The following is a 72,089-nucleotide window of genomic DNA, read 5'->3' on the forward strand; positions in this document are numbered from 1 at the left end:
TATATATATATATATATATATATTTATTTAAAGGTTTTTTTGCCTTAGTGGCATTTAGATATTCTGCGAGTTTGAAGAGTAGAGCGCAAAAGGTGTTTCAGGCTTCCTCGGCATGGGCCATTATACAACCAAAATATTATTTTCGAATATCAATTTTTTTATTTTTGCTCACGTTTTCTAAACTTTTTAAATGTTCCCTTCTCAATGTAGAATACAAAAATAAATAATAATTACTACTACTACGCGACGATTTTGTATAGAAATTGAAATAAGAACCAATTTCAAGTTCTACGTCAAACGTATACAGCAGATGTCAATCGAGTCCCGTCCCCCGCCACCCGTGCTGCGTCATTGAGCATTGAGCGCGATGACGCATCGCAAGCGCATCATATCATACAACAAACGACCAATAATATTATTTCAGTATACATTGCTGCTTCTTTACGGTGACACAACCCACATGTATATATTAGCCATGTGTTGTACATGCTATTTTTACCTACCACGTCAAAGTCATTTGTACCTCGTGCAGTCGCTATGGAAATGGTGAGCAGCCCACAATCGACTTCGTTTCGAGAGATCCTCTCAGTAGTGTGTTATTGTTCGTGTTTGTTCGACGTGATTGCTGGTTTACATACAGGAAATTAATTGTCAAGCGCTATGGGCGACACGATACGCCATAGAGTAAGTTTTTTAAAATTTTAGTTTAAAAAATATCAAGTTTCATTTGATAAAGAACAAGTTTCTTGCTCTGCGATTAATATTGAACTTCGGTCACTTCGGCACACTTCTTTTGCTTCACAATGCTTTATTTTTTAAGCGGTTTTGTTACTATTACCAACAATTTAATATTATTTAAATAAAGTTTCCAATTTGTTTTGAAGCTGTTATAAAGAATCATTATTTAATATAGTGTGGTTAGAAATATTAAATCGAACAAAGATTTAATTATTGTCTATTGACACTGAGCATTTGCATCATCTATCTCTTTCTATATTTTTCATTTTTCTCATCAAAAATGATAAGGACATAACTACTCCTAGTCATCAAATCAATATAACAATGTTTCTTAATAGGTGATTGCTCCGTCATATTTTATAATCATATAAAAAAATACCACCCGCTGTGCGTACTGTAACCAATTTGCTAACACCATAAAAGAAATCTCTAAAAATAACTCGGTTCTGTTATGTTGTATTAAATATTTTGAAAATGCCACGTCATTCCTATACTGCTTGCATGCGTCCAGAAAATATCCATATTAGCTTGAATGATATAACAAAGACAGTATACAATTGTAGATTAAACAAAGAATTATGGCCCAGAGGTCAATGTTCTTTGTTTTAGGCCCGTCAATTATTTATACAGATTGTTACCTTTTGTAAATTTTATAGGAATATGTTATATAATCCAAAGACATTATCATGAAAAAATTGACGTCAACGTTCACTGGTTTCAAAATCTTAATGCAATAGCTATTGCGCATTGCATACGTGTGCGAGGGCTTAATGATGCGTAATTCGTTTGTACATATCCAATTCACTTTGTCATCAATAACGACATTGACAATACAATGTCAAGTAACAGTACTCGTAATTGTATCTCTTACATTGCATCATGCAACTACCGGTTTTCATACCTATCTTTATTTTAACAGCATGTCAATTATCGAACATATTTTAATTAAAATTGGATATACATTGTCTTTATAATTAAACACAAATAATGACGAGATGAAATCATTATTACTGTGCTAATTGAAAGTCCATTGTGAGCATAGTAAACTATATCAGATACAGACTTCTAAAGCACTCTTGGAACAATAATATTAATCTAATTGTATTGTCTCGTTGTTTCTACACAATAATTACATTTCTGTACAAATGCGCCTATATTGTAGTTCAAGTCGATAGTGTTTTGTTTCTTATTATTAAAATACCAATTATCGGGTTACTAATTAAAATTACTCTATTTAATGTCAATTATCAACTCCGAGATACCTTAATGTTCGAAAATTTCAAACCAATTTATTTTTATTAATATTTTATGAGAGAGTTGTTTTAAACATTTTTTGGATAAAATATTGATCACCGTCCAAAAATCCATAACAATTGTGGTGAGATTGATATTTCTTTTTCATTTCGCTTCTTAATATTTCCAGCAAACTAAAATATGCTACCTATTAAGAACGGTATAAAATCAACGGTGCAAATTATATCGAATATTCAATAAAAACACGTTTTACTCGTTAAGGTTATATCTATGATACATACATGATTTTTAATACGTTCCGTGCCACAGCAATTTTTGAACATTTTCCATTCAGGCCGCGTGGGGCGTATACAACCCACACTTTAAAAGTTAAAAAAAGTCGTTTGAGACGTGTGCTTTATACTTTTTCTATTCTGCAAAGCCATAATTATCGGGAAAAAGTTATAAATTTTAATATGCATTACGTACGCGCGTACGTGATGTGGAGTTATCTATATTCGACCCTACAATTTATTTGTTTAAGAATCCATTGTTTTTCAATGAGAACTGCAAATGGCCTGATCGGAAAGTGCAGCGGTTATCGTATACGCCCCACATGGCATGGAATGTGCTAATATGTCTAAAATTTTAAATTTCGAATATTTTAACAATTTTATTTATCGAATGATATAATAAAGTAATATGTAACATATCTAACAATAGATTTATATATTACTAGAAATATTATATGTGTATGAGTATTATGTTTATTTATAATTTAAATTTCTCAAAACCTGGCCAAAGCGAATCATGACGAGTTGCCGACGAACTGTATGAGTTTATGTCTAAAATTAGCGTTTCCTGTACTAGTGGAATGATGCAGCAAAAAATTGAAAATAGTTAATAGATAGATAATTTACAATGTCATACAAAGTAACAAATTGATTAAATGGTGCGTAAAGGTAACGCAAAATGCTGCTATTAGACAAAAATTGTCGTTGCTTTGAAATCTGCAAGTAAACAGAAAAAATTGGAGCCAAAAGATTTTACATGAATGACGTGTTGTTCGTGTGTGAAAGATGATTCATGTCGATGCTTAGTTCTAATGTAAACATGGATGACAGGAAATGGTGGAAACAGTTTTTACTTCAAAGCGCCTTATATTTTCACCGTTCGTTGATCTACTTTAAATTATGTTCTAGTCGTCTATACGATCATCTTTTCATCGTAAGAATAATGTTTCTAATATATCTTTATCTATCTCCATAAATAAAAGTATCGGGAAATGTTTTCTGAAATTAGCGAATTTTTTATTTCATTTTTTAAGTCAAAGTACATGGAATGTATAGGAACGAAATAAAAAGCGGCAAAAATTACATAGATACTAGTAAAACAACATTTGACATTTCTCATAAAAGTACTAGAAAAGAACAAGCTACAGCTGTTAAACATTAGACATCAATAAAAACCAAAATACTACCTGTAAGAATGTAATCAAGCCAAAAACATAGTTCAGTAAGCATTGTTATAAAAATATAAAAATATAATCATATTACTATGAATGTCTTACAGCGTACTTTCAGAAAACTTTTTTGTAAAAATTCGTTGTTCATTATTAAAGCATTATGTCAATGAATAAAGTGAATCGCCCTGAATTACATCTTATTTATTTCTTTATTGGACTGCGACAGGCTATCAAACTTTGTCAGTACACGAAATCTGTCGGACCAGATAGTACGTAATGACAAAGTATCGATAGCTTTAAAGAGGTTTCTTGAATTTATTTAAATGTATTTTAATTGGGTACACGTGTTTTTTATGCTTTTGAAGATTTAATGAAATAATATTCTTTTGGTTATTTCATTTAAATGTAATGTGAATGTAAAAATTTCCTTTTAACTAATCAAAATACTCGATTTTATTGGTGTAAGGAATTTATTTTATGAACTTTTGATTTCACTTAATCAACTTGGCGACCAAAACCCTACATTTTTTTAATAGTGCTTTATCAAATATTCGATAACCTTCGCCCGGTAATGACTTATTGGACGTAGTTATTATGTAGTAGTATACAAAAAAAAACAATTATTAAGAAATGTCGACTTATTTAAATATTTTGACACGAAATGAGCGCTTACAATTTTAAAAAAATTGTGAACTAAAATAACCGAGCAACGTGATACTTTCACGTGGCATCGTTTTGAACTGACGAACAAATACACCGCTTGTCCCTATATTGAAATTTACTGAAGCTTAATCTACAATATTTTTTAAATAATTACACGCTTCCGGTATCCGACAACCTTGGCAAAGTCGTTCGTCCACCTTGTGGGCGGTAGCCACATCTTATTCCCCGCATGCATTTTCGTAGGCTCCATTACAAAAACTTGGAGCTTAGCGGCCAACGATTCTGCTCGCAACCTCTGGTCACTTCAACTTTCAAATTCACTGGGCTTTGTTTCATGATATTTTATTCAATTTCAATATAAAAAACTTTTCAGGAACCATTACCAGCTCTTTCAATCTTTTAGAAAATGCTACTATGTAGTATAGACATAGAAAAATATATTGTGATATTACTTTTAACAATCAAGAATCAATCTTATACGTACATTGAATGTACCGAATTCTCGACAGACACTTTACACAATTCCCAGTTTGCCTTCACGTTTTGAACGGTTACTGGAAAATTGAAAAGATCGATATCACGCTGTGTAATAATTTAGCTGCTCATTTCTGACATTTAATATTAAAGAGGTGGTACTAAAAAGTTTTCTGGGGCTCCAAATTTTGAATAGAATAAATTAAGGACGAATGAATAATTGGCCTACGGGGCTTAAGTTAATATCAGAAACCACAGAAAGGCAGACGCAACCTTGAACGTCCACCGATAAGGTGGACAATCAACTATTTTTAATATTGTCAGAAGATTTAGGATGCAGGTCGCTTCCAACCGCAATAAAAGTCTAGGCGAAAAATTTAAATTAAAATTAACATTCACAAAACATTTATTGTACTCCTGAAAGGTCCTTACTATTTTTACCATTTTTTTTTAAACTAATTTTGTGTTTTTTGTAACAAATAGCCGTTTATTAAGAAGATAGATATAGATAGATGATAGATAGAATTAACGGTTTTACGAATTATTTATTTCATTTTAAGTACCATAACAATAACAAACCTAAGGCTTTAAAAAGCTTGCATTCTATTATTTTGTACATGTTATTCCATTATACTTTAGGCAGGATTGATTCAGAAAAGAGCATTATGTATACGATGGATTGAAATTATATATAAATTATGAAAGAAATTATGTTAGATGGAAAATGAATTTTTATGTGTTTTGATATTGGAATCATCAATTCAACGAATCAGGCCTTCAATACAACATTTAATGATATTTTTATTTGTGAAGTATGAATTAATACAAACACTTTCTTCTTCAACCCTCTATTTTACCGATCTTATTCTGATCAGTGGTTGAGCATAGAAGTCCTGTGTACCAGCTCAAGCCTGAGCTTGGTAACAAAAGCGGTAGAGGATTGTGACTAGAGATAGTAGGCCAAGTGTTCGATTTCCGGGATGCAATCATTTGTAATTCACACTTTGTGCATTAATTATATAAGATTGCTTCTACTCACAAATAAGTTTCCAGAGGATGGGCAGCAGCGTTCTCTGCGTACCATAATACCACACCGCGGTCGGCGGTATATACCCATAGATATCTTTGAGAGCAGGCCTATACCTTGCAGTGGGACCGACACCCAGGATTGAAATGACGATTCTAATCAAATTTTGTATTACTAAGCTTAAAAGGTAATAAGTATAACGGAGAGTTTAATAATTTTTCAGTTGGATAAAGACGGTTACGTCGTTTTGGAGGACTTTCTGCGACCAGCAGAATGCGATGAGCTAGTCTCCGCGGGGCTCAACTTTACCAAAGAAGTGGCTGATACAAACCCAAAGCCAATTTTTACCACCGACGAATCGAATCACACTGTACGTATCGACTTACGTGTTTTTTTTACACTTTTTAATTTCTTCTCATATTTACCTTTATTGAAGTAAATATCTGAAATAACCATTTTATTCTTAATAAATATTTTTTTAGTTGCAGTTGCACAAAGACAAGTACTTTCTTGAAAGTAATGACAAGATTAGGTATTTTTTTGAAGCGGATGCAGTCAATCCCGATGGCGAGCTAAAAGTAGACCCAAGCATTTCATTAAACAAGGTAAGTGGCAACAAAACAATTTTCCCCGTTACAAAAAGGCCATTTTGTATATTCTAGAGTGAGATCAAAACTTAAGTAAATAGTTCAAAATAAACTATTCCATCTAAAAGGTTGCTAAATGAAATAGTTCATTTTTAATTTTGTTTTAACGAACATCATTTGTTATTTTAGGTTTAATATGATGCTCTATCTTTTGCTACAAACTATTTACTATAACTAAAATAAATTCTTTTTAGAAATTTTGAAAAACTAAAGGCAGACTCGGGATCAGATCTTTGAAGATCAATGACTTATGATATAATAATACATATAAAATAGTATTTTACTTTTAGGTTGGTCACGCATTACACCTTCTGCAACCGATCTTCAGGTGTTACACGTACAGTGATAGAGTGAAAAATGTTTGCAAAGAACTTGGTTTAATAGACCCTGCCGTTGTTCAAAGCATGTATATTTACAAGAATCCAGGCGTAGGTAGTGAAGGTATATCGATTTTAAATATGTCTAACTATAAATATATATTTGCTAGCGTAATCGTTTATTAAAAATAATTTGTTATATTTCAAAACAAAATCAGTTAAATATCTTGTAACTTTTGGACAACGATCACCTCCGTCATCATCATTTTAACCTTATAACGTCTATTGCTGGACGTAGGAGTTCCTCGTAGATTTCCTATAACACCGGTTGGAAGCAGTTTGCGCCCAGCGTCTTTAGATGACTTTAAAAAAAATCGTCTGTCTACCTCGTGGGTAAATATCACTATGGCCCATGCATGATGATTTAAAGCTGACATATTCAGTTGACGGAGACTTAAAGCGGCCCTCCGCCATTAATGATTTACTGTCTAACAATGGAGTTCCATGTGTGTAGATGTCCCGCGCTACTCTACGGTTCTTCGTACTTATGATTCGATCTAGGACGGAAAAGTCAAGCAATAATTGTGCGTAATAATAAAAAAAAACAATTTATGAATTCCTCAATAATAACTTTAATTCCATTTACTTTTTTAAATAATATTATTTACCTATTCGTTAATTATTTTTTATCTAATTCAATGAACATAAATTAAGTAATTTAATAATAATTCACTATGACATATTCCCATAAATTTTTTAGTTGTATGTATGATTTGTACTAATCACATAATCCCATGTAATCAATAGGACAATTTTCGTTGCAGGAAAATTAGCGAACTATAATTTTTTTAATTAAAAACAAATAAAACTTTGTATACAAACATATCGTTTATTTAACTATAAGACTGACAAGTATATTTTTAATTAAATTTAAACTATTAATTTTGTTTTAGCAATTTAATTGATTTCTTTGATTGCAATGTTTTAAAACGTTTATTGCCGGTTCAAGTAATGACCAGTAAAAAAATTCAAAACAGTCTTACCCCACATAAATTTTTCAATACAATAGATTTTGTAACTACAACCTACGACGCGGAGCCTAAATATTAAACAAATCGACCTATGACTAAAAACAAAAGTTATCAATCGTTACTTTTATTATTATCATCGTAAATTTCAAAGGAGTATATCTTTTAATTTTCAATTACAGTGATACCACACCAAGACTCGACTTATCTACACACGGACCCAATTCCGCCGATCGGCTTCTGGATAGCACTTCAGGATGCTACCATTTCCAATGGATGTCTCTGGATCGTTCCCGGGTCACATAAATCAGGTATTCATAGGCGCCTCATACGGAACCCTGACAAGGAATCTATGCAAACCTTGATATACGATAGACCGGCGCCAGTTTATCCACAATCAAGTTTTACAGCAGTACCTGTCCGAAAAGGTAGGAAATTTATAACACAATCATTTTTATAGAAATATATGTTAGCGATCAGATTGGTTAGCTTAAATCATAGTAATCGAGATATTAAAATAAATAGTCTTCATTATAAACTTAATATAATTCATAATGTTTTATATTGGACTAACATTACTTATGCTAGTTAATAACTCTTTATTAATTTTTGACATTTAGCAAGACACGTTTTGGACATTCTGTCCAAAACATGTAATAGAGATATGCAATATAAAAATAGCAAGACATGATTTACCAATACTAATTCTCGTCAAAACTTTTTTCTATTCTAAGCGTAAAATAAAACTTATTTTCTTATTTTTTCACAGGTACCTGTATCTTATTAGATGGGAATGTAGTCCATAAAAGCGCTCCGAATAAATCAGAAAAAAGTCGCCACGCCTACACGTTTCATGTTATCGAAAAGCATAACAATACTTATTCGACCGACAACTGGCTACAAGAAGGCCCAGAGGCACCCTTTGTAAATATTTACACTACCTCTCAAATAATTTAACAAGTACACAGATTAATGAACAAAGAACATCGAAGCATTAGATTAAAATGTACACAAAATATATACTGTTCAGGAAAAAATATATAAAACCATTAACATGTAAAATACCTTCGCAACACGAGGAACATTTTTCTGCCATTAGAATTATACAGATTACTACTAATTAAGTATTTCACTTGTACACTTGACTAATTTAATACATACCATTTGATATTAGCTTCATTATTTAGTGGCTTCTTTTTTTATAGTTCTCTCAACGTTCTTTTACTATTTAAGAATATTGCAAATTAAAAATAGTAAAAATTAACTTTAAGTGTTTATAATTTTTTATATCTTACCAAAATATGTTCTGCCATTTATGATATCTTTGTGATAATAAAAAGTTTTAATTATATCCGGTTTTCTTTTTTCTACGTCTTTTATATTGTACATTTTTTAGTCTTTGTAGTTTCATAGCACGAAACCACAAGGTCTTCAGGAAACTCATCGGATGCTGAGTGCCACGTTTAAAACGTATAATATATGGCAACGGAATCAAAGCCATGATTATCAAAACCGGTTGCTAATATATTGATACCAAACGATATTAGCAAACGTAATAACCTACGCGTGTAAATTAAGATTGATAACCAATTTTAAAAACATACATAGTACGTACATACATACGTAGCCATGTGTCGTTTAATGCCTATCAAAAAAAAAAGGTTTCCTTATAAAAGCCTCTAGAAGCGATACGTGAGGTCATGATTATTTCAAAGGGATATTTTTAGCTTCGCCAGTTCATTATAAATATTACGTACAAAATTGTATTCTCCCTCAAAGCGTCAATTTCTTATTATAACTTGTGAAAAATTGTACAGACTTTTTTCCGTTTAATATAAAATTACAAAACAATTTTCCAAACCAAGATATAACGTTAATAAATATATGCGTGCACATTCAAATGTTTACATGTATATTCGTAATCGTGTATTATTAAAATCACGTATTACTGATATGTATATACATATAAAAAAGTTCTTGACATATTGTCGGGTCACCAGGAGCAACCAGGGATACCATGACTAGCAGTAAAGTTAGTTTTTGCCAGTTCCCTCGGATGCTGTGTCAATGCCCGATACACTTTTTCTTTAATTCGATTAGGGACTTTATTTTTTTTGCTAAAATGGGTGTTGTTCATAAAAATGTAAGAAGAGAAGTAAAAAGGAACTGAGTAGAAAAGTGACAATGATGTGAGAAAAGTAGTAAGAAGGGAAATGAGAAAATCACCTTTCCTGTACTAATATACGATTTCTCTTACGTACTCTATCCTTGGGGGCGCTGCGGTCTGTAAGAACTGTCCTCCTCTAGCAATACATATATAATAGCATACTTTGCTTTTCGCCCTATTGATTGATATCTCAAACATTTCATGGTCACGTTCCATCTTCTTGAATAATTCCGCAAGTTCGCTATCTGTTGCTTCCAACAGTGTGATGTCATCAGCAAATCTAAAGTTGAACAGACCTCGGCCGATGAAAAATATCTCATCAGCCGAGACTTTAATACAGGGAAAAGTTCAAGAACGCTCACCTTCCACGAGCCACAGAAGCTATGGTGTGAAGCAGTCATCGTTCTTGGTCGAACAACAGATACACTCAGGCTGTATCACAGTGTCCATCATGCGGCGGTAGCAATATCACAAACGAACTGATGTATTATTTGTGTATTGATATGCTAATACACGAGGATGAGACCCAAAATGCAATCGCAAGATTCATCGAAGTAGCGGAATCGGTACTCAGCACACCGGTACTGCTCTACAACCTAAACATGGCAATATGGAGTAGGGACAAGGAAGTGATCACCCAAACTGTAATTTTAAAATCTAACCATTGTGTGTGAAATAGTTTTAGAAGGGTATTACATAACTTGCCATCAATACAAGCGAACACTGTGACATGCAAGAACAAGAGCAAAAAAAACAACGTATCAATTTTGATTGTAAAAACAAAGACACGGAATATAGATTAAAAAAGAGGAGTTCAAAGGAAGTGATTAGGGAAGTACAGAAGAAAAGAGAGAAGGGGTTAAAGACTGAAGAGGGAATAGAAAAGATATGTAATAACCTCCTATCTTCATATCTGTTAAATTTTAATATTGCGTTTGCTAATTTATAAACAGAAACTATTTCAAAACCTGATATTTTTAATATCAGAAACTTTCATCATCATCACAGCTGTTGAACGTCTACTGCTAATCGATTTCCAGTTTTCGGTCAATTTTAATTAAGTCGTCTATCCACTTCGAATGGACTTCCTATGCATCGCTTGCCGGTCCGTGGTCTGTGCTCCAGAACATTAAGGCCACAGCTGCCATCTATTCTGCCCACTATATGGCCTAACAGGTTCTGAAAAATCAAAAATGAAATATATTTCTTATTTCTAAATATTATATAAGTAAATACTACTGCTACATATTTTTATGTCTAAAGTGAGAAATATCCTAAGGAATTGCATAATTATAAATGTGAAGGATGTTAATTGCGCGTTAACTCTTAGAAAAAAAACTCTGATATCAGAAGTCTTTGGCAAAATTTTTCTAATATTAACTTATAAATTTTCTTCTATTTTATTCTTCATGCAATAATTAACATCAAAGTATTATAAATTAATTAAAGTATTATAAATTAATTTATAATACTTAATGGTGAATTGATTAATGTTTAAAATAAATGATTGTTTATGGTTCTTAAACAAAAAGCTTTGTATTGTTATTTGTGAAAAAACTTAAGACAAATCATATTAATAATTATATTTAAAACAAACCATAATAATGGTTACATTTAAATAAAGATCAAATTTATGGATCCTACTTACCCCGGTCGTTGACCTCACGTTTTAGAGTTCAACGTATAAGATAAAATTTTATTTGAGGGTACATTATTGACAAATATGAACAAGTATTAAAGCTAAGTATTATTGACATGAATAAATATTGGAATAGCAGTTTAAGAAGATAAAAAAGTGCTTTTAGTTTAACACTATACATTAGGTATGATAACAGGTATGAAAATTAATCCAAAAAAAAAATTACAATGCTAAAAAAGCTTTAAAACCTGAACCCAAAATATAAGTATGGTTATTTATATGTAGTGTATATAACCATACAAATATATTTTCTTTCGAAAAAGCTATAGACGAAATTTCACAGAAAATTCAATTTTCGGGGATAGCTCCAAGACTTGAAATAAAATAAGTCGTACAAAATAAAATAATTACGCGGCCATCGGTCTTTTAAAAGTAAAGTTATATTTGCATACGTATAAAAATATTACTCAAATATAAGGAAATGCAAAAGATGGATATTATTTTAATCTTCTAGATCTTACGCTTACTTCATAGTTAATAAATTGTATGTGGTGGCAATAACTGGAAAATTCTATTCGAAGGGAATATATGTATATATTACTTACGTAATATATACATATATCATTGAGCAATCATCATGTCAGCTGATTGAAACCGCTGCCACTGAAAGGCTAGGCCTCACACAAAGATCGCCACGACGGTCTTGTGCTGCCTGCAACCAGCGACATCCTGCAACCAGGATTGTGTCGTCGATCCACCTAGTGGAAGGCTTACCCGCGGTCGTACAGCGTGATCACCTCTCGAGAACCAGCCCAAAGGGTAGTCAGTTGCACGAATAATTCTTCTAACGAATTCTGCGAACCTCCACATTTTTGATCCGATCCCGCAGTATTATTATTATTATTGTATAAGGAGGAAGTGAGAAGAAGGTTAGAATTGAATGAGTAGGGCGAGACAATTGAGTGAGCAGTTGGTGAAAATCGATTAAGAAGGAAGTACGAAGAAGGTTATAATTGAATGAGTAGGACGTGACAATTGAGTGAGCAGTTGGTGAAAATCGATTAAGAAGGAAGTGAGAATCGTGTGCAAACGAAGTAAGGAGAAAATGAGAATGAAGTTATAAAAGAATGAAAAAGTAGTGAGAATTCAATGATAAGATAATGAGAAAGAGGTGAGAAGGAAGTAAGAATTGAGTGAGAAAATAGTGTAAATCAAGTGAGAAGATCGTAAGAAAGCGAGAAAGGATTGAGAAACTAATAAAAAGAGGAGACGAAAAAGGCCATATGAGCCAGACATGTTGTTCTGTGATTTCCCTGGCTCTGTTGAAGTTTTACAAGCGAGATGTGCGTTTCGGCGATGCTTCTGACAGTGATGATGTTGTACACGTCAGTCCCCCGTTTTGGCGATGTCTCTGTTTGTAGTAAAGTTGTACAAGCCAGCCATGTGCCTGGACGATATTTCTATCGGTATTGCTACTGTCTCTTTGTTATGCGCTCCATGAGCACCGCGATTTTACAACGAAGAGGAGCTGGATGGTAGCATATGAGAATTCTCATAAATCAAAGTTAAAAAGTTTCGTACTAAGCAATTCAGAATACTATGTGCCCATGGCTTTGGGTTGCCATAATCTATATTTGTAAAAGAAAATATGGGGATTCCTTAGAGACAAATTTAAAGGCATATGTGGTATTCGATGACGCGCAAAAAATCTATGTGAAGCCTATTCCGTCATGATGTGGTTATTGATGTGTTGAATTGTTTGCTATCAAAATGCTTTTCAAAACTTTTCAATAAAAAAGATATTGTAATGTATTTTATAAACATTTTGCAGTGTTATAGTTAATGTAAGGTGTTTCACTTTGATTACCATCCTATTGGTGCTGGACAATTTATTGGAAAAAATAAGGGCCGCTATATTGCTGTCCGATCAAGAGATGCCATATTTTAGAAATGGAGTACAATCTTGGAAGAAATTGTGCGAACGTAGCTTATAAAAGCGAGCGTTAGTGCCACAGAGGCATTATTTAATTAGAATCGGCTGCGTGCGGAAGCCCTGTCTGTGCTTTTCGGTGTAATCTGTGAGTACATACTTTTTTACTATCTATTTTGTTTACTAAAATCGTAGAAGCATTGTGATTATAAGCACAAAGTTTATTGATTGGAATGAACAACAGTTCACAATAACTTTCGAAATGTAACGTGATATATTTGGGTGCAATATCTACAAAAACTGTGCTTTTGTGCTAAGTTTAACAAAAAAAATCAATGGCAAAACTCAGAAAAACAATTTTAAAATTATACGTAAAATTTATAATTTCAAATTTCCGCTGACCTTTCTGATTCCCAACTTTAATAAGGGTAATTTGTTTTTCCTGTCTTTAATAGCAGTAGCTCAGATTTAGTAATTAAAGTGTTTTATTATGTTTGTTATAGCAAAATTAATGTACCAAAAATATATCGAATTGTAAATAAATTAGCACCCTTTATTTAAGAATATCTTTTCTGTAGTCTCACTACCACTGTTGATGTTAGATGATTTCCTTACATTATGGATGATATGTCTTTAAATAGTTATGAATCGACGATAAACAAAAACTGCAAAATTTTATGTGATCATATTTAAATTCCTTTTACGAGTATTCTAAGAATGTAAGTGCCAGTTACATTAATTAACTGCGTTAAAGTATAAGCCATTGTTAGAATGCCACGATCATTGATATTCATTCTTTACATTAATGGAGTAAACAAAGAACGCACTCAAATCTAGAGGTCGTAGTTTAAATGTTATAGATATGGTTTGATACGACGGGCGTTCACACTTTCAGAGGAAATGCGGTATCAGTAAATGTACAGTGACGGCCTGCACATCTGACCGACAATGCGTGCCATCAGCGTAATCCTTCTGGCATTCAACATCACTTGTCTATTTTGTAAGTATATTTACGCGATGGTCGGTAAATATAATTATTTGAAGCCTCTGCTATCAATTCGTTTAATTTTGTCGTAGCTATTTAATGCTTTATTTTTGTTTACACAGAACACTATAACTGTTATTTAAAATTAAGAATTATATGTAGGGTTCACTGATATTTACAAGGCAATAATAAATAATTATTAAATTTTGTTAGTAAAGCATTATTAATTAAGTACATTTACGATCTTAACGCTTGCGAGAGCATATTTACTATTTAAGTAATTTCATTTCAAATATATTTTTAATCAAAAAACTTTTCTATTTCTTTTAAAATTTTCTTTGTATCTTAAAAGCCGTTGTTATCATAAAAGTTACTTTTCTTGTTAAATTTGTTGAAGTTCAAAACTTATACATTGTGTATGTACACAATTATTACACTTATACTTTGTGTATGTATTTATGTAAATAAATCATTTTTTAATCAATTTTAATCTGCTTTCACTTGTCCAAATGCATAAAAAATCATAATTTTTTATCTAACCTGTTTACAGCGATAACAAATTTCAACTAAAATTTTTTTGATGTTTCTTCTCTATTAAGCATATGTAATATATAGCTTTTGATCACTACACAATTACATCATAAATAAATTAACTCCCATTACTCTGAGGAAAGCCTGTAATTATGATCTACGGTGCAACGGTGTCAGTAAACAATTCATTATCACTGGCCTTGGCGCTCCAACAAGAAACTTCTTTCTAACAACGAAGATATATGTTGTAAATAATGGTTAGAAGCTCCGTTAACCCAGTATGTTTTAGATAGTGTAGAAGTATATATTAAAAAGACGAATTACATAATATTTTACACTACGTATTCCAAAGAGTAACTATCATTTTTATTAAGAAAACTAAAATCTTTACATATTAGTTACACAAAGAAATTTAACATATTTTATTAACAATATAATCTTATAAATTATTATCTTATTTTGCGCATTTTGTTGATTTAATTTAAAATGTAACGAGCTTTTCTGTGTTGTTGTATTTTGCAAAAAGCCCTTTATATCTAAGCGTAAGTAAAAGTTCTCCCTTAATTATTTCATAACTACATAATATGATTTTATATGTTGTTCACGTAATTGTAACATAATCGAATTCTGTTATGCTTGCGACATTGAACGTTTCTGTAAATTGGCCTAAATTATATTACCGAGACAACCCTTCCAATAACAATATTTTTTTTTAATTTGAATTGAGTATCAGGGAGAATTCACACTAATGACAATACTATCATGAGTATTCTAGACAAAATTTTAATTTTCAAATCAAGGTTATTAAATATAAACTCGATATAAGTTTTGGAAACATTAGTTGCTTAACATATTTGTCTACGTAAGACTTTATAACAAGGTTTTCACATTTACTTAAAACTTTGTACAAGATATATAACTGAAAAGCTTCAAATAGCAGCACAGTATTTAATATTTGTATGCAAAAATATTCATTAGTTTATTTCCTTTCAATAAATCTTCTTTTTGAACCACCTGTTTATAAAATGATTTTACTTTCTTATTGATCTTTTTGAATACCAGAATCTGTTGAATAAAAGCCAGAAATATTACAGTTTGTTGAGGAATCTTGTAAATATTTACCTAGACATACGCACAAACTATGCCACACAGTATTAGCTTTAAAAGTTTTTCTGTTTTTGTTATAATTCTTGCACCAGTGCCATTTGTATTAATTTCATTTTTATGTTGCCGAGATTTACATCGAAAATAAAGTCACCTTAAGAGAAAGAATTTAAGCTAAACGTAATACGAAGTCTTCCTCAATGTCGCTTTTGAGTTTTAATATGAGCGTAAACATACCATTAGGATTGCTCTGCTTTATTAACAGCTGTCAAATGTCAATGTTGAAAGTCGGATATATGTATATGTCAACTTGAATAAATTCATTTAATTGGAGCTCTATTATTTTTCGATAGTTATGGAAATCCCGGTCACCGGTATCTACTAATTAATGATCACGCAATGTTTGAGATATTATTTATTATTATCACAGAATACTTATACAATTTTCCGGGAAACATGCCAACGATTAATTAGGAACGGAAGCGTCCGTTGATAAAAACATCCTAACGCAAATAATGTCAATAATATATTATTATCTCTATTATATCCTTTGTTGCTATGACATCAAATACCGATAAATACATCTCTGTGCGATGACCGTTTGTTCTATATTTAATGAGTTCATTACTTAGTACATTGCTTTATTTGAACCGCGCTTTACAACCAAACAACATTCTGAGCCTTTTGCAGCTTTGTAACGTTATCACTATTTGGTTACAAGCCTTCTCTTTAAGCGAGAAATCGTGCCGTAATCTACGAGCGACCTCAATGTGTACTTACAAATGTAACAATAATTTCAAGTGTTTTCTTTTTTTAATGAAGTTATAATTATTAATGGGACAAGGTCTTTAAAGTTCGTTTTTTTTTTGTTGAGATAAATCAACCGCAGCCATACAAAAATTTACTATGTTTAATAATTACTCCTCCTACAGATTTGTAATCATCTATTGCCAATGAAGATTATTGATTCTAGAAAAAGTTTTTAAGTTAGTTTGAAAGTTTTTATTGAAATCTTCAACAATAAATCGTCCAATTTACAAAACACGCTTACAAGCCTTTTTTGGATACAGGGTACGTAGAATCATGTGAGCCCAATCAGACACAAAATGGATGCAAGATTTACGGGACGACGTGCACTTGCGGATTTGGTTGTAAAACGGAATACATTTACAGAACGAGAAGAGCTTGCTTAAGCGCATTAAGAGGTAAAAATTATCTAAAGGTCTATAGATATTATCATAATACTCGATGCGACATCCAGCAGCCAGTTTGAAACAGAATACATAATGGAATAGTCATTTTAAATATGTGTGACACGTTGTGTTTTTTTTTGGATATACACTTCAATTTTTAACATTTATTCTTGCATTTTTCTGAACTCTAGAGAATTCAATCAATCAGCATCAGCAGAATCAGCACACTAACACTTATTATGGATAGTCATAAATTTCACTCTTTCTTTGTACAAATTAAAGTACAACATTTGTATCAAAACCAAATTAAAAACTATTATGAATTATGAATGAATAGTTAACATTCCTCAACTTCAAATGAAGCTACTAGAGTTCCAAACGTCTTTTGATTTGAGGAAAAATCCCTACAAACTTGGTAGAGTTTATTTGACACTTTCATAGAGGTCTATTAATAAAAGCGATTCAACTCTAAATTATATTATACTTTAAAACCTAGTGTCAGGTTTCACTTATAAATTTAACACTATCATGGTTCTAGTCTATCGTAGTTTTTTCATATAAAATTGTACCTTTAGCAAAGCGTAGCAAAGCGCAGCGACAATTTTTTTAAAGCATTCTGCACAATCTAATATCGATTCTGCATAGGGCAAAGTTTTAAAAGCAATTTAATTATCATTTTATATAACATCCACTGCATAACAGGGGTCTGCAGCCAGCGTCATCCGACGGCATTAAAAGGTCGTCTGTCCACCTTGTGGTGGACGTCCTGTGCTACGTTTGCCGGTCCGCGTTCCCCACTCCCAAGCCTTAACGCCCCAAAAGTCATTCGGTCCATGAAAACTAAGAAACGATTATAGGCGCTATAAAAACAACTTAATCGGCGCTATACCATTTCTGTTTAATCAAAGCCATCATTTTTATTTTTATACAGAAAGAAATAGTAACGTTTGCTACCGACAACCGTGCGTTCGCGGTATTTGCATTCAAACAGCACAGGACCCCGGGTTCGCTTGTAAATGTGAAGGCACTGGATACTATGGTCAACGATGTGAAAAAGGTAAAAAGTCTTGGGTATAATACTTAATTTCAACAATTAATTATTACTTGCCCCGATGTAAATCACATCTGTTTTAACATGTTATAACATTGCATATACTTAATTTTAAATTTAAACCATAATACATTACAAATTTTGATTCTTATAATTATAACAAGAACGTATCCTATAGCATTTAATGAAATAAAAGATCATTGAAAAAGTCAAAATATAATCTCAAGTACCAAAAGACAAAATTTTTGGGGTAAGCCAAATATTTACTTACTTATACATTTTTTGCTTGAAATTTTATATGTAACCATTTGCCCTACTTTAATAATCTTCAAGAGTAGTTATTCATTATTATTAATTTTTCTCCCTATTTCAGCTTGTCCGACGATTCCTGTCAGAGGCCTGGTGTTTCCCCACGAGTGTGTTGTTATTTAGTTAATAAAAATTAAAGCAATCATATATTTAATTAGTTTTTATAAATCTTCGCTACGTGCGCAACCTTATCGCGATCATAACAGATAATTTCCCATCAGAAACCAAAAGATGTAATTAATTTGAAACACGTGTAACAAGTAAAATAAATCTTTGTTCCCAAAAAAATCTTTAATTAAATGTCTATACAATTATATCCTAAAATGAAATAGAAAATGCTAACTGTCGTTTCATTTTCTTAAATAAATTTAATTTTGTTAAGATATTATGGCCCATTACACCACTTCAAAAATCTTTTATGTATTATTTTCTATTATAATAGAAGTATATTTTAAATATTAGGACCTTGAACAAGTTCTCGCTGTTTTTTGAAAGATGGCATTGCGGCACTCTGTGCCTGGAATTTCGTACGGTAACAAATCACCAAAGTAGTGCTATATGTAACCTCAAATTATAGTAGAATAGAGTTTACCACAGTGTCAACTACATATTTATTTGCCTTTTGTGAAAATGTGTACTTTTGTGCCAAATAAAGTGTTTTTGCGGGGAATTTTATTGCACTGCTTTATTCAGAAAAAATCTGCAGCAGAAGCACACAGAATTCTCGTTGAGACATATGGTGACAATGCTTTGTCGAATACAACGTGCAGAGACTGGTTTAGGCGCTTCAAAAGTAATGATTTTGACCTTGAAGACAAAGAGCGTTCTGGAGCACCGACAAAATTTGAAGACAAAGAATTGGAGGCATTGCTTAAAGAAGATCCATGTCAAACGTTAGTAGAGCTTGGGAAAACGTTACAAGTAGATGCGTCAACAGTTTCAAAACGTTTAAAAGCGTTAGGAATGATCCAAAAGCAAGGACTTTGGGTGCCGTATGCCGTAAATAAAATAATGTTGACTTTTATTTCATATTCTCGTAACTGTGAAGTTGATCTATTTAACTTGAACGCAATGTATTTAAAGTGAAAATTTTTCTCTCAAAATCTCTCTACACTATAATAATAATTAAATTTATGAATGCTATGTTTAAATAATCGTGGTTTATTTATTGTTCAATGAAGACGCTAGAAATAACCCAACTTTTATCAGATAGCGAGCAAAGTCAAAAACATTACAATAGTCAATTAAATAAGTTCGTAAACTTGCAAGTACGTTTGTAAAATGACATTGTGTACAGAACTAAAGGACTATGTCTAAAAGCCTTACGAAGTATGTAGTAATTGCTTCAGGTTCTAACAACTATTCCTATTTGACTCTGCTCTTTGAGAAAATAATTAATACTACCTGCTACTGGAATATTTTATAATTTCCTTACCCGTGCTCGACTTTCCGACTTTCTGCTTCACTTGTGCAATTAACTTAGCATCTCGCTACAAACATATCTTATTATTTGTGTCAAACATATCTTATTAATGTGCTTTATGCACTAATATAGCTGTTTATTGCCATTCGTATGTACGAGACATACGAATGGCAATAAACAGATATGTCCATAACGTTAATAAAAAATAAAAATAAACTTGTTAACTTTACTCTAGACTCCATAAGTTATATGTTATATAATATAAGTTAACTGTTTGTAGGTACGGCTGTGTACGGTTTTATAAATTCCCGTATAATATCTCTGAATTACCATTAAATAAATTAAAAAAGTTTACTGAACAAAAACTAGTAAAAAACCTTATTACTGTGCAAAGGATTTTTTTAAATAATAATACAGTTTGAAAGAGCTCAACCACTGCATAAAAGATATTTTTAGAAGGAATCACAAAAAATAACCAACCTAATTGATTGCGAGTTTCTCAGGTAAGAGCCTTTGGAACGATGCTACGCCATGTATCTTATGTTATAACCAGTCCGATCAGATCAGAACCACGCTCGTCAACACAGTAGCTAGCGTAGATGGCTAGCAGGAAGGATTAAAGGTATTCACTTTATAGGAAAGTTCAATAGGATTTTAATTTCTAACAACACAAGTGTTCACTAGAAATTGTGTCCAAAATTTTTTACCGTTTTATTTTCTTGTATTAACAGCTGTCGCTAAAACCTTTTAGGATAATATTTTTTAAACGCACTCCCTGAGTAAATCATATAATATAAAATGCTTTCAGACAGTGTAATAAAACCGCGAGTGAAACCAGGCTTATCCTTGGAACAAAACTCGACAGAAACATATGTAATATTCACCAACTCTCCCACGGTAGATTAAGGCTTATGCGCTTTGAATGGAAGCTCATATCTGATTTAAACATCAAAAAGAAACGAAACAACTGCGATGAAATGCCACAGACTGAGATTCATTACAAGTTTTTCGATTCATTTTATACACTCGAAGTCTTGGTCAAAGAATATAATTTATTTTAAATTGACGGTCAGCAATCCAAATCTCCTTACAAATACAAAAGTAATTTAATATCCTCTTACAGTTCTACGAACCAAAGCGAGTATTTTTTTCACTACTGTGTACAGTAAAAATTTAACAACAAGGCGTAAGTAATCAAGTGACAATTGTTATAAACATTTTTACGTTTACTGGACTTTGTTAGTTAAATTACTATAACATTTATTTTAAAAAATTTTGGTACATCTATAAAAAGTACAATACTTTCTTACGATTTTATCAGAATTAGAGAAGTAGAAACAAATCTATTAGTATACTAACAAAGTTGATATATGTAATGTGTAATGCATTCAACAGGTAGGTTCTTGTCGACAAAACAAGGCGATGCGTAATCGTGAATACATTAAACGTATATTGTTTGATCCTTATGGGATTGATCTCATACAATTGTTTGAATTGTTTGTTATACAATGTCTGTCGGCTACGACCTCGTGACGACTTATTGCGTGTTTTGTAACATCGCAATATAGTTTTAAATCCGTTTACACTCGATTGTAAGACTATTGACAGCATCCTGGTTTATTATGGGTTAAGTGGACTAAATGGAAAATTTATTACGAGGAAGCACCCATATAGTATGTAACCTGATATATAACTCTCTCTTATTGACATTAAAACTTGTCTAAGTCATTATTCAAGAAATAAAAAAAGCTTTAAATTTGATAATATAAACATTATATTGTAGTTATTACATTTAGACTGCAATAGTTTCGTATTACTTCAAGTCATTTAAAATTCCTTAAATAATATAAAAACAAATGTTTTCATGTTTTGTAGTGATATGATAAATTGAACTCAAAGCTTAATAATATAATATTAGAAATAGAAAGTCTTAAATTTATTTAATAAAATAATCTAGCTCTTAAATAATTCTCATCACCTATATTTTTACCTACAATTTTTCTATTAAACTGAGATCCATCAAAAAAGGTCCTGATATCTATAAAAGCAGCACAAAAATTTCCTCCGATACTCGTTCACCATTAAACAAACGATTTTCAATGCCCTGCTAATTGCATATTATTTTAAATATTTACAAAAGGGAAGAATTATAAAATATTCAAATGAACAATATATTCAAATATATTTAAATCATTCTTTAATAAATTGTCATTAAAGATTCGTATCTAAGTTTTTTCAACTTCTTTTTCGGGTTTTTTTAGTTTTTCACCAGCAGCTGTAAATAAAAATACGTTTATACATAGATTTAAAATAAAAACAATTAAAGAATGTCTGTACATTAAATATAAAATATTAACACTAATACAAACTACAGAAGCTACGTAAAATAAAGTTTTGGACTAAATTTGTACATAAAATTTACGTAAATAGTTTAGTAATTAAAAAAACACTTGTATACACATAAGTCCAACTTATAGCTAGCTATAATAATCCAACTGTCTGAATATATGCGTTGTTATTTGATCTTTGTTACATTATCAGCGAAGAAAGAGAAAACTCACGTAATGGTTCTCCACGTGCCCAGTATGTGTATTTTATATCTGTTTGATCTCGTTTCATAGCTTCTACTTTCATATCAGCTTTTAAAGACATGCGCAGAATTCTCGCTGCTATATTCGAATAATTTATGTAACTGTAACGGTATTGTATACTGATAATAAAAAAATGAGCACTGATAGCCAAGCGATAGAAGACTAAGACTTGCGATAGTAGGTCGCGGGTCCAATTCCCGGAATACAAATCTTAGGTAATTCTCACTTTGTGCATTAATTATACAGAATTGTCACCGCTCACGATAAAATTTTTATTGGATGAACAGCAGTATCGCTTGCGTATTATAATACCACACTGCGATCGCCAACCTGCCTACAAAACGTGGTGATTATGGTATATTCTCCCATAGATATTTTTGGGGAAAGGCTCTGACTTGCATGGGCGTCTATGGGCCGGAACGACGAAAACAACAACAGCGACGATAAATAAAAATTGTGTAATTTCGACCAAGTAATTACTAATATTAATATTAATTATAATATTCGCTTTAGGTTTTTGCATGTGCCTTTGTGATGATCGTCATGACCACCGCGCGGTATAGGCATCTCCCAAAAATCGCTGCCCGCATCCAGCGCCTATCCGCGATCTTGAGTATGTCGTCGGTTCACCTTATGGGAAACCTATTAGGCCGCTTCTCGAATATAATTAAAATAATTTGATAAATAAAGATTAAATTATTGCTAATAACTACGTACTTTAATCCAGCCAAACGCCATGTACTCATATTTAACTCCTATGATTATAATAATTAAATTTTTTGACGTGTAGATATTACACAAAATCTGTCATTAACTTGTCTTTTTAATATTTTTATTTTTACATTACTAGTTTCCCAGACATTCGGTGGTAAGCAGTAACTGCAACTTATAAAAAAAATGTTATATCAGAGACAAGATGAAAGAAAAAAAAACAATGAATGTTAATAATTATAAACTATTTAAATTATTAATCCATTATTAACATTTAGTAAGTGCAATGTACAGATATAATTATGCAAAGTTTGATTCATTTATTTCTATCATCGAAATTTCGTAAAAATTACACATGGTAACGCAAAAAACTGATGCCAAGTATTTAATTAATGTGATCTCTTATACTTAAAACATTAATAATTAAATTTGTACATTCTGCTACGGACAAGTGATGGGCCGAGTGTAAATTTAATTCGATCGTGGGTGTAGAGGTTCCATGCAACTACTTCTGTTATGCACACTACAACGCCCAGGACCCAGTCGATCTTCAAGGACTCCCAAAAACGTTGACCTGCTTGAAAGCATTTTACTTGATAATCCGCGATTTTTAATAAGAAAAAGAGCTAACATGGACTTTTAAAAGCGGTTATTCGCAAAAGATCTGATGTATTTAATTTTAAATTCAAATTGGTCTAACAGAAAGTTGTTTTTTTTTTAATCTTTTTGTCAAACGAAGTTGGAGCGTTTTCGCACTGCAATATCCATTTTTTTGTGCGAAGAGGCTCATTTTCACTTTAACGGTACGTCCAAAAGCAAAACTGCCGTTACCGTTCTTCAAGACCTAGCAACCCTCGACTGAAACATGAAATCCCATAGCATTGCCTGCGAGTAACTGTTCGTAGTATTTTATTTACGAAAAGGATAATTAGACAATTTTTTTCCTAAAATACTTAGGTCAACAAATTCATCAAAAGTGACATTCGTCACTAGTGAGAATTATTCAAGCATGATTCCAGATTTCTTTTTGCCGAATCTGCGAGCTCATTCATCATACTCATGACAAATGTGAATGTGTTAAGTCCAATAGATTTTTAAGGGGCAACGTTTAAGAGTTTGTTGATAACAATCCCTGAACTATAGTGATTTTAAAAGAAAATATTCGTCGAGATATCAGCACTATTAAACGAAATTTACTGCAGCATGCAGTTAATTACAACAAGGCTCCGTTTTGAACAGTGTGTGCAACTCGACGAAACAAACAATCATTAAGATGACATACGATTTAAAAATGATCTACATTTCTGTTCTATTGTTCAGTACCTTTATTAAAACTATGTTAAATATTTTTTTAACAATTTAACATTTTTTAAAACTTCAAAACATTAATCGGCCGCTAGATACCCTGTAGAAAGTTGGTAGTTTCTATTGTCCACTTTCCGACAACCAAGTATCACAAAACTATGTATTTATAACATTTACGTATGTAATCTTAAAGTTATAGTTTCACTTCAAACTATTTTTTTGGTTTCAGTTGAATTTTGGTAATAGTTACCTTCATATATTTCTGTTTTATTCTTATTCGAGTAGCCTCATTGAGCTCTAATCCATTCCAGGTTTAAAATACATGTTTATTAAGTACATTAAAATATTTTTGATATGGTTACTAATCAGGTCTATACATAAATAACTATATAACTTCACGGTTACGTTTAAAATTCTTCTTTATATGTCGTAGGATCGGACACCTTCCATCTCTTAGAGTAAGTATTACAGTCGTGCAACTGAACACTAACTGCACCGTATTTGAAGCGGTAAAAGCAAAATAACAGTCTCGGTTAGCAAAGATGGAGGATAGCATGAGATGGAGAACATTGCATCGCTGATAAGGAGAAAGGAGTGTCGCCAGACCTTTTTGGGGTTCTAAGGAAAGGTAATAAAATATTAAATAAATTAAAAGAAGAAGAATAATGAAAATACTTCACAAGAGGGATAAAACAGTTGTGATATTAGAAAGGTAAATTAAATTTGATATAGATAGTAAGAAAATAAACAAGAATTAAGAATAAGTGAATTGTTAAACAGACTTTTCCATACGTGACGTTACGAAGCTAAAGACAATAGGAATAAAAATAATGAATGCTAAATTGTAGAACCGTGAATCCCTCCAGCCTTGAGTGCCTCACAATTTTGTTTTTTTAATATTTGTTGTTGTTTACGCTAGGATACATTTATGTAGATATATGGAAGGAAAGTATGGAAAAGAATGAGAAATATTGTCAAAATGACATGACACTGAAAAGAACTAAAGATGAGTATGGAAATGAAAAAAATATTATGTAAATAAAACCCTGTCCACCCGTGGTAAGAGTTGAACGCGAGGCCCTAAAAATAGGACTTTTAACAAAAAAAACTTTGCGAGAGGAAATCCTTCGCAGTGCTTGTCCGTGGCCTCCGGACATCCTACTTCTTAAGCCTCCAATGGCTTTCGCTCTGCACAATGTGCCTACTGTCACTTTAGTTTTAGTTCTAGACGTTATACGCTAGTAGAAATTTCTGAGAATACTCTTCAAAGCTCGTTAAACGACTGTGAGCTAGACAATGTGACTCCGATGGACGCTGACCAGCTGAGATTTATCCGACGATTGACCTCTTCGTCAAAATTGGACTCCTACACACTAGAGTGGTTGTTTACCGCAAGTTTAACTACAACAATTGTCCCTGCGACTTAGGGTGGACACAACATGCCAATTACACCCATAATTTAAACTACTAATAATAATTTATAAAAAGATTATACATTTATTTGTCGATACGGATTATATCTTCTATATTAATTGTGTTTGCGAGGAAATAAATTAGAAAGACAAGTAAAAAATAATAGGAATTGAAAAGCAACTACGAATTCTCACGAAACAATCACATGGTATTTTGTATACATCTCTGAAGTAATTATTTAAAGAATTTTGCTGAAGAACGATCAAGCTTCAGCGTGCGGTTAAGACGCTCGATTCGTCGCAATTGACGCAATTGGCGCATTACTAGACGGAGGTGAGATTCGCGTAGAGCACGCATGCTCCCCACCCAACTCCTCTTAAACCTCGTTCGGCCGATGTATTCTGCAACATTATTTTAACAAAAGTTACTGAAAACATGACAAAAAAAATATCTAAAATGTGAACTGGGGCTAATAATCTGAACTTATCCGTTAGCTGTGTACGCAATGGTAATATTGTCAAAAAGAATGCAATCCGCCAAATTTCTTTTCTTATAAAACAAAGTACATTTCCTTTTATTTTCCTTATTTATTGAGAAAATATTGGATTACAATTTCGGATTAAACTTGAACAGTATATAGCAAAGAGTATGTATAACCTGCGATCAAAATCACTTGGTTAGCTTAGATTAAGACCAAATATTATTAAATTCTAAACCAAATATTTCCAGCGAAAAATAGTTGTGGGCGATTTACTTCATGTTTTTTTTTTGCATAAGGCTATAGTACCAAGTAATGTAATAAATAAATATTAAATCAGTATCATGGTTTTACTAACTTCATTTTAAATAAAAATGTTAACAAACGCACCAACACAATTTTTTAAAAATTTATTAAACTCACCATCATCACAAGTTTCATCGCTATCTTCAATGGAGACATTCCTAAAAATAAGTAATTTTATCAAGTATAACTGTAATAGAATAGACTATAACTTTTACTGAAGTTATATTACTCACAACATAGTATTAATACTATGAATATTATGTTCTTCGAAATTTGGGCGTCATAAAATCTCATCTCATTTAATAATTTAGTATTCCAGTAAGTCTCAGGGATAATAGAGTTAGGTAATCTACATAAGTTCAATCGAATAATTGAAATAACGTTTTCTCTCTGTGTTATTTCTTTAACTTTAATTACATAGAGAATATGTATTAGTAAAAAAGGTTATTATATTAAAAATTACGTACGAGAATGTAGAAAGTACTTGTACGGCTACATTACAGCTCTGTTTTTCCGCGCTCAGAGCAATCCTAAAAACGTGAAAAATAATACTTAGTTATCGTATTCGAATTGTGGTAGAATAATGTATTTGTATAGTATATATTACCTTCATAATCGATGTAGCTTATAAGCACTTACTTGTTTTTAGAAATGTCGAGTGCATTGGGACGAGTCAAAGTCCCGCGTGCATTATTGAGAGGAAGTTTCATTATCAAGGAATTCAAAACAGGACGCACGATCTTTTGAGGATTATGAGGACATTCCCCAATTGATTCCTGTGTTGTTAACTTATTTTAATTAAATACAATAGAAATCTTGTTACTATACATAAGGTCCAACACCACCGATGAATCAAATGTGATGCAGAGTTAGGGGATCTGGCAAAATTTGTTCTACTTGATTCGTATGATTCATGTCAATAATATTTCAAATTTTCAATAATTGACTGCGATTACATGATACAGAAGACCGAAATCACGAACGTAGACCTAACAGTTACGTTGTATTATTAAGTTCTCTGAAGGAATCGGATATTTCAAAAAAAAATTAAATTCGCTAGTATCATCTGAATCATTAAAAATCGCTAAACGTACGTGGGTGGGAAATGAAAAGGTATTGTGGTCCCCCACCCCTGGACCGCGTATGAACCACCGGTCGTGTTACACCCAGTAAAACATCGCCGTCATAATTAAAACATGCTCCAACTCACAATTGAAACAAATAACAAGCAACTATTACTGAACGGCTGAAGCTTAAACTATACCGTTCAAAAACAGTCAGAATTAATGTATTTCAAAAGAATAATTAATGTTTACAATATATTTTCAACAGATTTCTAATATTCTTGATATTAATTAAAAATCTATTAGGTAGAAATAATTAACTCCAAAGCAATCGTAACTACTTTCTCGGTCAATCAAATGTTTAAAATCATATTTTAGCTGCGTACCGAACCACATAAAAGACTACCTAACTATCCCAGAAACTAACATTAATTACCTTTTTATACGAACATGAATATGGTTAAAAATTATAAAATTGAGAACCTTTATACGAAGACTATTTCGTTTATATGTACTAATTTGAAATAAAAAGAACTTGTTACATATATTGTTACCTCAAGGCGGTTTTTCAAAGAAGTAAAAGAATTTTTACTGGTGCTCGGAGTTACGTTTGTCCGTGAAGTATTTGTGGTTATTTTGAATCCCGAATAATTTTCAAGCGGCGGGTCGGTAATTAAACGCAAAGGTTCTGATGGAGGTTTTGATATAAAGTACGCTGTTTGGTTAACAGATTTATGTAAATAAAAATCTTCTGAGGCGGATTGAAAATAATCTCCAGACCTGATAACAACATATACAATGTTAATAATTAAACAGAAATACTTTGGGGTGAAATTTTAGTGGGTGCACGTACGGCGTTTTCCAGGATATTTTTTTTTTCTGTGATTTCAAAATCAGTTCCTTAATTTAATCTTTTATCTATTACAATGTGTATCTATTTCCCCGAAACATACTGCCTTAGTATAAATTTTACTCGCAAATATCAGTATTTATGTTTTAGCGTCCTTTTATTGTCATATGACTGTCATATGAAATATAAAAGAATAGTTTGTCATTACCGTGTAGAATGATGTTAATAAATTGTCTTGAGGAAAATTTTACGTTCAGAAGTATATTATCTATTTTTATTGTAAACAAATGTAAAAATACAGGTTGGAAAATGTAAATACCGTGAATAGAAGGTAATACGATTTCTTGTTGGCGAGTTACACAGTGGAGGCGAAGGCACCCTCCCAAACAAGGGTGAATGTGGCCTCACATAATTACGTCTGGGTGGACTACTAGAAGTTGACTGACGGTATCTAGGGCAAAGACATTATAAGAGAATCAAATTATAAAACAGTTTCCTAATATATTTTATGGGACATCTATCTATAGCATATTAACGACGGACCAAATGATTCACTATTTATTGATCGTAATTATCCAGTGCAATAATAATTTTTTCATTGAATTATAATTATTATTTTGCAGTGCTGCCGCTGCATCTATGTTTTATTGATTTGCATTAGTCGCATCTGGTTTTAGCTTGAAAAACGACGTAGCTAATAAGTTATAAGTAATGATTATTATCACAATAAAGACATACAGCTCTTCCCACTACAGCACCGTTAGCTATTCACGTTTGTTCTCACTAACACACAAGTACACTAACAGGTTTGAGGATCGATAACAACCCTGTTTTTGGATGCCCCCGCCCCATGTTATTTTACCATTGCAACTTTTTCTTTTCGCATCTGCCATTCATTTTCTCTCTCCCATCGTTATTGGCAAAACTTCAATGAAAATATTTCAGCGCAGTAACGCCATATTTATTTTAAGTAACCACGCCATTTTAATCGTGAAATTTAATTACATATTCAAATCTATTTCATATATTATTGTCATGAATAAATTAGATTATAATAATGATTTTGAGCGGAATCCATTGTAATGGCATTCCGCTTACACGAAATAGAACAATGCATTTTGAGATTATAAAGTACTATTCAAATTAGTCAATAGTAGTTTTAATTAATTTAAAATAATTCGAAGGCTGATATTCATGTAAAATTATGTTTCGGTTAAAATACGTTGAAATTTCTTATCTGAAATATTAAATAAATTTATTGAACATGAGTTCACTCTTCGTCCGTTGTTTCGTCGTTTTACATACCGTGATATAGTACAACGCGTTCGAAGCCGCCGCCCTCCTTCATTGTTAACTACAACAAAGGTTTGAAATGAGAATCATTGAAGTAATACATCTATATATTACAATTACGGTATAAGCTTCAGTTCACTTTAATACCATCATCATTTGTATACGTCAGAAGAGAATTCTTAAAAAATAGACCGTTGCATTAAATATTTAAATTTTAAAATAAAATCAATACGTGTGAGCGTAAATTAATTCTTAATATTAAATCTCTTGAATTGAGTTAGCTATTCCGAATAATAACATATAAAAATAGCTAAAACCAGTAAATTAGGCTGTTTAGAGTCTTCGTTTCCTACACTGACCTTTATAAATAAAAACTGTATTTGTTAATAAATATAAAAGAATATTGACCTATTATTAAATGTATATAGCCGAGAAAATAATAAGAATTATAAAATCTAAGGCAATGTAATAAACGAAAATTTCAAATATACAAACAAGATTTGAAAAGATTTAGAAAAGCCTAACTCCGGGTTATAGAAAAAATTAAGTAAAAAAAATCACAATGAAGTAGACACGACGAGATTGAACCAGGTCCGGCTGGTAAACTTTTTTTTATTGTTTGGGTCCACAGAGGCAGAATTGAACACCGTGACCTCCCAATACACCTGTAATAAAAAAAATTGCTATATCAGAGTAGATTAAATAAATTTCTTTGTACATTTTTATTAATATAATCAGAAAACACTAGAGCTTCTAATGAATACTATTAGAAATCTATGAGAGGCCTATGTTCGGCAATGGACATCATACGGTTGAAATGATTGATGATAACGACGATACATTTTTAATTTTTATTTTTCGATTCATTTAAAAATTTAATAATCTGAAAGTACAACTCTTATGTTATAATGATATATTTTTTTAATTATACAACAACAAAATTTAAATATAGCGGGATTATAAATATATACATACATACATTCTATTCAAAATCGTTTTACAGCTGTTCCTAACCTCTATAATATTTGAAGATTATAGATGAATGTTGAGTAGGTATTTTATTTGGAGAAATTTTTGAAATTTTGTTTTTAGTTTAGCTTTATTACTTACTTTAATTGTGTACCATACAGCTTACATTATTATAGAGTTGTTAATTTTGGAAGAGCGGTATCTCCCAACCTACTTTCGCTTAAATGGAGATACCGTTTAATATTGTCAAATAGGTTTAGCTGTTTCTTAAAAATAAATTATATAATTATTATTATTATTAGATATTTTTCAACTAAAAATGTAAACATTAATTTATTTCTGTGTATTTCTGCTTTAACATTATATTATTTCTTTATGTTGAACGTGATAGCTTATGTAAATATATTTCTTCTATTATAATCAAGTATATCTTTTTTATACAATAGAGTAGACAGAGCGTGCATTGATTATATGTTAGTAAAATTATATATTTAATAATTTTACGACACATCACGTTCATTATGTGATAACGAATATTCAACATAGTGTATTGGCGTTTATATTAAACAGTCGTATTCGTATGCGTTTTAAATAACTAGGTTATTATTGTTTTAATAATTCGTTGGCACAATAAAACAAGTATGTAATGTTTTTTATTCTGTTTTTATTTTTACACACAATAAATTAATATAGAATAAAATTATGATATGTGATGATATAATAAACACAACCTATGTTATTAACTAGTATGACGTTTTTCGAATTTAGATAGTTTATAAACTTAATATGCTAATAAGAAATTATTATGCTAATGTTAAGGTTTTTAACTTACTGAAAATCAAAATTCCTCATTTCATCTGTGTAAACTGTTGTTTAGTATTATAACCATTAAAAATTTTCACTAAATGAACCACGATTAAATTTCAAAAATAACAATAGCTTAACAATGACAGTCGGACGTCAAGACAATGTGGCATTGAAAGATATTCAAACTCTTTATTGAATATGCTTCAAATCTCCTTAGAAAGATCGAGGGAGGTGGCTGGATAGAGGGTGCATAAGACTGGATATTGTGCTATTTTTAGGGAAATTTTTGCGACTCTATGCCTTGTTCTGGGTATCCATCGGTTGATATAAATGTACGAAAACCTCCGTAAGGTATAAAAAGTATATTGAGTGTATTAATTATGAAATAAGGCTAATATGATTTTACGCTTAGAAGCCGCAAAGAATGCTTATCTTATTTTAAAATTAGGCTATTCAAAATTTACTTTTATTAGGAAATAATACAATTTCTAATAAAGATTCCCTATTTATTTTCTTATCCGTAAAGGTCCAGTAATAAAATTTTATTTCTTTGTAAAGCAACATGGCAGTTCTTGTGCAATTAGTTTGTGAAGTAAAATCGCTACCATCATACGCTAATAAAACATAGTGATGCTAGCTCATTTAAGCTCTTCAGCAAATAATTCTTATTTTACTTCCATTTCCACTTTATTTACTAAAGAAATAAAAATATTACATAAGTTATCGATTACGACTTGCTTACTTTCGACGTTTAAGCATTAAGGTTTTTATTAAAGAAAAAAATTTAGGACAAAATAAAGATACTTGCAAACTTTATTTAAAATGAACGTAATAAAAATAGACGAATTAACAATCGGCAATCAAGTCTCTGCGATTTCTTGCAAGCTAGTATAGACGCCAGATAAGAGACATGCGAAGCCGACAATTATAATAAGGACATCGCGTATGTATTTGTAATGTAATAATCCATAACCATCAGGATACCACAGACATAGATCCATTATACCAGGAAATACAACAGTTAAAAGTGATAAACAAAAAGCACCAAAGAGTGAAATGAACGGGCCCAGGTGGGGTATAGCAACTGCGAGCAACCCTGAAAAATAAAGCATTTGTTAAAAAGTGTTATTTATGGCATACTAAATAGGGAACACTATTTTATTTCTATTGTTATTAATAATATTTATTTTACAACTACAATAAGATTTTATTAATTTCTTCAGGTTTCATAGAATCTATATTTGAATAACGTTTGATTGTGATACAACAAACAGTTTTAAAAACTTAGCAGCCCAACGGGGTTCAGAGATCAAAATAATTTATAAGGTGAATTGGTAAAAGCGAAAGGCAAAGGGAGCAACTAGGTTATTAATGATACATAAGAACCCAAAACTGACAACATTTCCAAAAACTATTTTATGTATTAGTGTCAATTCTCGAACCCTTTGTTCAATAAAACTTATTGGAGTAAAGGAGAAAAATGGAGAAGACATTTAAACAAGTATGTTGCTCTTATATAATGTTTCCTATTTGATATCCGCACGCTATTATCCTTTTTAAATCAAAGCACAGGACGAACTAAAATTCAATATCTTTCTACCTTCAAATATACATATCAAATAACAAAAAATAGAGAAAACCAACAATATTATTGAAAGAATTCCCTCGGACAGTGTCCTAAGAGGATCCGTGTTCAAAAAAAAAATACATTCCCCTGAAATACAACCACCGCCATGCTTAGGTTACAAAAACATTTATATTTAAAATATGAATAGCAAAATTTTCACATACAAAGGCCAAAGGAAATAATCAAAAGCTTTAGGACGTTCGCCCTAGAAATTCTTTAATTACAGACAGTGGGAAACAAAAGCTGGACGGATTAATTAGCAAACAGTAGTAGACGAAACCGAATGATGGACCAATTATATTGCAAAAGCGCTTTACTTTACAGAATAATGAGACCGCGTTTTTAATAAATGAGTTATATAAATGAACAAATTGGCAATGCTTCGCTTAATCCACATGGAGTCAAATACCTAGTGATATTATAAACAAAATATTTATTCAGTAAATTACCAATGGTACAGTGGCAGAAAACCTTTGAGAAATACCATTAAGTGAACTTATAAAAAGGGTCGGGATATACCTATCAATCGAAATGACTATTAAAACTTCGGTAGCGAAAATATACTGTAGATGGAGGAAAACACTTGTCAAATACACGATCCCTTTTTTCATTTTTAATAATGTAAAAAGAGAGTCTGATGTTTAAGTTATTTTGCAATTGTACTAGAAATGTTTCCTGCTATAATGTACACAGGCTGATTGGATACAGGTGCAAAAGCTTTAAAGGGGTGGGTGTATAGCTCATTAACCGTTAATTAAACTATGGTATGCCCTATCAAAAACCAAACTGGCCGAAAATGTAATGATAATATAGTAAGAATAAGTCCTTTCTAAATTCAGATTACGACATATATAATTAATAATTGTTTACGCTTTGTCCATGCAGACTGTATTTCTAGAAATTATTGGCCTGTCGTATTCCGATAGAAAAAAAAATTAATGTAAAATATTTTAAAGTGATTACTTATTTATATGGGATATTATAAAAGCTTTAAAGCTTTTTCTGACAAATAAGCCCCTTTAAATATTTTACACCTATAACCAATCACTTTATACATCCAAGTTTTGCATATTCCAATAGACGTTGGTAAATTACAAAAGCTATTTATATAATTTACACTCATTCAATTGTTACAGGGAAAAACGACTAGGCCAATCCGCAGTAAGTAATCGAGGAAGGTTTGTTGAGTCGGTGGAATCATTTTTTGCAATTTTCGCCACATCATATTGTACGCGACGTAGTTCTGCAGCGGAAACGTGAGAAATATTGCCACGGCAAATATTATTTTGGCAGCCTGCGCCTTTCTGTAACAGAAAAAATATTTTAATAATCCCTACAAACCTCTGAAATGGCAGGCGGAGCAAATTGCTTGTGCAACCGTAGGCGGTTGGGGCCGGAAGGTTCTCAATTAGCAAACACGAGCCAGTACGCGCGGCGTCGGAAGTCGCTGGATGCGTGCAGCGCAAGACCGGTCATCGTGCCTATCTCTGGGGAATTCAAGAAGAAGTAGAAGCCATTGGTAATCATACTGTATTATTATACGTTAAAAGAAAGGTAAAATTATTGAAAACAATTTGCTGTTTTTCATATCTTTACAATCCCAAAACCACTGTAATGTAATAAATCATTTTGCCTACAAAGACAAAACTAAGAACATTCAATGTTTAGCATGTTGTTAATGGGCATATTCATAAACAGAGTAATTGGTTATCCTATCACCCTGTTTAAATTTCTAATTACCCAGTATAAAATGATCATTCTAAAATACATTACATTAATTTTTTTTTCTATTAACATGCGATATGCTAATAGCTACTGGCAGTAAAAAATCCGCAAGGCCAGATAGTGTATTGAAAAAAGTATTAAAATGAATTGAATAAAAGAAGAGATTAAATTGAACATAAGAATGAATTGTATAAATATCAATGCGCCGACGGCACAGAGTCAGTCGTTATAATGATGAACTATCAGCTAATTTCAACAACAACTTTCAAGACGTTACACTGCCTGTAGTATAAGAAAATTATTTGTAGCTGTATTATATTGAAATTGTTGTATCGAAATTGAGGTGTGATCAGGGGTGATTAGCCAGTGATGTTGACAAAGCTAACACCGCACATTCTTCTTTGAAAACTTTACCTCGCGTAATATTCATCTCTTAATTATATTCAATACTTAATTTTACCATGTGGTTAGTACTTGCTCCATGATCATTATATAACAATATATTTTTGTAATTGTGTGTACCGTACATTAAATAAAAGCAAATGAGCTATACATTCACCCCTTTAAAGCTATTACAGCTAAAACCAATCACTGTCTGACATCCTTATAAAATTCTTTGCATTTCCAAATTTGATATTCGACTTACTTTTGTTCTTGAGGTAGGTTTAATGTGATTGTGGCTTTTATGTCCTCTCCATACTTAAGATAGCCGAATACACCCATTACTAAATAAAGTATTGTTATTGAAAACATCCCTATACTAAAAAGCCCGAACATGCCCACGAACCGTTTCGGTTGCTCCATATTATATTCAAGGGCCAGTACCTGCAAAAATAGTTTAGTAATGTTAATACAAATTATACGATTTTTTTTATATAAGTTACTATTGAAATATTACAAACCACACCAACAGCCTCGAGAGCATACAAAGCAGTCCCTATAAAGATAGGTATAGCACTGTATTTTTTCATATATAACGTATCTTTTTCTATATTTACATCATCTTCGATTAGATAGAAAAACACTAATATGAGTCCCAAGATTGTCACTATATTTGAAACGGTTGAAAGTGGTGTCATCACTTTGAGATCTTTCACCAAATTTAGCAATATGAGCGGTGGCAGTAAATAGCAAAGATGCATTCTTAATGATACTTCGTAACCGTGGAAATCAAATACCTGCGATGTAAAGGGAATATAATAAATGCATGAAATTAAACAGTAAATGAAATAAATCAATTAATAACTATATAATAAATTTCCGTTTATAGATTAAGCCGATTAAGTGTTTACAGAACATTTATTTACGAAATTAGTTTACATATCGCTTCTGCGCTTCTTATTCTACGTGAATGAGAGGGTTTAAATACCAGCAATACACGTATTAGAGTAATTGCGTAGTAGATAAGCTACGTCAGGATTATATTCACCTTGTTTATAATCATATGGTAATTAAGTAAACTCCAATTGTTTGTTTTTGCCAAAAAAGAGATGTTAAAAATAGATTTCTATGACTATTTTCTTGAATTTAAAAACGGCATATATATATTGATTACAGATTTTAGACATGTTTTCAGTTATTAACACTTTTGTGAAAGTTAACGTGATTATTTTAAATTAATCACATGCATTTAACATCATATTTGTAATGTAAATAATATTGGCCTCTATAAAAAATAATTCAATCTTAACAAAGCAAAATAAGACAAATCACATTACCTGTTTCATGTTTTCCGCTACAAAAACGAAGAAAATAACGCATATTCCCAACTGCCATAAGACGAGGACAATTTCGACAAAATAATAGAGAGAATTAGCGGTCCAACGGAACATTGGTGGACCGTCACGTACTGCCAATAGCATTGACTTCGCGTAAGGTATGTACCCTCTACGCCAACGTTTGCATAACTCGTACTGAGCGGCAATCTATACACAATATAAAAAAAACATCATATGACGCTTGATAACATATTTTTATTAAAAGTAGAATTCTTGTAGAAGTATTTAACATACCTCCCGCAAATACAATAACGAATTTTAAATCGAATAAATCTTGTAAATAACTTCTAATGTTAATTACCAAGAATAATGTCTCTAAATTAAATAGCTGTTATTCATCAGATTCTTCATCATCATTATCTTTTTAGCCGCATGAAGTCAACAGCTAACTCCATCAGGCATGCGTTATAAATTCATAATAGGACCAGTTGGAAGCGACCAGATACAACGTCTTCCGACAAAGCACCTTAACAAAGTTTTCTGTTCGCTATGTGAGTGGACGTCCAATGCTACGCTTACGGGTCTGTGGTCACCACTCCAGAACCATAAGGCCCCAGCGGCCTTCCGTTTCGCGTCTATCCATGTGTCGTGTGCACTATTACTTCAACTTACGAAAACATGGACTAAATATCATTGGTTAATAAATTACATTTAGAGTTATACGAACCAACAAAAGTATGCAGTAAGTGGCTATAAAGCCCACTAATAGAAGTCCAAACAAGCTCGCGATAATACCCAGGCGGTAGACCGCTGATGGCATAGCCAACACGCCTGCTCCGAGGCTACCCTTCATCAAATGTATCATCGTCTCTGAATATCTATTGAATAACATCACTCAAATTAGTTAAAATAAGGACTGAAAGTCTGTTAACAATAAAGAAAAACGGTCTATGTTATGCACAAAAACATTCACAAAATAGTTTATATTTTGCCAAAAAAAATTCTCTTCGTCATCATCATCTTATCAGCCGATAGACGCCCACTTCAAGGTGATGGCTTCCCCCGAAGATCGTCACGATGACCACATTCCGAACTTTCCGCAACCTTCACTTTGACACGCCGCGTCAACCGCCTCGTGGTTGCCACTCGAGAACCTTATATATAGCAGTGCGCCACATGACACAGACGAGGGATGGTTACTAATTAATATATAATCGAATATTATATACGTTTAAACACTAAAACTAATCACAAAGCACTCACGTAGTTGGCTTTTCCACTTTTCTATGTTTATGTGGGTCAAAATCTCCCTCATCAGCTGCAGAATTTTTAAAATATTAAGACAAAACATTTATGATCATTAGTATGTTACACATTAGTATGTTACAAAATTTACAAAATAAAAATTGTTATTACTTCCTTTAATCGTGTCAACGACCCCGGACATAAACTCATAGATGAACATTTTTAATGATTTTGTTTTCGCTTTTACATTAAAATAAAATTTATAATGATCACTCTGAAAACAAAAAATTTATATTCCCTAATACTTTGTTGATCAATTAATTAAAATATTGTAATTAAACATGTGCTATGACACTACAAACTCCATATTGTCAATGTCATACTTTTTGTCCTTGCCAGAAAAATTCTACATTCTTTTCTATATAACGACTGTTTACATATAATTTAACATATTTATGGACGTCTACACTCACACCTAATTACACGCTTCTATGATGTTATCAGTTTGTTTTTCAAAATAATTTCTATTTTTTTCTTATTTAAAAAAAATTGTTAAAAATCCCTTTCATACATATCGTATAAATAGCTAGCCCCTTTCAGTTAGTTTAAACAACTAGCAATCATTAATCTTTGCAAACTCATTATGAAAATTCATCCAACAAATATAATATTTGCGTAATTTTCACTTTAATATCCACGGAGTTTTATGATCACAGATATAATAAAAAGGTGAATCTAGGTTTTGACTGTTTATTACAATCATTAATGCTTATAATATTCAAAAGATTCTCATTATTAGAGAGTAAAAGTCCGAGTGAACGCGCATGCGGTTAAGAAGCTACATGTCGCGAACGACTGCAGTGTTTTCGGCGACGGCGATATCATTGGCCGCGGCTCGGAGAATTTCCACGATTTTGTGCTGCGGAAACATTGCTGCCACGGCGACGACCGACTTCACGTGACGTAACAAGTTCGCGCCAATCGATGAACGTGTAACGTTTAAACCTCGTAACACCCATGATATTGAAAACACTATCCAAATTCAGGTTCCCCGCAAAATAAAGTAAGAAACTTCATTTCTTTATTTCAGTATTAGAAGTAGGAACATTATACATATAATAGCTTAAGGTTTCTTAATACCAACGAAGAACTACACCGAGTAATATGACAAATAAATTAAAATAATTATTCTTTATTGATAAAATAACCTTATGAGAGATTTTAAGCAAATTTCATTAGATACATACATGAAACCTACATGTTTTTGAACCGAAATAGTCATAGTCATCGAAATTGAAAGCAACCGCCGTGAAACAAGTTTGTCATTACCACATTGACATGGAAATAAATAGATTTATGTACGTATGTATATTTGATAATGATTATTTTTTGTAATAACGTATTCTCTTCGAAATAATTAGAAACGTTCTTGAATACAAAGGAAGGCACACAAGAATCAGCAATAACCTTGCTTTTTTTTATTGATGTTAGTGCTGTTAGCCCTAGGGCTTTTACAGCTTCATCGGTACTGAGTTTACGGGGCGGAAGGGTTCGTGAGCCAATAACCTATTCTATCTTCCTCACCATAGCTAATATCCTACCAATGTTGCTTTAGTAACCCGTTCTAGAGATGAGCTGATGTTCGCTATTAACATGCTTAAATCCTTCAATAGATAATAGAGATTTCCCTGTTATACCTCTCGCTACTACCTCCCCCGCATATAAATTCCCTGTGTGATCACATGTGGTTTTTAGGTATAAGTGTCTCCCAAGGAATAGTAATGTGCTGTCTCAGTGCTGTATCTATTAGACGTTGCCGCCACATTTTTATCATATTGGTTTCGACGAAAAATTATGTTTTTTTAGGCGGTCGAAGTAAAGCGACGGCTGTGCTCCTTTAAATGAAATTAACCGTGTCTCAAAACGTAAGACCTTTAATCTTAGGAATTATCTTAACGCATTGTTATTAATTCCTGATAAAAAATTATATCTGTTGTAGGGGAAGGATAAATTATAAGCTTTCCAGTGATCGACGCAAGTAAAAGCGCCTGCGGAAAATACCGTGTTATTTTTGTGGCTTCGGGGCAGTTGGCCGCGTTTTTAATTTGCCTTTTACTAGCTTCGAAGCCGAACACGATCCTTTTCAGGTTTAGAAGAAAAATGGCTGCTACAAAGAGTCTTCATAGGAACTGGTTTTCCAATTACTTAATATAAAGACAAATTACCTTTGCTGCAATTTTAATATTAGCATAGCATTAAAGAATAATACTTTTTACTCTTTCGACATGACATTTTCAAGCTTCGTAAAAAAATCACAACAACACCCCTATTGATTCATTTTGCATACTTTATGAGTACATGAAGAAACAACGAAGCTTACAAGTGATATCAAATCAACATCAATTGCGATCATCGTGAAGAACTCTTTTAGCGGCAGGTCGTTTGTTCTAAATAACATAATCTATTCTCGGTAACCCTCCGCCACTTACGATCCGCATCATCCACTTGAGCCATTACAAACTGGCAACATTGTTAAGAAATATCTGTTAGCTCTTACCCGCGGCATTGCCTGCTCATGTCAACATTAAATTTAAACCATAAAGTTATATCAACAAGAGTCATTTTTTTCTTAGACAGCTTATATGTTTCTTTTCCACCATTTATGTAATACCTTAGCCACTTGGATGACAGAAGAAATAATGCGCGCTACGTGACTTGACCATATAGATGTAAGGCCGGTTTAAAACGAATTAAACCAATCGGTTTAAAACGAAAAAACCGTTTAGAACCGAAAAAAGCCATTTTTTTCGATTTTAAACGTTTAGTGTTGACGACTATGATTTTCTTAAATATAAACACATATCTATTCCAAGCGTAGACATTACCTAGCTAAGTTGAAAAACTATTACCTCGTTAACTATATTGGTTATTTTGAAAAGATTTATCAATCAGTTTCATTCGGTTTAAAACCAAACTCACACACTTGCACTTCTCACGAGGAGAGACGTCAAGATGCAACGTTGCCAGCTCGCCTACTCCACACCACACACACACATACATAGCGTGTTGCGTGCGGACATGTCAGTGTTGCCAGTATTGTAAAAAAATGTACAAATATGCCAAACATTACTAGATAACTAAAATGTAATGAGCTGTTATAAAATTAGATTATTAGGTACCCGACTTTTTCTTGAAAGTAATAAAAAAACTGGCTAATCTTACACAGTCCACTCGACAACATGATGATCATACAGTCAAGAAAGTCATGAAAATTTATGAGGCGCCACTATCTTTGTAAAACTGACTGACATTTCTGTCCTAAAATTAAATATGGCAACACTTTATTTCTTTTCATGACTTTCTTGACAGGCTGTGTGTGTGCATAGCAGTCGGCGGTGGCTCTCTGTCGGCAAACTCTTTGAACAGAAATTGAGGAGTGGACCTTTGAGTAGACCTTAACTACTTGGAAATAAAGGTCAAAACTCCTATCCACAATTTCTTTATGATTTAGGTACATATTTTAATTTATTGTATGTAATATTGTTTCTTTATAATTATAGTACTTTATATGTTATATACTTACCTACATAGGTATAAACTGCATAGGTAACTAACACAAGACCAAGTATTGTCGATAATGATGTGTAAAAACACTGTTCTTATATTTTAGTAGGCGAGTTTTAAACCGTTTAAAAAGATTTATTTGGGGTTTTAAACCGGCACTTTTGGTTTTAAACGTTTTAAATCGGCTTTTTTACATCTATACTTGACCACTACCACGTGTTGAAGTGATTGTCATTAATTAATTTAAAAAATAATTAAAACAATTACACCTGTTTGCTGATTTAATAAAATTGCGTTTCATACGCTGCAGCTAAATATTTACATAGTCTTCTCAAACATTTGTACTACAACCTTTTGTGGCGTCCGTTAATTTTCTCGCATACAAAGTTTTGAGCTTGTTTTGTAATTATTTCTGCGAGTTAAGTTTTTACAGAAATATAGCTAAATATAGATGCATCAATATTTTAACAACAAGTACAAAGTCAACAAGTAAATATTCACGATCGATTTTTATGAAGAACTTGTGACATGTAACAAAAAATTTACACTATTGTAAATTAATTTTGTTTTTTTTCCACTTTATTACTTAAAATAGAAATTATCTTAATTTGTTAATTTCTACCTTGCAACATAAATAATAATAAATTGATTTAAAAAAAAAACTTTTAAAGGGTTTTTAAGGAACGAATGTTGTTATACGAAATAGGTGATGTGTGTTACGTAAGAGTATTATAATAAATATATAATTTATACGATCCAGGGTTGTTTAATTGTAAAGGGTCAGGTTGACTTCATACCAATTGTACTGTAATTGATTAGGCGTCACTTGTTAAGACCTCTGCTATGCGTCGCCATTCGCCTTTAAAACAACAAACAAACATGATAACCATGCATTATCTGTGAAATAGGATAATAAAAAATATATACCATTTACATGTACATAGTTATTAAATGTATTTTAAAGAACTATCTTTAACATTGATTGTTTTACCGTACCTTTAAAATATAATGCACAAAAAAACTTTTGTGTTCCATATCTAAAAAGGTGTTTAGTGTAATAATAGCTATATAAAGTTTCGAGCTGTGTCCAATGTTTTTGCGACTGTAGCTAGTTATCCCGAATATTAATGAGATGATCGACGGCACAGAGTACGGTGAGACAGAGGGGTGGCGGGGAATAACGCGCCGCGTCGGGATGCTGGAGATGGCTTAGTACTCCAGTTGGCGTCTTGCCGGCCGCTGTGATATCGGATTCTATTCTATTCAACAAAACCGAGCATCAAATAAGAGGCCGGCCTAGTTGTCATCTGACTGCCGTTACATCTGCAAGTATGCTTACTATAAACTAAATTTTAACTTTTTTTTTTTAATACACTATAACTCTATAAACTAAGTAATCGCAAAAAATAAAAAATATACGTCTCCTATCTGTAATAAAAAAAATTACATTAAGCTAATTAACATTGTTAATTGTCTTTGTTTCTGTAATTTCTGGTCCTTTATTTGTTTGAAACCTAATTTTTTTTCTTTTTAAAATTTTACCCTCTTTTATTTATAGTAAAATGTTATAAATGTTTTTTTTAAACCACTAATTTTTTTTCTTAATTTACATAAAAGTTTAAACATTAAAGAATATTTTTAGCAATATAAATTAATACTGTAAAAATCATCTGTAATTATTTGTAGTAATAAAATTGTTTTTTAAAGAAATCAAAACTTCTGGCCATTGGTCAAAAAATCTTTGTTTTTAAGACCTATTAAAGTTTTAAAATAGCAATATTTACATAACAGAAGTAGGAGTGGCACCGCTGTTTGTATCATTACGTGTTACGCTATACGTGTTAAAAGAATTTAATACTAAAATGTCTGATCCTCAACTACATTCCTCTTGTATAAATAAAATGAACATCTTATTAACTTTTTATAAAATCGTGTTGTTATCATAGTTACATTTTCTCAATGAATGTTAATTTCTTTGAGACTAACAAAAATATACAATGATTCATTGTTAATCATTTACATTATTACAATTTTCTTTAGATTATTACTGTTGAAAAATAGAAACACTGTTGATGAGAAGCGCACGAGACACTGTCATAACCAAGTTTCGTTGAGCTGGGCAAAAGATAACAATAGAAATTAAATTGCGTAAGAACCATAACTGTGCCAAACTTTGCCAATGGCCTCCAAAATATAAGTAACAGTTTTCCTGAAAACGAAGAAATTAATTAAAATTAGCATATCTTTTATAATGCTGTTATTAATTTGTTAATTTCTATTTAATAAAGACGAAAGATAGCAATTTGGTTGTTTGACGTTTGCTTTCTTGGTTTATGGTGCCAGTTATTTTTTTAACCTAGAGCATTCGTTAACTATTGCAATTGATCTCTAACCTCTGAGATTGTTAACGATAATAGAAGAAGACCTAACCGATCCGTTTTATAATATTTTGCGTTCACTATATAATTAGGTTATCAATGCTTACAAATTGTTTACAATCATAAAATAATAGTTCTACGTTTCTTAATAATATTACTTATTAAAATATATTTTTTTCGAATTAATCTGATAGTGTGATGGCAGTGGGAATAAATCATTTACTTAAAAAAAAATCGACGTTACGGGATTCATTTTAACACCTGTTGTTTTCCACCAAGACGTAATAGTTTAATATTAAAATATTCAGATTTGAACAACAACAAACTTAGCATGTTATTTTATTCATTGGACCAAAATGGTATCAGAAAATACGCAATTTATCTCATACATACGTACTTACGAACTAAGAATGATATTATGCCTGTTAATTTTTTGGACTTTTAACAGGCATCTAATTGATCGACAACTTTTTTCTTAAATCGATTATGTACTTCACTCTGCTATGCTAACTGCTATAGTTCTGAAGAAAAATAAAGAAGAGCGTCCTCAACAACAAATATTTTAAGAAATTTTTACAATCACTACTTATATTTTTACACTTTGTCAGATAAATAGCCTAAATGAAAGCAAAAAATCAAGCGCCATAATTGCCAAGGATTCTTGTCTTTTAAATATTTCATTATTGAATTCATAGTTATTGTTTAATATTTATCGAGCAACAATAACATAATTCTATTTTGCTAGGCATCGCAGTAACTTTTACTTTAATTACAAGCTAAACGTTATCTTTTTAGCTTTTTTTGCTAATTGTCTTTGGTTTAGCTAAATTTTAAAAGCTAAAAGTAGAAAATAAATGGGAGTAATAATGTACATCAATAAAACTGTTTGAGAGGAAACAAATTATTTTAAAATAATTTTCTCGAGTCATGAGTCAACTGCTTGTTATAAATAGTTTAGCTCATTACTTCCTGGAGTAGTCCAGGTGGACATCCGGGGGGGCGAGTTTTTTTTACTTTCGATAGCGAATAAAAGTTCAGCGGCTGTTACTTATAAAAACTTGCATATTTTGTATTCAGTACAACGTGTAGAGACTTGTACAGCATCGAGAATATGGATTATGGTAGAAATAGATGCAGGGATTCCATCAATAGTAACTAAATTTTGAAATAAGGCCCTGAAACATTAGATTCTAAGCTGAGATAGAGGGACTGACGGCTTAATTACAGTTATTACAGTCTCAAGGAATTAAAATAATTGAACCCGGTATCTGTTACATTCATTATTCAGGAGATATGATACGTTTCAAATTAGTTGCCAGGTAAATTAGAATCAAAGAAATTAAAAAAACGATCCGTGCGGATAAACGTAATGAATTATTATCAAACATCGCTTATTATAAATAAGATGCATATAAAACTTTTAAAATAATAACTTATTAACAATTACTTAAAAACATTTTGAAAAATTTGTTATAAATTAACTTAAAGAATTATTCACAAGAAAATAATGAAACCAATTTAATACATCTTTTTCATGAGAACACGTAGATTAAAAGAAAATGGACGAAAAGATGGAAACTGTTCGATTGCAAGCGTTGACACATGATGGTGTTCCAGCCAGCCCCGACAAGTAAGTAAAAGTAAAATTTAACAGCGGAATATTTATTTAGATTACCATCATTATCATTTCAGCTATCGAACAACTTCCGACGACCTTAACAATATTGTCTGCCCTCATTGTGAGTGGACGTTCTACTTTACTTTTGTATTGTTATTATTGCTAGTACATAATTTTTTAAGCAACTAAATGTGCAACGCCCTAACCAGTTTAATGATATAGCTTGCACATTAAATAGTAGTGCTGCGTAATATTTTGAAAAATTAGACCACTAAAACGCTGTTGTTAGTGTACTTCTGATGTAGACTAACTACAGCTATTGGTTAGTAACAACAATAATGCATACGCTGGGCCTGGGACTTGTAGTTCCAAAGTATAAGAAGAAATGAGTCGCCCCTTAACAATATTGTTAATATACATATATAAAACAATTCATTTGTTTGTGTTTTATAATCATGTATTCAATATTACATTCATAGCTTAATCATTATACATCAATCGTGAAACGTGACTTTAAAGTTTAAATTTAACTACAATAAGCTCTCCTACTTGTATCAAAAAGATGAAATAGCTACAATAAGCAGTATCGTAATTGCTTTCAAGTAATGTTTAAACTTTTGATTTTACTTAAGATAAAACTAAAACGTAAGTTTCTTTTTTATAGAGAAGAGAATTCGGAGGAATATGATCCGCATCTCCATCGGCAATTAGAAAAACCTACCAAGTAAGTTACTTTTTTTACTTCCTAATATAATTCTTATTAAGTATTCAAGTAAAAGTAATTAATTATTTAGAAATAAAATAGTTTGTTTTTATGAATTGTAATTATATATTTTGTTTTAAATAGTTCACGTAATTAACGTGTAAACACACAAGTTGTCCCCCACCCGCTTCGCATATCCTGTTCTGCCGTTTATGAATGTAATTTTATTAAATCCATTCTTGGTAATTTTTCATATACCAAAATAATATATCCTGGCCCATTTTTAAGCACCTATAAGAGCTGTTATGAAAATATGAATTTTTGCACACACACTCAACTCTTCTTGTGTGTGTAATTTTCTAAATTCATAGCTGATTTTTAATTTAGCAAACTAAATATTTCTACAATATTTCACGTTTCTGAGCCTTATAATTTCAGAGATACCGCATAGTTAGCGCATAGCTAAAAGACTCTAACATCATCTTAGTATTAGCAGCAAGAAGTCCACCACTGGACTTAAGTCTCCCCCAGAGACTGCACGTAGAACCGAAGTAACGCAGCCTACATCCTGCAGCCGTACTTCGTCGACCTTAACCATGTCGTCTATCCACCTGGTGGTGGAATGTCTTACGTTGCACTTGCCGGTCCGAAGTCTTCATGGATTCAGTCACTATAATTGAATTTTGTATGTCGAAACAGTGACTTGGAGACGTTAGTGCATTTGTTGAAATGCAGTCTTGGCACCGGTATACTTGCGATGCCGCAGGCGTTTGCCCGCGCTGGTCTGGTCACCGGCATCGTTGCTACGGTACTCGTTGGCATCCTCGTCACACATTGTCTACACGTATTGGTAAGTGCTATATTCAAATTTAGCCAAGCACTGTTTAACTTTATTCTAAATATAAAACAAATATTACTCTCTATCTGGTACTTTACTGGGCTCCTATGTAATGGCATACATTAACTAAAAGTTACAATCTACAGGAACTTTGATCTTAAAGCGTGTCTGGTACCGTTGTGGCAGAGCTCATAGCAAATTCAGGTTCTTTTTATTATCATTAATACAGTAATAGTCCAATTAATTTCCAAGGTTTTTAGCGCTTAAAAATCTTTAACATTATTAAAGGATTTTTCCACACGTTGAATGAACGTGTTAAATTTATTTTTATATTTTTTAACTTATCAAATGGAGTTTTGTGGTTACATATTTAGTGATTGGCTATACGATGATTCACGTGTGAGCACCGGAGATCGTGACAACCAGCGTAGTTGGAACAATTACGGTGCGTTACGCATGTAGAATATCGCTGTGCTATGGGAGAGGAAGTTCGCTCTTCATTTTATACGACGTCTATTATAGTTTTGCAATCGATGAATACGACAACCACAAGTAGATAGGAAGTGTTTAAAAAAACGTAATACGCTTTTGTAATTTTTCTCTATAATCCTTTTAAAATTTATTGCCTATTGAGATTTACAATAAAGTCTTGTGGGATTGTATTTTATCTATTAAAATGTGTTTTGACTACAAATTTATTATAGAAGTTTTTACCCGAATTAGCTTTATTTGGATTTATATTACTATTAAAAAATTAACTTTTTCGCGAAAGGTTCGATCACAATATTCTGCGTGCAAGAAACTTCAAGTGCCGCTGCTTTCTTATCCCGCTGCAGCTGCAACAGCTTTTAGCAATGGACCACCATCTTTTAGAAACTTGGCAAAGCCCTGCGCCATCACTGTGGATGTGTTCCTGGTCGTTTATCAACTTGGAATTTGCTGCGTTTATATCGTGTTCATTGCTGATAATATAAAAAAGGTATTGATAAAAATATATTGATTTATCAACTTTAAAATAACATAAACCAATAACAAAATTCCAAATTTTTACAACGAATTAGTTATTTATATTATCTTAACGTTCCTAAAATAGAATAACACAAAAAACAATTTAGACAGTTGATTGAAATATTGGAACATAAGATGTCAAAGTGGAATCCACAGTGGTCATGCGAGACCACGTACTTTATTTCACGTGGTGAACTTCCGTTGACCGCTGTCCGGAGGCGTGGCGAATATGCTACAATAGAGGTAGAAATGAGCTCCCTAATGGATTAAGTGAGCGGGCATCCTCGTATCATACGTCAATATTCATCAACTGACACCGCTTCGTTCGTATACACTTGACATGAGTGGGACGCTTACGAAGTTATAGCGGTTTTTCGGGCACCGACATGAATTATGTATTTGAACTTTTTTGGAACGTATGTACATGTGGTTAGTATTATTTTCTTTGTTTATATAAAACGATAAACTTTAATAAAACACTCTACGCACTATTAATAGGCACTTAATGTCAATGCGATGTTGATTGTCAAAATTGTATTATTTGTTTTCAGGTCTGCGATCCTTATTATGAAATGGCCGTAGAAATCCATATGCTAATAATATTGATCCCCTTGATCGGATTTAATCTGATCCCCAGTCTCAAATTATTAGCGCCATTTTCGGCCTTGGCAAATCTGATGACATTCGTCGGTCTTGGAATCGTAATCTACTTTTTGGTGTCCGGAAAAAAATCTGAGGAGCCATTAGACCTTTGGGGTTCTGCCGAAACATTCCCTCTATTCTTTGGAACCATACTTTTCGCCTTAACTGCTGTAGGAGTGGTAAGTCGTATACAAATAAGCGATATTAGTGAAACCAAGCCGAAGCGACTTTATTAATAAAAACATATATGCCTTTGCGACTATATAAATTGCGCCTAATAACACGCGAACTATTTAATTTTTTCTTCTTATTTTTATAATACCCACAATACCTTTGTTATTACTAATGTATAGTTGCAATATGTTAATATAAACAAGCTTCTTGTAAACAATATCGTACATGTTCTATCATTTTGTATTTAACAATATTACTAATGAAAATGATATAAACGTAAATTACAATTATGCAATTACTATAAAAAAATTGTTAATTATTTCTCGTATTTCCTTTTTTTATGAAATTTAATATAAGTTAATATAGTTTGGTATAAAACAAATGTCAAATGTTTAACCGTGTAGAATTTTCATTGTTACTTAGGTAATCGCATTAGAGAATAACATGAAGACTCCTAAATCTTTTGGTCGTCCTTGTGGAGTGTTGAACACCGGTATGACTTTCATCGTGCTGCTATACGTGGCTGTCGGTGCTTTGGGCTATGTTTTTTGTGTCTCGGAATGCAGCGACTCTATAACACTAGACTTACCAAAAGGCGATCCGTAAGTGTCAATAACTTTACTACTTACTTTTACTTACTTTGGTTTCTTTTTTGGTTTTTGTTACAAATAATATTAGTGTAGTCAAAATTTTAAAAAACTTAAAAACAAGCAATGTTGCAGCATAACATATAATATTCATGACTACCATGTCGAACTATTGGGTTTTTATAAAAATGTTGGCTTCAATTGTAACTGTTTAACAAATCTATAGATAACTATTACGTTACACACTTTACAGATGAGTGAAGTCGTCCCCGAATATTTGCTAACAAGCTTGGATAATTCCCAGACGGTGACGTTTATAGTATAATAGTACGATACCGCTTCGTGTGGCCCGCACTGCCTTTTGTGCTGTGTTATTTCATACATTCCATTCTTATAAATTTTTATAATGCCCAAAGAAATAAACGGGACAACTTTTCAACAACCCACGTGTGCGTCTACGCGGCGAAAGGAATATTCTTATTAAATTTCAAGTCACCAAATCATACGGTTCTACAGATGTCGTGATGTGTCAGTATAGGTGAATATCTCTATACTATACGAAAATAACTAGACAGATATATTATCACTTATCCTTTATAATATACAAGATATTCAATTCAAATCCTATATTGAGTGTATAAATTCGTTACAAATACATACGAGTATAGCATATGGTTTACGCGACATTTGTAATACTAATGATTGTAGTATATTATCAAATAAATCAATAATCTAGGATGTAACAATTTGCTATAAAAGTGAATCGAATCGATCAATTGATAATGACGTAACAATAGAGCAAGGCAATTCTAAGTAACGAAGGGCGAAGTCCGATTCGGCGCCAAGTCTATAGCTCAGAACCTTTTAGTCTCAACAATCTATTACACAATTTTTATTGGCTTATTACTCGTGTTTCATTGTATATGCAAATAATACACCAGTCATACGCTACTCGAAAAAACCCGAGGGATTAATCGGAAGAGAGAGAGCATTGCTCTATTATTTTGTTAGCGTTATTGTAAAATAATAATATGTAAACGTCTACGAATATTTTTGTTCATGACTCGAATAGGTCTGAATTTCAATAAGTGTTAACAATTTTTATTTTTTACTTACTGTCACTACAGAATTGCCAATAGTCAAAGGTATCGACATGTCGCGCAGCCCTTTAAAAATATATAATAAATAAAACGTAATCAGAGTGACCACTGTATTTGAATTGATTATTGTATTTGTCTATCTTTGTAATTAACAATCATTTTTGACTTGGATTGATGTCGAGTTTGAAAGCTTGAGACAATTTACTTAGACCATTAAGCCCAGGTTCATCCAGGAATAGGGATAAGGTATCCCCTGCATGTGGTAAGAGGCGACTAAAAGGGCATCGGATTCACGGGCGTAGAGGGTAGGGGCCTTCATCGTCCGCTTAATGCCTATTTGAGAAGGGCAGCAGCGCGAAGTAATCTCGAGTTACTGCAGTACGAGAACCCCAGGGGGAGGCATAGCTTTCTCCCTGGATGTATCTTGGCGTAGTACTGACGGGCATCTGGTAGTAGGAGATCAGGCGGTGCCTCCAAAGGTACAGAAGATCACCAACGAGGGGGTTTTAATGGGTAGGAATCCCATAACCCTCTTCTTTCCCCAGGATGTCAGGGTATCTTGCATCCATCTAGAAGTTTACCCCCGATAACAAAAAGAAAAGTCACTTATTTGGAAGTTATGTTAATATATAAGCATTTTATAACTGATTTCCTCGTAATTTTTCCAAACTTCTTCGTCATAAATATTTCGCTCTTCGCTTTCGCTTCGACTACGAGCGAAAGATGTCCACTTCTAGACATTAGCTTCGCCCATAGATCTTGGTATTTTAATTAAAACGTGAAGAAAAAATAGTCAAAACTGGTTGACCCGATCTCGTTTTTAGCGCTTTTACTGACAAATTATATTTATTTAAATAATATTTTTGTCCAGACATTAAGGTTGCCGGTGTCTGCGTTAACTCATTTTAATTTTAATTCCAGATTGGCTACAACAGTGATTGTAATGTTTGCAGTGGCTATCTTCATTAGCTACGGATTGCACTGCTACGTGCCAGTAGAAGTTCTATGGAAAGGCTACCTACTTCCTTGGCTCGAGGATTCTGGATCTAATCGACTAAGACTTTGGGAATATGCGCTTAGAGTTGCTCTCTGTTTACTTACCTGTTAGTTTTATTTTGACCTTTTAAGAATATAACGCCATATACATAAGATCATTCATGTATACTGTCTTCCCACAATGTTAACAAGAGCAAATACATAAGTGATCTCATCGATTTGTAATATTGAGCTAAATATATGTTTTTATTGGAGTAAAATGTTAATCTAAATCTGTAATTTGCAAGGTGCGGACGTATTCACTTTCTCTTGTGTTTAATGTTTATACATATCAAGTTATATAAAGTATTTCAAAAATAGTCAGGTATGGGTTATAATGAAAAGTAAGATAAAAAATAATCGCCTATCCCTTATACATGCTTAAAGAATGCTCTTTTTAGAGCACTATAATAACTCTATTCGATGAATATACATAGTGTAATAACTATAAACAGGAAATTTATTAAGTTTCAATAGTTTTTTTTTCATTAATACTGTTCCTTTTTGGAATCCTTTCATTTAAAATTAAATGACAGTAAAACACTACTAACTTTCTTCGAGCTGATAAAATTGTTATCATATTTCCTACACTAGATTCTTCAGTATTTTTACACTAACGTTCACGGTTATTTTTTCAGTTGTTCTGGCAGTAACGGTACCACGTCTGGGACTGTTCATCTCGTTGTTTGGCGCACTTTGCTTGTCAGCACTAGGAATTTGCTTCCCGGCGATCATGGAGGCCTTCCTGAAATACCCACAGAAACCGAAACTACTGTTGATAAAGGATGCATTGCTATTTATCATAGGCATCGTCGGTCTTTTGGCTGGCACATACACCGCGCTGATCAGCATCGTACGATCGTTCCAACCGCCGCCAGTGCTCGCTTTGACGATGCAAGAAGACGCATGACAACACATATTCAACAATGCATCATAAGATTCGACTTTAGCACAGTCGTAGTCTTGCTTCATCAAGGCTCCCAAGTGCCTTCGCGCTTTGCTATTAAAACGTGTTCACTAATATTGATATCGATTCTGATTTTAAAAAGAATTTTACGTGAAACAATATGTTACATTAATTGTTATATTTTGTTGTAATTTCCACCAATAATTTGTACATCAAAAAAAGAATCACAAAAAATCTATTTGCTAAATTTTGTTATTATAATTCGAAATTGAGTTTCATTAAATACAGATTTTATAATAGTTTAATTTATAAGATTAAGTTTTCGTAAAAGTTTTTTAAATTGTATTGAGGCATAATTTATGATTAAGATATGCATTGGGCATTGTTTTCTTATTTTTAATAGACTTTTAAAAGAATAAATATTTTTCACTGTAATAGTATTTAGTTATTAAATCTTGCAAAATGCCTACTTTTCGTATAGCGTAATTGAAAAATGAAAGATATCCATTCTTTATGGACATTTTTACCAAAGCTACAATATTTTATGAATTATATTTAATTTGCTTATAAGATAATGCAACTAAGTACAATGATTTTAATATTCATGAATTGTAATAACCATGATACGTCAAAGCTGTTTTAAAATAAATGGTTACAAAATAGATTTTTTGTTTTTTTTGTCTTTATGTATTGAATAATTGATTACAGATGTAAAAGCTTTAATAGGGTGAACGTATACCTCATTTCCTTTAAATTATTGTACGGCATACCCAATCCAAAAATCAATGGCTTCAGAAATAATAAATGAAGTAATGATAATATAATAAGAAAAAGTGTTTTCGGAATTCCGATTAATATGTATTAAACTTAATAATTTTAAAATTTTTCACTGAACACTTTGTACTGCCAGAAATAATGAACCTGTCAAATTCTGATTGAAAAATAATTAATGATTCATAAATCAGGCTTATTATTTCATGTAAGCTGATCTGAAATAGGTGTAAAAGCTATATAAGTTTTGCTAACAAACGAGCTGCATATCACCTCTAAAGCTTTTAACAATTAAACAAATAAACCTTTTTATATATCTAATGTGAATGATTCAAAAACCGCCATGTTCAAGCGTTTGGACAAAACAGTCGAAATGTTTCATTATTTGCGTAAAAAAAATTAAGCAAGTTGTTTGGTGAATGCGCAAATAAATATAAAATAACTTATTTTTATAAGAGTTTTAGAAAACGTATTGTACACCGGTTTTCCATCTAACATTTATTGATGTTTATGATAATTAAAAACTTTATCTTGCCAAATATATATATTGTAAAATAAACATCAAATGTATATAGTGAAAAGTAAAGATAAATTAGCAAGTTATTGAGAATTTAGAATTTCTTTTAATCATAACAAAGCCAAGTGCCTTAAATTCTTACGAACAACATCAAGTATATCAATTTGAAAAAAAAACATCTTTAAATTACAATTTGTCAGTATTTTAGACTATAGTTTGACAAGTAGCATGTTTCCTCTACTTCTTGGTTGGCTGGTCAGGCACGTCAAACTCGCTGACCTGCGCTTCTACCAGCTGTTTGCTGCGTAATTTAATGATAGCATGACTTGGCACGTTCGGATCCTCGATTTCAAACTCGATCAGTCCTGTTAAAGATTTAACTGTTTGTAGAAGCGCTTAATACTTGTCCGCAGAATAAACGAAGTGTACATGCCTGTCCCCTTTCTACCTCGAAGTGCATTAAAAAGGTTGAACACCTACTGATAATAGTAAAAATTTTATTTAATTCTTGTGCAACATTATTTATTTCTTCACACTTCAGACTAGCAAACTCAGTGTGGAACGTACGCTTACAGGGTACGAAGACGCTGGGTGTATGCCGCTTCTAACCAGTCCTATTTGGAAATCCATTGGGAAAACCTATGACCCAGCAGTGGACTTTCTCAGGTTTAAATTATAATGATGGTGACGGTGATAAAACCGCATCAATGATATTATCGTTAATGTGGCAATGTAATGGGAAGACATGTGTCCAATATTGGACATCCTAAATATGAATAGGAATAGAATTGCCGATTAGCTAGCTGCCGCATTTATTATTTACATCATATTACTAACCTCCTTCCGCAACGGCTTCTTCTTTATAACTATCACGCATAGACCTCGCTAAGATATTGTGATAAAATAGGTTAGCGTTTGCACGCACTTCGCTTGTAACATCCATCTTTGATATAGCCTGGATTAAAGTATTTAGCTTCTGCCGCGCATTGTAAATCAGCTTGTCAACTATAAAAATGTATAACACTTTGAACATCTCAGACCTGATGATTAGTTATGAATATTATTAAACTTTTAAATTTTCCGCATGTTGGGTTATTGCCATGTGGATTTCCAACGGCTAAAACGACGGTGATGATGATAAAACCACAAGCACGATACTATCATTAATGTTGTTATCGAGAGAAGTCACGTTGTACCTGCTAATGAATAGTCTGACATAATCTCTTAATAAAAAAATTGTTGAAAGATAATTGATAAAATTAAAAACGCTATTTTCTTAAGTATAAACAACTAAATACAAACTTTCATGATACTTACAGTCAGGCTCTACTTCTGGTACAGGTTGAATCAACTCATCTAGAGCATATTGAATCGCCGTGGGGGCTGTACGAGGAGCTCTCTGTATATTAGCAGCTCCTGCATGAATTAAGACACTAACATTTTTCTCACTTAATATTAACATAGATAATAAACGAAAAAATAATGCTCATCGGAATCGGTACATGTTTTTATTACACATCAAAAACCTGTACTCGTCTTCAAATGTCGACGAAAAATTAAAGAAATTAGTGTTAAATAAATAAAATATTTACCCACGCTAGACAACAATTGATTTATTTGCTGCAAAGAAGTCTTCATTTCAATTATTAATTTGCCCTTCTCGTCTAAAGCTTCGGTTAGATTTTGTTCTTCGCGTCGCTCCGCCTCTAACGATGCTTTCAGTTTGTTTTTCTCTAAAATATATCTGTAAGTTGTTTCAGAAGTATATATAAATATACGAAGATAAGCATATATCTCGTTGACGAAGGTGAACACCATAATCAAGCACGCAGGCTATGCTAATTAATATTAGTCGCATAAGGTTTATTCAGCTTATGATGCAGCCAGTATGTTTCTTCGTGTGATTATGTATTCGTGGTTTAGTGCAGCGACGGTACTTATAAGATCTTTAACCGGGGCGAGAACTTGTGACAGCCATCAGATGCCACAACTATTCTTATAGCTAAATAATAAAATCAATTAATCAATTTTCAGTCATCTTAGTGATTAGTCCTTAGTGATTATACTGCCTTAGTCCCTAGTGTTTATGCTGAAATATGCTACATATTTTTTCTCTTGTAATGCGACAAATCAATAACTTATAGCAGTACAGAGTTTGAAGGGACAGGGAGTAAACAATAATTCATTTTATAATTTGAATTTTGAAAACGCTTTTATTCGCTCTATTATCATTACGTTATTTATAATTTCTGAAACGATTGATTTTTGGATAGGGTGTACCATACATTAAATGATAGCAAACGAGCTATGTAATCCTGTATGAAACGCTTTCTAGTCAATTTAATATTTATAAAGTGTTTTAAATAAGATTTATTTATACACACTGACACCAAAAAGCCTATTGCAATTATTAAAGAATTCTCATTGCCGTTTGTTTAAAGTGATCATAACTTTAAAAGTTTTAAAAAATGTGCACACATTTAATTTGTACAATAACTGAAATGTGACTCACTGTGCAGTCTGCTCCTGACCGACATTTTTTAAGGAATCGAGCATCAGGATAGCGTGTTTACGGTCCTCTATCAATGCGTCTCTTTTCATACTGTTTTGTGTTAACTGCGTCATCAAGCGCTCAGACTGGTATCTTTGTTCCTTCAATCTTAAACATTAAAACTTATTTTTATATTTAAACATATATATTTATTATACCACATTTACGCATATATCAGATAATATGCTGTAGCGTTATCCCTTATACTTATATATATATTACATATTATTTAATTTGCTCCGAAGTTCACCATAAGAACTTACAGTGAACTTCGGATAAAATAATATTTGGCAATTAGTATTACTAAACTTTTACGATTACAGCAAGCAAATATTTGAGAATTGTTTTGTGTAGAAAATATTAAACACAAAAGCTTAAACAACATTACCCAATGCCATATCGCCACCGTGACAACTTTTGCTCTACCCGCATCCAACTACTCGCAACTTTGACTGTCGTCGGTACATCTGGACGAAGGGCTACCTACACCGTATCTACCGATATTGCCACTCGAGAACCTTTCGTGCCCGACGTCGTCGTCGATTGCACGAGCGATGTGCCCCACTACGATTTCAGATGAGCAATTCTACAAGCTACGCCGGTGACCTCGTTTCTTCTACGGATCGTCACAATTCTGTTTCGTTTTAGCAAGTAAGCTCCAAGCGTCGTTGCCCTCTCTATTGCTGAGTGACCTCTGAGTGACCATGGCCCTTTTTATAGGGGTAAAAGATCACGTCTCAGATCCATATAATATCACTGGCAACGGCACACTATGGTCAAAGACCTCGCTTCAGAAGTTCCCGAAAAAGGCTTGGCATGGTTCAAAAATTTTATACTATACTATAGTACAGATTTGCGATTGAGTTTCGCAATGTATGGGGAGAAATTGAAAAATACATCATTGGGAAAAAAGTTGCAGTTATTTAGTTTTAGTACGATATATTAAGAATTTAAGAGTATAAATAGATATAGCATATTGATCAATAAATATTTCAGTGAGTCCATACAAAAATTTATTGTTTTTTACAAATGTTATTTCCGCCCCGCTTATTTCAGGCCATTGTCTTCATTTGATATCTTTGAAGCCCAAAAATATATTAGTAAAATTATATAATATATATAATTATATATAACTGTTATAATTTATGATATTACTATGCACATGAACTATTTACCTATTTAATAAAAGTAATGATTATGTAAATCAGTTTGTTATTCGTTCTATTTAGTATAATTAAAACATATCATAAACACATGTTTATGATATGTTTTAATAATTTAATAAGAACAAGTAAGTACTTGACATAGTTTCTTTTCTTTGTTGTCCTTTAAGTTTCGATATGACTTTTTTATGAAATCCGCAAAAAAAATTAGATTTCACGATACTTATTTCCGGAATAATTGTCATAACACTTAAATGTAGTATAACTTGACAGATATTTTGTAGTCTAACATTATTAATTAAAAATATGTGTCAGCTTTGACATCGGCTTCTGTATCAGCGACTCCATGTGCTACAGTGACGGCGTCGGCATCTGCGTCCGCTCTTACGTCCGCTTCAGAGTAGGTGACTACATTAGCGTCAGAATTTTAAGTGGGCGCCGGTGTTCGCAACTTCTCCCATAACTGCGTCGGCAACAGCCACGGAGATGGCGTCTGCGGTGGATCGGCGTCGAAAGTAACCCGTTTTTGGCGTGGAATCAGAAAAGGCGCTACTGTTGACTTCGTAACTGGGACGGTATCCGCGTCTGCATTCGAGTCGGCGACAGCGACGACTTCGGCTTCTGCTCCTACGCATGTTTCGGTATCTCGTCAGCGTCAGCGGTGAATTCGGCATCAGCCTATGCGTCCGTTTCGGAAAGGCGTGGTCGTCAGCGTCGGAGGAGGTGTAGTAATTCTTATCAGTTCTGGATAATGCCGATGAAGGCCCCTAGATAACAACGCTGATGCGGTCTTCGGCGGAGAGACTGACACACCGAATCCGCAACTGACAGGGATTGCCACGCCTCCTTCGACGCTGGCGACCACGCCTTGCTTGAAACGGACGCAAGCGCAGATGCCGACTTCACCGCAAAAGGCAAGGCCGTCGCCGACGCCAATGCTGACGCTGATGCCGTCCCAGTTCCGACGTCAAAAGTAGCGCTGTCTCCTACTCCGACGCAAAAACGAACTACTCTCCTACCCTGACCCACCGCTGACGCCATCTCCGTGGCTGTGGATGACGCAGATATGCAAGAGGTTGTTGACACCTACGCCGACATAAAATTCCAACACTAATGCCTTCACCGACTATATAGCGAAGGTAAGAGCCTACGCAGATGCCGACGCCGTCACAGAAGTAAATGGATTCGCCGATACAGACGCTGATGTCAAAGCCGACGCATATTCTAAAACATATGCCGACGGCGATAGAACCAAACAAATTGATGCACTTCTAATCTGACGCCTACGCCGTTGATGTCTGGTCTAACTAAGAAGTTGACGCGTTCGCTGACCCCGAAGCCTAAGCTGGCACCAACGTAGAAGCGACCTTAGTATATAAAAAAAAACTCCGACGCTTTTACAGGCGCCGACAAAGGTCCCTAGACATCGACGCTGAAGCGGTTGCCGATGGAGAGATTGACACCGAAGCCAAATCGGAACTGACATGGATGCGTACGACCCCTCCGCTGTCGCTGATGCGACGTCGAGACAAACGCAGAAACTAAAGCCAATTTTTGCACTTTACTGCGTAATCGCTTAAGTAATTATAGAACTTGTATAAATAGCCTATGCATAAAAAGTCGATTTCAAATTAGTGTATTGAAACAAAACATTTTTTTGTTATTGAACTACTAATTCTTAATTTTTGGTTTGACTATGACCTTAAAAGGTATTTACTTTTTATTAAAAGTTGTCCATTAGAATTAAGGGAAATAAGTTTGATGAATATGATGATGTGAATACTGTATAAAACACAGTTTTATTAACACGTACATAACTTGAGTCTTACTTTTTTAGTCCTGTAGTCTATCCAATGTATGTGTACCTGCCAAGTTCTGACTGATGGATCTTGGGAATTGTAAACATTTTATTACATATTTGCCGCCGTGATTTATTATTAAGTAATTTTTTTGTGTCTGCGATGACTTGTCGCTATGGTATTATTTTTTTTAGGTTTAAGTGAAAATTTATAATATCTTTTAATATGACCGACGACACTAAGTATATTAAATATAACGTAATATTGCTGATAAATAATGATACACAGAGATTTCAAAGATTTTACCTTAATAGTATTTTATCAAAAGAAGACACTAATGTTCCTATCTGAAGCCGTTTGCAAATGCCCATAACTTCTTCGAGTTCCCAATGCACAGAGTGAAGACTGACATTATCCTCTTCCTCGTACAAGTCATCGAGATTTGTTGCTTCCTATAAGTATTAACAATAAGTATGCCTAAGCCATACAATTTTTAAAGTTTATATGTTGCCGTTGTTAATAACTTTGTTCATCTTTTCGATAGACGCCCATTAGAAGGCACAGGTCTTCGCCAAATATAGTCTTGAGCTGTCGGCCCTACTAATTCCCGCGACCTTTACTTTGAAAATCAAAATATAATTTCGAAAACATTGTACTGAACTTTTTGAAACAATATCTTTATAGGAATTTATAGATTATTAACTATTGGAGTTAAACCAGGTTCGCTACTCATCATCATTTCAGCTCATTATTTATCGGATCGACAAGCGCCCATGGTCTCCACTCTACAACTTTAAGATAACAGCGACCATCTGTTCTACCCGCTATGTAGCCTGTCCATTGTTACTTCGATTTTTATAATTGTTTTAATATAATACAGTTATACTTACAATATTTATTTAATTGCAGATAACGTTTAAATAATTATACATTTAGTGCAATCTAAATTCAACTTTCTTATTCATATTAGTAGACAGACTATCACTGTTGCCAGTGCCATTTCCAGATTCCGCGGATTCGAAGCGACAGGGCACAGTGGGTCCCCAACCCGAGACCTATTTTTAAAAAGCGAAACTCTTGGGCTCGCGAGGAATCCTCAGCACAGTCCGGAGCGTACTATATTTCACCGGATTGGAAGGCCGCCGACTGTTACGGAGGTCATTCCATGGCGTGATTATGCCCAAGGGCCTCTGCGAGAGGACCTCGGGTTTTCTTAGCTTCATTTAAAAATGCATACATGCCAGTTAATCTCATTTTATTTGCAGATCTTAATTCTAGGATAGCAGATACTATTAGCTGAATTTGAAAGTTTCAAAATATTGTAATTAAGAAAAGTCTCACATTTGTACGGTGTAATAGATAAATAGTCTAATTAAATTACTTGCCTCTTTGCGTATCAGATTTGGAAAAGAATCAATTAAATAAGCGACTTCCCGTCTTACGAGTTTCAAAGTTCGTTCCCTCTCTTTCATATTTGTTTTAATTTCCTTCTCTAATTGGTTAAACTCGAACTTTCTGTCGTCTAAATACTCCATAGCAAGTTGACCCATTTCAGTTGCACCCATAAGACATTTTCCCTGAGCTCGACAGTCGAGTTTTAGTGCGTCCAAAACAACCGTAAAATAAGAAGAATCCTGTACAAAAAAAAATTAAAACCAGGAATGCTATTTACTAAGTATTGTTCCTGGTGAATAAGAACAAAATCCACAATCAAAAATGATACATGATTACTTAACCTTTTTTAAAATGTCCAAAATCTTCTTATACATAACTTTAATAGCTAAGGCAGCATTTTTTTTAATATTAGCACTCTGGACATAGTTCGCCACGGCTTGTTCCTTCTTTTCAGCCGGCAGTTTTCCTCCCACCTCGTATAAAAGCCTATCACGTAGCTCTGCAGACACGAGCTGTGAAACAAAAGTAATATACATATTTAGACTTCCAAATTAAAGAATTACAAACTCTTTCTGTTACTACTTCAGCTGTTTTATGAAACTTAAACAAGTTAATAGCCAACTGCACGTTGCAATATCAAACAACTTTGAATGCAAAAAAATTTCCCCTTTTTCTTTACACTGAAAAAATAAAGCATGCTTTAATAACCTGAGTTAGACGAAAATTTTCCATTTTCTTTTTCTTTGTAAACCTTATGCGATCCAGTTGTTTTCTTTTATTAAAGTTTTCTTGGTGTATACTTTCTAAAACTCTCTGCAAAAAAATTAAGATAAAACATCATGCTCTTAGAAAATAATTAAAAGAAACGTAGTTATAAGCAACAAAATATGTTTATTAGCTAGTGAAGCATCTTACATCAGCTTGACTATTCATGTATGTCAACTGCAACCGTCTGTGCTCCTGAAAGGCATTCCTCAAGAACTGTTTATCTCCATAAACAGCTACGCCAAGTTCTTGCCTTTTAGTTGAAATATCTTTTCGCAGTTGACGAATGTCACGCGAATAACGTCTTTTCTGTTTTGCTAAATCCCCTTCATGGATTTTTCGATCTCGTTCTGTGAATAACAGATTACACAACAGTGCCGGTAACCGATAAACACGATGTCTTCATATTTTACATGAGTTTTTTTTTTACTTCAAAAACATTTACCGTATAATTTGATGAGTCCACGATATTGATTGATTTTATCCTTTATCACCCAATTATCGTCTTGCATCCCATGGATGCGCACCTTTGCAAGCGATAGCATTTTTAATTAATAATCGATAATAAATTAAATCACAAAAATAAGTTTCTGTTATATTAAATAACACAATTGACAGTTCCACTCCATTTCTGCAATAGCAGTCAAAGTCAAATTTACTTTTTTAACACAATTACATAAATTAAACCCATATAGCCTACGGAAATATTACCGTACCAGAAATTCACTATACTTTTTTACACTACCATTTAACACTAAAGTTTTATAGCAAAATTTTTACATTTGTTATTATTCCTCGTCATTGGAATTTTTTTAATTATGATATATTATAGTAAGCAGATTATGAATAGTAAATTGTTATGAACTGAGCAAATGCATCCTGATACAAAGTATGAGAGTTTGTTTTTGATAATCCAGCAATAAAATGTAAAAATGCCTGATATTTACAAGATTGATTAGAAAACGTGCTCTAAAAATACTTACTAAATAGATTACAAATGAGACTATGAAAATAAATTTCACCTTACGGTATATGCAAGACAATGGTTTATTTCAATTGTTTAAAAATAATAATGATACGGGGGATTCTCACCAATATTCAAACACAACATGAATACAAGAGGAAAAGAAAAATTTTCGAATGTTCATGTGCATGTCTTTATGCAAATAAAAACCTTAGGTGGACAGAACAATTATAAGAAAGGCTACAAATTCCGAAATAAACTCCATGTAACCGATTGGAAAATAACTACCCCGTCCTGAAAAATTATTTATTTACTGTATTTAATATTCTTTAGTGTACACGCTAGGGTACATTTAAATAGATTCATAATAATAAACAAAATAGTACAAAATGCGGTCTTATCACACGAGGCAATCTCTTATAGACAATCATAGTATGGAAACAAGAGAAGTGTAAATAATGGGTAGTTAATGTGTACAAAACATACATATATACAAACATACGTACTTAATCAAACATACATATGTATATAGCATTTATATTTATTATAAATATTATATATTCCAGTAACAAATAAGAAGTAAGAAACAAATAACAAGTAAGAAAAAGAAATGAATTAATCATAAGATAAATAATCGCAGGTCTAGTAATTAGTTCTTAACCATTTTCTTTTAATTTTCTCATGAGTATTGAAAAGAAATTGAAACCTTGATTTGAGATAGGAGGGTATGCGGATTAAAAAGAATATTATAGATTATCTACGATAAAGGATGTGAGCATTCCGGCGAAGCCTTATGGGTAACCAATTGAGCTTAATGCGAAATTCCTAAATAATCATATATTCGGATTCTAAACATGAAACGGATACATAAGTTTTGAAGGTGCTCAAGTTTATTTAGCTCGTTAGTTTATTACTTTGTTATACGAACAATGTGAGGTTAACGTTAATTGAAACAGGTCTGTATTGAATATAGACGTAGTAAAGAAGGTTAAAATAAAGTAGAAGCATACTTATCGAATATTAATATCTTTGTACTTTTGAGCGTTGTAAGAAATCAAGATTTTTCATTACATAATTCCTGTACTAAAAATAAAAATTTCTTCAGAGGATTTAAAAGAAAAACATGGTGTTTAGGATTATTTTCGATTTATTAGCTTACTTTGTGATGGATTTTGCGCATCAGGATCGTTAAGAACTGAACACAACGCTCTATGTGTGCGATCCCGGCAATGTGTACCCTGGGGACAATTGGCACAAGTAGTACCAGCTTCATATATCGGAAAACCTTCTATGTTGCCGGCGGGTCCATAGTTACAAAACGTAAACGCAATAATTTTCAAGTCTCTTCGCTTCCTCTTTGAAATATTCTCCATAAACCCACGGTACAATGGCGACTCAACGTTGCTTCCCTTGATAGTTGTCGCAAAGTCCTCAAAACGAGAGGATTTCAAAGACGTCATATATCTTGTTCTGCGCAAAATATTCTCGGTACTTGTTGTTGTGGTCGTGGGTTTGAATTCTTCAGAATCAGTTCTTCCTTGATACTGGCGTACACGTCTTTTTTTTCGGAAAAGGACACACGATGGTTTTCTGACAGTACAAAGTGCCTGTGAGCAACCTAAACGCCAAGTGGAAGCCCAAGCGGCAGCCGTATACCAATGAGCATTGCAGCCGCCAGGAGCACTACAATTGCTAAGTTTGAAAGACCAAACGTTTTCTGGCGGTAATGATCTCGACCCAGAATACCATGCGCCGACTGCATCCGCAAGCAACTGTGCCTCCGTTACCCTTGGTACCACGGGTCGTACGTCCATATTCTGTAAGGCGTTGAAGCGAATAGTATTTCGACATTCATCATGTCGCTTCTGACACTGCCGAGCCCACACTTCAGCCATCTCCTCTAGCTCATAATCCCAATACATTTTCCGCATGTTCGCAGCTGGCGGCTGCGCCGCTTCTAAACCCATAGCAATATTGTCCCTATGTCTGTTATGAAGCAATAGTATTTGGTATCTCATCCAAGTTGTCATACCAGACACATAGAGCCTTGGACTACCTTTATTGTTTGCAGCACAAAGAGTGTGCTGATTCTTCAAAGAACAGTCGGGATGTGTGCAATAATCAAAATTCGCTTTTGTTTTATTCTCATCGCTGCTGGCGAACTCAAATGTTATGAAAAATAAAATTAAGAAAAAAATAGGCATTTCATGTACACAGTCTACAAAGAATAAAGATTCAAGTTCTTCAATAAAGCATCATTATCAAATATCATTCTCATTATTGTCAAATGGCATTACAATAACAATTGTAATTTTATCGTAGCAACAATTCATAGAGTATAAAGAGATTTAGAAGAAAAATATCGGCCGATTGTTTATGTATCATTTTTAGAAGACCATAAATTTGAATTTTATTCTTATTCTATTTTCAGAATACGTTGTTTAAAGTCTCTTTGGTATTAATAAACCCAAAATTACTTTATTCTTTAAAAATAGTTTGAAAAAGTAAGCTTCGAGTGGTTGCTAATCAAAAAAAAAATTAAAATTTCTTATGTTACAATTTATAATACTAATAAAAATAAATATATTTTCCATTTTAAAAACAAAACCACTTAATATGACAATAATTAGTTTATGACTAATTTCGACAGATTATGTCATTCAAGTAGAGCAATGAATTCTTTGTCAGTTTTCGATCTTTTCCTACAATGATATTACCATCGTATTTTATGTATTTAAAGTATATTATACATTTATTTAAAATCAAACGCCATTAACATATAATGTGAAAGAATGAGTAACAAAATCGTACAGATGTTCTTACGTGGTGCCACTCTTATTATGATGTTAATAGCGTTCTTTCTGAATTCTGAACACGAAAACTTACGAGCATTTGGACAATTTATTAAATCTGGTGTATACGGAGGTTACGCTATCGTCACTTTAGGTTTGCTTTGTGAAGTAGGATTACAAATTAACTCCGATATTTACATAGAGGGGGCATTGTTGTTAGGAGGTGCTCTCTTAAATTCTCTATGTACCGCCATAGCTTTAACAGATTTTCACAAACAATATTCAACAGAAACATTAGACATGGGCTTGCTATCGATATTATGTAGTGTTATATATATAGCTGATTTTCTACTTCTGTTCTTCTCATAATTTTCATATACAAATTGGAGATGACTTGATACTCTAAAACAATAACAATGAATATGCGTTAAAAGCCATTTTATTGAATAACCGTTTGTAAGACGAATGAAGTTGATGAACATATTATAATTAATGGCAAGGTAAGCACTTTTAATAATTATTTTGTACATTTTATTTTTGGTATCTGCTAGAAGCAAATTTACGTAGTTGCCTGCGTGCATTTTATGGTGTAGTAGTTCGTGGTTTTTGCTAACCTTTGCCAGTCGTCGTCTGGATTTAGATATCATACCAATTTGCAATAAAAAAAAGTTGCTAATCATGTAGTGAACCGAAGGGGTATATTAACTAACCTACTTATTAAACAACACTTGTACACATATTCTTAAGTTTATTAAAAAGAAACATTTATATAAAGCTGATAATAATTTTATTATATTAACAAATCATTGTTTAATCTGATATGGGTCGATTTTAATCGCAATATAAATTTCTGGTGGAGGTTCATCCAAGCTAATTCTGTATATTTTACACAATTTAATAAACCCAGTTGTGACAAAGTTAAAATATCTTTATTATATGAGGTAGTTACAATCAGCTATAATCAGCAACAAGTCAAGTAGTAACTATCAGATTTTAAAAGAAATATTGAATAAAAACAACGGGTTGAAAAATTAATAAATGGTGTTTAAATATAATTGTCATTTTGAGACCTGAGATTCCATTATAGTGAAATAGCGCCAAAAATCTGTATTACAAATGTGATATCGATTTTAAAATCGATCTTAGTGTAAAAGTAAAAACCATCGAAATTCATCACAACATTACATTAAAGACATTGACAGTAGAAGCATAGCATAAATTTTAAATACTTATTTTTGTTACAACGTGAATTCATTGTGTTTGTCTATTTTGTATAACGTGGAAGTGTAATTAGAATACTAATTATTTGTAAAATGAGTTTGCACAAAGCAAGGTATACAGCACATACAATTTAATTACATTAACATTTAATACATCTAATTATAGAAATATACTACTACATTAATTTCATTACTCAGACGTCCCTTAGCGTAAAATAAAATATCGGGGGCGTTCTTCTTGCCAACATCGAGCGTACGGTAATTGGAAAAAATGTTGTAATTTGTTAGTCTTTTTAATTTATTTCCAAAACTAGACATAAACAGACTTAAACTAGCTAAACCAAATGAAGGAATCAATTTTATTTTATGTAGTGAAAGTCCTCCTAGCATTAATTCAAAAGTAGATTACAACACAATTTCTTTTTGTACCATTAATGATTGTTTTAATATTTGTCTTAATGTGTTTAGAAACAGGTCTGTAACATAAATAAAAAGGGCAGCTTTTGGTGTTCTTACATAATTTGAAACAATTTACAAATGATTCATATGTTAGTATGAATAATATTAATTTTGCACTATATTTTTAAATTGCTACATTTTGCTAATGTATAAAAATTAGCACTAAACATCATATTAGTTTTACACTTGACTTGAAATGTTATGTTTTCCCTATGATATAATATTGTACCATGTGTTTATTATATTGTATTGTACATTAGTTTTTTTTATAATATGTGCAATTTTCTTGCTACTTTGTACTACATTATGGCTTGTAACCTTGCAATAAACTACTTTTGTTTACTTTTTCTGTGTACAAAATTATAAAACATAGATTTTCATAATTTTAGAATTAAAGCTTTTGAAGAGATATTGGAGCAAGATGTTATTGACTTTGAGGAGCTGCAGCAGTTGGCATTTAATGGTATGACAATTAAAGTTATTAGCAAGTAAATTAAATATTATATTTTATTGTATTATTTTATAAGTTAGCTCCCATTTTATATGAGGCTATCCTAAAATTTAAAAATAAGTATAAATACTAGCATTAACAATAAGCAAAGAGCAGTAATATGTATTGATGAGGAATCAAACCTAACATTCATGTGTTAAATGCACCAGGCAGTTCTAAGTACCAGACAATGCATGTATTAAACCTGTTAATATACATACATTGCCAAAAAATGTTTACAGGAATTCCTGATGACAAGGGCTTACGATCGTTAATCTGGCGAATATTACTCCATTATTTGCCAAAAGAAAAAGCTGCAAGAGAATCTACTCTTACCAAGAAGAGGCAACTATATCAACAATTCATAGGTTTTTATAATCTTTACTACATACTACAAACTTACAAGTTTATATAGTTGATTTTTTAAATTATTTTTTTACAATGAGATGTATGGTCCCACATGAGAACTTCTACAAAGTAAACTACCCAGACTATTATTTACTGCATGTATATACATTGCGAACCTCTATGACAATATACTCATAACACTATAATGCATTTAAACTGAAGGCAATTCTCGCAGTATGTGGGGCCAAGTTGGACTTGTAATATAGTGCAGGTATGGGGCTGACTTTCTCTTTGGGTCCCCAACAACACACACATCTGCCATTTAAACAATAGAATCCCACATTAATTAAGTTTTAAAACACCCTATGTCCTACAATGTCTAATACTTTTTATTAATTTTTAATTTTGTACCGTGTCTATTAACATGTATATCAGGATATTGTTATAAGTGAATTAAACCAAGAATTACAAATGTATATATAATATTATTTCAGATGAAATTATAGTATCTCCTGGCGGTCCGAGTGATCATCCTCTTAATATCAGCCCTGAAAGCTCCTGGAGTACCTATTTTAAAGATAACGAAGTCTTGTTACAAATTGACAAGGATGTGCGAAGACTATGTCCGGACATTTCCTTTTTCCAGTCTGCAACAGAATTTCCTTGTCCAGAGGTGAATTTAATTTGCAATTAGTTTCTCTTACTTGTCTATACTGTTTGAATTATTATTTTAAGTCAGTGATTCCCAAAGTGGTCTATATCGACCCCTAGGGGTCTATGATAATCTGCAAGGGGTCTACGTCAGCAAAAAAAAATTTAGGGGTCCATGAAATGAAAATGGGGGTCCACAATAGCGGATCTCAACATTCATACACTGATAGTACCTATTTACTTACATCATACTATCTTATAATATCAAAACATTTACATTATTTATAAAAGTACCTATGAAGTAATAAATTTATTATATACGTTTATAAAATTGTGTAAGTTGTAGGATGTTGGTATTCACTTTGTGGTCGCAATACATTTTGAACTTGTAAAAACCTGAGAGTCACAGTCTCAGAGCTTCGCTACATTGCGGTATCAAAACGGATATCAGCAATTCTGGCTGCAAAACAACATACCTGTTACTTATCCCGTATTATGGAATATAGCGAGGAAATTTTTAATTTCCTTTCCATCATCATACCTATTGGAAAGGAGGTTCAGCGCTGTTACCAATCTCCTAACAAAAAAAAGAAACAGACTGGACATCATTAGCCGAGGAGATTTAAGATTAATAGAAAGAGAAAATTGATGACAAATGTTGATAATTTATTATTATAGCATCAGGTTCATCCTTCTCACTAAAAATATTGACTTATTGCTTATGTTATTTTATTTATAGTTTTATTTTATGTTTATTTAATGTTACATATATTTTACATAACAGATACAAAATTTTATTTTGAGTAGTTTCAAATTAAATTCAATTAATAAATGTATTAATTAACATGTGTTTTACTTTAAGTTTTTAACACTAAACTTCACTACAGTTAGAAGTTTACAGGAAATCACTATCAGATAAGTAGGGGATCTACCCAACACAAAAAAAAACATGGCAAGGGGTCTACAACACAAAAAGGTTTAGGAACTCTGTTTTAAGTGATCATTTCAGCAACTACTTAAATAATATTAGAATGAAGGCATAAACACAGAATTATTTGTGTTTTTTTTTTTTTCAGATAGTTAACAGCAATGGAGTAAAACGTTTGCATAAACGTGTAGAACAGTCTGTTCTGAAATATTCTACATTAGAGAGACGGGGTCTGGGCGTAGCAAAGGTAACAAAACCAACAATCTCCCCCATTTTAATTTATTTAGAATGTATGTATTAATACTTTTCTTTATAGCTAAGTAACGAAATACGTCGTTCTGATAGCATCACCAGTGGTGATTATGCACCTTTGAATGAGGGTTGCGAAGCGCATTGGGAAGTTGTTGAACGTATGTTATTTTTATATGCTAAGCTAAATCCTGGACAGGGCTATGTTCAAGGAATGAATGAAATAATTGGGCCAATTTATCACACATTTGCTAGTGATGTTAATAATGAATATAGAAGTAAGTTACATTATTTTTCATGTTCTTATTAGCTATATTAATATATCATTTTTTGTAATTTCTTACACAAATACAATATAATTTTTTGATTACATTTTAATCACTATCCAAGATAAATTTGTAAAAAAAACGATATCATTTTCCTATCAATTGTTGATAATTTTAATTTTTTTTTTGTAGTAATTAATAATTACATGTTTGGACTTTTTTCTCAGAATATGCAGAGGCCGATTGTTTCTTTTGCTTCACGAATCTCATGGCGGAAATACGAGATTTTTTCATTCGGACATTAGACGAAACAGAGAGTGGCATCAACTACATGATGAGCAAGTTGAGCGACTGTGTGAAGAAAAATGATCGTACTGTTTGGGACCAGTTGGAACGGCAGGAGTTAAGACCGCAGTATTATAGTTTCAGGTACAACTCTTTATTATAACTCTGATAGTTTCACATCTTATCATGTAAAATCTACAATGAACTAATTTTAAATGCATAAACTCTTTTCTATGGGGTATTTGATTGATTAGAATCGGATCTCTATGAAAGTTAGATATTGAAGCTTTTTCATACTATAGTAAGACAATCCCAGAGATATTTAACTAGAATAATCCAGACTTGGGTTACTTGGGTAATGTAATATGTAAATATTTCCTATAAAAATTAGCAAGAGAAAGAGATATATGTAGCATTTTTTATAAAGAGTGTGTACTGTGCCATTTATGTCTTGTTCGGCCATCTTTAATATAAGTGTGTTAGTTGCTTTGTGTGGATGAATTTTGATTCCCCTCACAACTAGTCATTGTTACATAAATATTAGAAGCCTATTATGAATAAATTTAATCCAATTATGATTTATTTTATTAAATCTTTCAGGTGGTTGACATTATTATTGTCTCAAGAATTTTCTTTACCAGATGTTGAAAGACTGTGGGACTCCTTATTTGCCGACGGTCAAAGATTTAATTTTCTCATATACATTTGCTGTGCCATGATCTTGTGAGTAAAGTTATATCTTAATATGTGACTTAAGATATTTTATCATAATAATGTGTTTTTATTTATTTACAACAGATTAGTGAGAAATAATCTACTGAATGGAGATTTTGCATCAAACGTAAAGTTATTACAAAATTTTCCACCTATGGATGTGTCATTAATATTAAATAAAGCTGTCGAAATTTCTGCAAGTTAATTCTGAAAATCGTTACAAACGTAACCAGGAAATGAAGTACTCCTTTTTATTTTAAATCATATAAAGAATAATGTGTAAAATTATTTAGTGATTCACAAATACATTCCAGGTATAATTATTTTTATCTAATTTCATTTTAATGTTATGATGATTTTATTTCTTTTGATTTAAATTAAAATGATAGATATTTATTGTAATTTAAAAATATATGTTATGGACAAGTCTACATGCATAGTCACCATTTCATAAAAAAATTATTAGAAAAATGGTGCATTAATTAACATCACAAATAATGTCAACATTTTGATAAACTATTTTACGTAATAAATTAAGAAGTATAAGATTGCAATCAATTTGGAACATTTTCAATGTTAATGAAATTATATTTTACCTAAAGTTTTTAATTATGTTGTATCAAAATATTTCTTTTTAATTAAAATATCTTTCCCTACTGAATGTTAAAAACCAATTTACATTTTTTTAATGTACAATTTGCAATAAATTTATACATATCTTTAATATTGTTTACATCTTTGAACTAGTATTTTTATTACTTTGCCCCTGTGTAATTCGTGTTTTTAAGACATACTTCTGTAGATTTTGGAAGAATACAAGATATATAATACATGGTCTACCTATATCTAGGTATATATAAGATCTTATGTACAGATGCATATTTACCTCAAGTTATTGTTTGCTTAGAAATTATGAATGCAGCTTCAATTATTTACTAGATAATATAATGGCAAAGAAATATTTTTCGAATTACTGCCTGCACATGAGACTTTATTTGCTCACTTATACCTTAAAACTTTTATCGATACCAAAAAATATCTTCAAAAAGCCAATAACTCTTTAGGTAAATAATGTAAAATAATGATGGTCATCAGAAAATGTAGCTTGCATAAGAACCGTCAATACTTGTAGAATAACAAATAATCTTACCAAATTTTGCCATGCAGAATAAATTATTAGTT

General features: G+C 32.3%; 7 protein-coding genes across 9 annotated transcripts; 4 read left to right on the forward strand and 3 right to left on the reverse strand.

The window, feature by feature from the left end:
• The first annotated feature begins 654 nt into the window (after positions 1 to 654).
• On the forward strand, positions 655 to 8,916 carry Phyhd1 (Phytanoyl-CoA dioxygenase domain containing 1). Its single transcript, XM_068776772.1, has 6 exons — positions 655 to 684; positions 5,824 to 5,970; positions 6,083 to 6,205; positions 6,538 to 6,688; positions 7,775 to 8,020; positions 8,362 to 8,916. The coding sequence occupies exons 1-6, from the start codon at positions 661 to 663 to the stop codon at positions 8,547 to 8,549; spliced, it is 879 nt and encodes a 292-aa protein (XP_068632873.1). The 5' UTR covers positions 655 to 660; the 3' UTR covers positions 8,550 to 8,916.
• Positions 8,917 to 13,431: 4,515 nt separating this feature from the next.
• LOC137933045 (cubilin-like) lies at positions 13,432 to 18,747 on the forward strand. The gene is made up of 5 exons (XM_068776783.1): positions 13,432 to 13,476; positions 14,224 to 14,328; positions 17,019 to 17,153; positions 18,073 to 18,198; positions 18,566 to 18,747. The coding sequence occupies exons 2-5, from the start codon at positions 14,277 to 14,279 to the stop codon at positions 18,622 to 18,624; spliced, it is 372 nt and encodes a 123-aa protein (XP_068632884.1). The 5' UTR covers positions 13,432 to 13,476; positions 14,224 to 14,276; the 3' UTR covers positions 18,625 to 18,747.
• A 13,824-nt stretch (positions 18,748 to 32,571) lies between these two features.
• On the reverse strand, positions 32,572 to 38,246 carry LOC137932714 (proton-coupled amino acid transporter-like protein CG1139). Its single transcript, XM_068776371.1, has 8 exons — positions 38,198 to 38,246; positions 38,045 to 38,099; positions 37,509 to 37,659; positions 36,782 to 36,988; positions 35,966 to 36,241; positions 35,710 to 35,888; positions 34,473 to 34,642; positions 32,572 to 32,807 (listed from the first exon to the last, which is right to left on the reverse strand). Exons 1-8 carry the CDS (start codon positions 38,244 to 38,246, stop codon positions 32,572 to 32,574), a joined length of 1,323 nt encoding a protein of 440 aa, XP_068632472.1.
• A 4,576-nt stretch (positions 38,247 to 42,822) lies between these two features.
• On the forward strand, positions 42,823 to 52,925 carry LOC137920160 (proton-coupled amino acid transporter-like protein CG1139). 2 transcript variants are annotated; one of them, XM_068763422.1, is made up of 9 exons: positions 42,823 to 42,919; positions 45,508 to 45,598; positions 46,251 to 46,310; positions 46,989 to 47,139; positions 47,900 to 48,106; positions 48,687 to 48,956; positions 49,375 to 49,553; positions 51,560 to 51,741; positions 52,312 to 52,925. In XM_068763422.1, exons 2-9 carry the CDS (start codon positions 45,528 to 45,530, stop codon positions 52,581 to 52,583), a joined length of 1,392 nt encoding a protein of 463 aa, XP_068619523.1. In that variant the 5' UTR covers positions 42,823 to 42,919; positions 45,508 to 45,527; the 3' UTR covers positions 52,584 to 52,925. The 2 variants fall into 2 exon arrangements, with proteins under 2 accessions (XP_068619523.1, XP_068619514.1); XM_068763413.1 differs by having other exon boundaries at positions 45,517 to 45,598.
• A 1,180-nt stretch (positions 52,926 to 54,105) lies between these two features.
• On the reverse strand, positions 54,106 to 62,086 carry LOC137921432 (outer dynein arm-docking complex subunit 3). The gene is made up of 11 exons (XM_068764195.1): positions 61,987 to 62,086; positions 61,692 to 61,891; positions 61,485 to 61,589; positions 61,118 to 61,288; positions 60,767 to 61,015; positions 59,688 to 59,833; positions 56,381 to 56,527; positions 55,461 to 55,612; positions 55,186 to 55,284; positions 54,706 to 54,873; positions 54,106 to 54,233 (listed from the first exon to the last, which is right to left on the reverse strand). The coding sequence occupies exons 1-11, from the start codon at positions 62,084 to 62,086 to the stop codon at positions 54,106 to 54,108; spliced, it is 1,665 nt and encodes a 554-aa protein (XP_068620296.1).
• Positions 62,087 to 63,641: 1,555 nt separating this feature from the next.
• On the reverse strand, positions 63,642 to 64,709 carry LOC137932723 (antigen 5 like allergen Cul n 1-like). Its single transcript, XM_068776384.1, has one exon. The coding sequence runs from the start codon at positions 64,707 to 64,709 to the stop codon at positions 63,642 to 63,644; it is 1,068 nt and encodes a 355-aa protein (XP_068632485.1).
• A 1,790-nt stretch (positions 64,710 to 66,499) lies between these two features.
• On the forward strand, positions 66,500 to 71,555 carry LOC137918845 (TBC1 domain family member 13). 2 transcript variants are annotated; one of them, XM_068761773.1, is made up of 9 exons: positions 66,500 to 66,630; positions 67,366 to 67,439; positions 67,709 to 67,834; positions 68,309 to 68,487; positions 69,542 to 69,640; positions 69,710 to 69,920; positions 70,136 to 70,337; positions 70,794 to 70,916; positions 70,992 to 71,555. In XM_068761773.1, exons 1-9 carry the CDS (start codon positions 66,611 to 66,613, stop codon positions 71,110 to 71,112), a joined length of 1,155 nt encoding a protein of 384 aa, XP_068617874.1. In that variant the 5' UTR covers positions 66,500 to 66,610; the 3' UTR covers positions 71,113 to 71,555. The 2 variants fall into 2 exon arrangements, with proteins under 2 accessions (XP_068617874.1, XP_068617882.1); XM_068761781.1 differs by lacking the exon at positions 66,500 to 66,630 and adding an exon at positions 66,987 to 67,065.
• Positions 71,556 to 72,089: the final 534 nt, after the last annotated feature.

The sequence above is a fragment of the Battus philenor genome, unplaced genomic scaffold (genome assembly GCF_028537555.1).
Source record: "Battus philenor isolate CCGP_79_NKW_IND1 unplaced genomic scaffold, ilBatPhil1.0.hap1 SCAF_1, whole genome shotgun sequence".
NCBI classification, from domain to species: domain Eukaryota; kingdom Metazoa; phylum Arthropoda; class Insecta; order Lepidoptera; family Papilionidae; genus Battus; species Battus philenor.

Coding starts and splice junctions, on each gene's coding strand:
- Phyhd1 (XM_068776772.1), top strand. CDS start 661: ATGGGCGACACGATACGCCATAGA. Junction 6,689..7,774: donor TCCAGGCGTAGGTAGTGAAG/GTATATCGATTT, acceptor TTTCAATTACAG/TGATACCACACCAAGACTCG. Junction 8,021..8,361: donor AGCAGTACCTGTCCGAAAAG/GTAGGAAATTTA, acceptor ATTTTTTCACAG/GTACCTGTATCTTATTAGAT.
- LOC137933045 (XM_068776783.1), top strand. CDS start 14,277: ATGCGTGCCATCAGCGTAATCCTTCTGGCATTCAACATCACTTGTCTA. Junction 14,329..17,018: donor CAACATCACTTGTCTATTTT/GTAAGTATATTT, acceptor TTTTGGATACAG/GGTACGTAGAATCATGTGAG. Junction 18,199..18,565: donor TGGTCAACGATGTGAAAAAG/GTAAAAAGTCTT, acceptor TCCCTATTTCAG/CTTGTCCGACGATTCCTGTC.
- LOC137932714 (XM_068776371.1), bottom strand. CDS start 38,246: ATGTTCATCTATGAGTTTATGTCCGGGGTCGTTGACACGATTAAAGGA. Junction 38,100..38,197: donor CGTTGACACGATTAAAGGAA/GTAATAACAATT, acceptor AAAATTCTGCAG/CTGATGAGGGAGATTTTGAC. Junction 36,989..37,508: donor CTTACTGCATACTTTTGTTG/GTTCGTATAACT, acceptor TATTGTGTATAG/ATTGCCGCTCAGTACGAGTT.
- LOC137920160 (XM_068763422.1), top strand. CDS start 45,528: ATGGACGAAAAGATGGAAACTGTTCGATTGCAAGCGTTGACACATGAT. Junction 48,107..48,686: donor TTGCTGATAATATAAAAAAG/GTATTGATAAAA, acceptor ATTTGTTTTCAG/GTCTGCGATCCTTATTATGA. Junction 51,742..52,311: donor TGCTCTCTGTTTACTTACCT/GTTAGTTTTATT, acceptor TTATTTTTTCAG/TTGTTCTGGCAGTAACGGTA.
- LOC137921432 (XM_068764195.1), bottom strand. CDS start 62,086: ATGCTATCGCTTGCAAAGGTGCGCATCCATGGGATGCAAGACGATAAT. Junction 61,590..61,691: donor ACATGAATAGTCAAGCTGAT/GTAAGATGCTTC, acceptor ATTTTTTTGCAG/AGAGTTTTAGAAAGTATACA. Junction 55,285..55,460: donor TCAATTGTTGTCTAGCGTGG/GTAAATATTTTA, acceptor TAATTCATGCAG/GAGCTGCTAATATACAGAGA.
- LOC137932723 (XM_068776384.1), bottom strand. CDS start 64,709: ATGCCTATTTTTTTCTTAATTTTATTTTTCATAACATTTGAGTTCGCC.
- LOC137918845 (XM_068761773.1), top strand. CDS start 66,611: ATGAGTTTGCACAAAGCAAG. Junction 69,641..69,709: donor GGGGTCTGGGCGTAGCAAAG/GTAACAAAACCA, acceptor TTTTCTTTATAG/CTAAGTAACGAAATACGTCG. Junction 70,338..70,793: donor CCGCAGTATTATAGTTTCAG/GTACAACTCTTT, acceptor TAAATCTTTCAG/GTGGTTGACATTATTATTGT.